Genomic DNA, 72,089 nt, shown 5'->3' with positions numbered 1-72,089 from the left:
ATGGTATTGATTTAAATGTTTCAGTCTCATCTCTAGAGGGCCATTATGTTATACAGGCCTAACCATGGAAACAACCTGCAGATAACACACATTACAGTCCTGGAATGGAAGGACTTCTTCTTGGTGTGCCCCTGTAGTTGTAATCGCGTTCCCAAACTTCCAACTTAATAATTACAAGCAATAATTGCATCTGTACAGCTGCACATTTCAATTTCACACACAGATTGTTGGCAGTGCTCTGGGAGGGGGGACCTGTTTCTTCTAACCAATCAGATGAGATTTTCATAGACCAGCATACTCCACACTGGTTGGTTGGTGACAGCTCACATGCATCGGCCTTGTTGTCTGACGCAACCACCTGTCAAGGCGGAAATAAGGAAGAAAGTAATTTATGAATTAACATGGAGTGGGGGATTGCAGAGGCCTTCTGAGAGATCTAGTGAAGGAGAAGATGGACAATAAAAAAAGAGACATGGAATATTTTTTGAGTGAATATGGAATGGAGGATCACACAACTTTTGGAAGAGCTTCAGGAGGAAATGGAACATGACGAGAGTGAAGATGAATGGTGGCAGGTGCAGTGATGATTGCTGAGAAGAAGTTGAGTGTAGAGGGAAATAGTAAGGGGAGGAAGGTGGGTGTCAAGTGCAAAAACAAGGAAATATGCTTCAGTAGTTCAGAGACGGAACTTGTTGAGAGTGAGGGTGAAGTACCTACGGCTTTCGGGCCTCATCCCAAGGATGATAAAGAGGATTTTGTTGGAGTGAGATTTGTAGAGAATGGATCCTTGCTGTTTGGTTGATCCATATGTGGTGTCAGGTTGGGTGGAGGCGAGGTTGGGGATTGTTGAGATGGTGAAGGTAACTCTGAGTGGACTCGTGATGATTTATTGTGTTTCTTCCACCCAGAGGGAGAGGGCGCGGCAGATTATGAGATTAGGGACAAGAATTGTGACATACTTTGCTCTATGGAGCAGGGCGCCGTTGAGAGGAGTGATAATGGGTGTGGCATTACAGTAGGTGTTAAGGAGGAGCAGTTGAAATTGACGATCCCGGTGTCTGACGCCCGCCGCTTGATGAGACGTAGATCTGGTGGGAAACTGAGAAGACATTATCTGTCATGCTGAGTTTTGATGCAGAATCATTACCAGATAAGGTTAGAGTTTATGTTCTGAGAATCTTAAAGTGTTTTAGGTGTCAAGGTTATGGCCATATTGTAGCAGTGTGTAGGAGGGCATGAGACTAAGGAATGTGTGGTATCGGTGGAGAAAGTTGTGTGTTAGTTGTGGGGGTGATCATGGGGCTTATAGATCAGAGGTGTCCAGAGAGAGAAAGGCAGCTTGAGGTTCCCAGGGTTAGAGAAGTACAAAAAGTATTATATGCCAAAGCAGTGACGAGAGTACTAGAGGAAGATGGGTACAGGGTGAGGGAACCTGAAAGGATTCCTGTGAGTAGGCAGAGATCAAGAGAGAGTGAAGAAAATGTGCTTCAGTAAGGTAGGCTTTTTAGCATTCACAGCCATGGTTAACTGTACTGCAGAAAGGAATCGAAAGACAGAAAATAGAGGTTGTAGTGGCAGCGGCAGAGAAGAACTTGGGATTGCGAGGATTTACTGCAGAACAGCTGCAGGAGGTGTTGAGTGGTAGTGTTATGTCCTCTCAGACTGTTTGTCTGGAGTAGGACTAGGTAGGGTTAAATAGTGGAATGTGTGGTGTTTTCTTTAGAGAGGGCTAACAGGTGGTAGGGTCATTTTCCTTTTTCCCCAATCACGATGTGCACAACCAGGTTACAGCTGAGACTGATTGCACAATGTCCACCAAAGAAGCCCAGCTGTTAGCTCTCATGGCTGGTAAGTTTTAATGTCTTTCTTTTATGGCTAGGTAGCATTATTTGTTTCTTATTTTTAATGTTTTTGGAAACTATTGTCCAAGTCATTGTAATTAAGAGTTTGTAACTGACATTGGAGTCTGATGCTAGCTACTGACTAGGTAAAGTTATGGAGCCATAGCTAGCTACAGTAGCTAGCATTATCATTAGAAAATTAGTTCTGCTAAGAACTAGCAACTGACAGAATACCATCCAGTTAGATCTGGAGTTTTAGTAGAAGCATGACTGAAGGAAGAAATCTATTTGTTTATCATTGACATTGGTTGCATTCTGGGAATGTGCACTGCCCTTTGATTAATGTGAAACCCTATCTAAACCATTTACAATTGTGTGTCCCAACTCTCCTATTATATATTTATTGCAATTCGATACTGATTTTATTGCCTTCCAAACATAATTCTCACCATATTGTTTTCTGCAGAGAGCCATAAGAAAATGAGTTTTGATCAGTCTTGGAAATGCTGAATTATTTTCTCCCTATTTTACAAAAAGATGGGGGGAAAAATTGCAATTTTGTGTAGGTACAGCCAACTAGCGCAAAATAATATTACGATTTTCTCAAAACGATACGATTTATCATCCAAAATAATAACCCGATATGTATATTTTTATTTTATGTACTGTATCACTAATCAGTGATATCTGGGCACTAATCCAAACTACCTACCTAGCTGTCTACATACCACCACAGACCAATGCTGGCATTAAAACCGCACTCAATGAGCTCAATACCGCCATAAGCAAACAGGAAAACACTAATCCAGAGGTAGCGCTCCTAGTGGCCGGGTACTTTAATGCAGGGAAATTTCAGCATGTTAAACGTGCAACCAGAGGGAAAAAAACTTGAGACCACCTTTACTCTACACACAGAGACACGTACAAAGCTCTCCCTCACCCTCAATTTGGCAAATCTGATCATAATTCTATCCTCCTGATTCCAAGTAAAAATTAAAGCAGGAAGCACCAGTGACTTAGTCATTAAAAAAGTTCCTTCACACTCTTCACTCACACTGCTGCTACTCTCTGTGTATTATCTATGCATAGTCACTTTACCCCTACCTACATGTACATATTTCCTTAATTACTTTGACTACTCTGTAACCCTGCACATTGACTCGGTACCGGTACCTCTTGTACTTAGCCTTGTTATTGTTATTTTTATTGTGTTACTAATTTTCCTTTAGTTTAACAACTTTTTCTTACTTACTTTTTAAATACTCTGCATTGTTGGTAAGTAAACATTTCAGGGGTAAGGTAGAATTCGGGGGATGTGACAAATAAAATTGGATTTGATGAGGCCTAACTGCTTGACCTGAACAAAGAAGGCCGACTGTGGTAAAACGTTTTTTATTTTCTACACTATTACTTCCATTTTCCCAGATCTAAACCATTATAGAGCAAAGGAGACATCTTTATTCAACTTCATTCCCACATTCAAGAACATTTTCATGTTTTCTTTCTAATAAAACAATCCTTCTATCACAGTTGACGGATGATTCTTAGTTTAGAGGTTATTCACATAATACACTTTCTCTAATTTCAAGCCAAATCTGAAATTTAGATCATTTCAATTTCCAAGGAGTGGAATGCACTTGACATGAATGGACTTCTGTATAGTGGAAGTTCCCAGAAGCCATGCTGAATTTCACAGATGACTCCATGTCAAATCTGACCATAATTCTATCCTCCTGACTCCTGCTTACAAGCAGGAAAGCAGGAAGCACCAGTGACTCGGTCTATAAAAAAGTGGTCAGATGAAGCAGCTGATACACTACAGGACTGTTTTGCTAGCACAGACTGGAATATGTTCCGGGATTCTTCCGATGGCATTGAGGAGTACACCACATCAGTCACTGGCTTCATCAATAAGTGCATCGATGACGTCGTCCCCACAGTGACTGTACGTACATACCCCAACCAAAGGCAACATTCACATTGAACTAAAGGGTAGAGCTGCCACTTTCAAGGAGCGGAACTCTAACCTGGAAGCTAATAAGAAATCCCGCTATGCACTCCGACAAACCATCAAACAGGCAAAGCATCAATACAGAGCTGAGATCTAATCGTACTACACCAGCTCCGACGTTCGTTGGATATGGCAGGGCTTGCAAACTATTACAGACTACAAAGGGAAGCACAGCCGAGAGCTGCCCAGTGACACAAGACTACCAGACGAGCTAAATAACTTCTATGCTCACTCCGAGGCAAATAACACTGAAACATGCATGAGAGCATAAGCTGTTCCGAACGACTATGTGATCACGCTCTCCGCAGCCAATGTGAGTAAGACCTTCAAACAGGTCAACATTCACAAGGCCGTAGGGCCAGACGGATTACCAGGACGTGTACTCCGAGCATGTGCTGACCAACTGGCAAGTGTTTTCACTGATATTTTCAACCTCTCTCTGTAATATCAACATGTTTCAACCATGCAATGCAATCTATATTGCACTCTACACTGCCCTTTCCAAAAGGAACATCTATGTGAGAGAATGCTATTCATTGACTAGAGCTCAGTGTTCAATACCATAGCACCCTCAAAGCTCATCCCTAAGCTAAGAACCCTGGGACTAAACACCTCCCTCTGCAACTGGATCCTGGACTTCCTGACGGGCCGCCCCCAGGTGGTAAGGGTAGGTAACAACACATCTGCCACGCTGATCTTCCACACGAGGGCCCCAAAGGGGTCCGTGCTGAGTCCCCTCCTGTACTCCCTGTTCACTCATGACTGCAAGACAACGATCAGACAGCCTATAGGGAGGAGGTCAGAGACCTGACCGTGTGGTGCAAGGACAACAACCTCTCCCTCAACGTGATCAAGACAAAGGAGATGATTGTGGACTACAGGAAAAGGATGGCCGAGCACACCCCGATTCTCATCGACGGGGCTGTAGTGGAGCAGGTTGAGAGCTTCAAGTTCCTTGGCGTCCACATCACCAACATACTAACATGGTCCAAGCACACCAGGGATAGTTGTGAAGAGGGCATGACAAAACATATTCCCCCTCAGGAGACATGGGTCCTCAGATCCTCAGAAGGTTTCACAGCTGGAGCATCGATAGCATCCTGACGTGTTGCATCACTTCCTGGTATGGCAACTGCTCAGCCTCCGACCGCAAGGCACTACAGAGGGTAATGAGTACGGCCCAGTACATCACCGGGGCCAAGCTTCCTGCCATCCAAGACTACTATACCAGGCGGTGTCAGAGGAATTCCCTAAAAGTTGTCAAAGACTCCAGTCACCCTAGTCATTGACTGTTCTCTCTGCTACCGCACAGCAAGTGGTACCGGAGTGCAAAATCTAGGCCCAAGAGGCTTCTAAACAGCTTCTACCCCGAAGCCATGACTCCTGAACATCTTAGCAAATGGCTACCCAGATTATTTGCATTGTAAGTAACCATTGTAAGTAACATTTCAACACCTGTTGAATTCGGTGCATGTGACAAATACAATTTGATTTGTTATTGTGCATTTAGTTCCAACCACTGTCAGAAACATTAGAATAGGAATATGATTGGACTGGTGCCCATATCACTGATGCTACATGAATCATAGAGAGCACAGTACAGACTTACTTCTGTAAATATGAATTGAGGACCCAGGTGAAGCGGTACACAAACCTTTTGGCCGTCAGGTCCTCTGTAGTCAGTTCCTGCACCCTCACGGACACAGTTTTGTGGTAGAGCTTGAAGAACCTTTCCAGGTGTTGTAATGTGTTGGGAAGCCTTGCCCATGGCGCACTGCAGCACTAACCACAGTTGCTTGACCAGGTCGTCCAACAGGCTCTCCACCCTGCCAAAGTAGTTTCGAATGAGGTTCATGTTGTGCGTGTTCTTGCTGCACATGTGGTACTGATCATACATGAGGTCATTCCATGAGCACTCCAGGTTCATCAGCTTGTGGTGGCCCTCCAGTAGCCCGGCTTGCTCTATCATTAATCTCAGTCACTGCACAGGAAAGTATGAGAAATATTACTACACAAATACATTGTAATTGTACAATGTCACATAAAATGTTATGCAAGCCAACAATAATAGTTCCCAATCAAGTGGCATGTTTGCAGCTGAACATACCTGAAAATATATTCTTCAGATTCGCCACGACTGAGGCTAGCTGACTGTTGCATCCCAGCATATTTTACATCCTTCAGGTTCTCAATGGTGTTGACGCTTTGCCTCCAGTCATTGCCAATGTCTCCCAGGGAGATCTGAATGTCTTTCACATCCCCCAGGGCATTGTGGAGCTGATGGAGGCCTGAATGGACCCTGTCTAACTGGGAGTGGATTGCAGCCTGGAAATTGTGGACAGACAAATGGTAAATGGTTTAGAGAGGGTTTTACATTTATCAAAGGGTAGTACAGATTCACAGAATTCAGCCAATGTCAAAGCTAAACAAAGTATTTTCTACCTTCAGTCCCAAACAGGTCCCACCTCCCAGAGCTTCTTCTCTCACACACAGAAATCGCTGTTTGCAGATCTACAAATATTTATGTCTCAGTAGGGCCACTGTCTATGATACGGCGCTAAAGCCGTATAGAGTGCGTGAAATTGACATGTGCAGTTGTACAGATGCAATTAATGCTGGCAAATATTAGAATTCGATTACAACTACAAACTCATCAGTTACATGTTTGAGAATGTGCTTACAACTACAGATGATTATTTCATGTTCACAAATGATCAGTTACACTCTGGCAAATTGTGCTTACAACTACAAATCTATTCCACACACTCAATCATGCCATGTTCTCTGTTTTCCACACCAAGTGTCCTTCTGAAGGACAGTTCCCTCTGTGTGGATGTGTGTGTCCTGCCCATTGTCGTGCCTCGCCTCAAAATAGCCCTGTTAGACAGCCAGAGATTCATATCTCTCATCTACCTTTCAGCCAGGAAGATTGCATGCTGACAAAAACACTCCCCTTTGGAGTGTCCTTGTTAGCGTCAAACATTGGTTTTTACCCTCCACACTCCAGGATATTCCCTGTATAGCTCATTTAAAAGGAATGAAAGCATTCAAGTGATCAAAACATTCAAATGAAGCACTGTGCGTAGTGAAGCCATTCAAAGTCAAACAATGCCAGCAAAGAGAGAATTTCTAGAGCCTGTTTATTTAGTAGGACAACCACCGCTTTGATGTTACATTTGTATATTTCTTTAATCCATTTCTCTTGAAATCAAAAGGCATACTTGGATACATCTTCATTTTGGAGAGATCTTTTTATTTTTCCCCTTTATATTCAGCTATCAAGACAATACATTTGAAGGCTGTCATATAGGATCCAGTAGTCTCTGAATGACATTTCTTCTCCATATCGCTGTCTCTTCACTAATAAGAGCTGTGCTTATGCAGCATCGCATTAGTGTAAACCAAGGGCATGCCTGGTTGTAACTAGATACACTACATGACCAAAGGTATCCGGACAGCTGCCCGTTGAACATCTCATTTCAAAATCATTGGCATTAATATGGATTTGGTTCCCAATTTGCTGCTAGAACAGCCTCCACTCTTCTGGGAAGGCTTTCCACTAGATGTTGGAAGATTGCTGCTGGGACTTGCTTCCATTCAGCCACGAGCATTAGTGAGGAGGTCGGGCACTGATGTTGGGCAATTAGGCATGGCTCGCCGTTGGTGTTCCAATTCATCCTGAAGGTGTTTGATGGGGTTGAGGTCAGGGCTCTGTGCAGGCCAGTCAAGTTCCTCCACATCGATCTCGTCAAACCATTTCTGTATGGACCTCGCTTTGTGCACAGGGGCATTTTCATGCTGAAACAGGAAAGGGCCTTCCCCAAACTGTTGCCACAAAGTTGGAGGTACATAAATGTCTAGAATGTCATTGCATGCTGTAGCGTTAATATTTCCCTTAACTAGAACTAAGGGGTGAACCATGAAAAAACATGATTAAAAGCCCCAGACCATTAGTCCTCCTCCATCAAACTTTACAGTTGGCACTATGCCAGTGGTTCTTAACCTGGGTTCAATCGAACCCCAGGGGTTCGGTGAGTCAGTCTCAGGGGTTCGGCGGAGGTCAAGACACACATCCGACTCAAATTATTCATGATGACACGCCCTTCTTGGCCATCATTGGCTGCAGGTGATCACGCTACATCGCTTGGCCTATCTGTGCTGCAGGGAATTTGGTGCGCTCAGTAGTCGACTTGTGACTGTCGTGATGGTACGTCTTGTGATTTCTTTCTTTATTTTAATCCCTTCATACTTACTATGTCGAGTAAAAAAAGAAAGTGGTCGGGCGAATATGTACAATATGGATTCACATGTATAACGGAACGTGATGGGAGTCAGCGTCCTAACTGCATGATTTGCAATGCCAAGTTGAGCAATTCTAGTCTAGCACCGGCAAAACTAAGAGAACACTTCCTTAAGCTGCATGGAGATGGAAAATACAAGAACACAACACTCGCTGAATTCGATGAAAAGGCTACTCTGCCTGTTCTCGGCTTTGTACCCATCAACAAACCGATCCTCACAGCATCGTACGAAGTTGCTTACCTGATCGCAAAGCAGGGCAAACCACACACCATTGGTGAAACACTCATAAAACCAGCTGTGTTGAAGATGGCAAATATCATGCTGGGAAAAGAGGCTGAACTTAAGTTATAACAAATTCCTCTTTCAAATGACACCATCAGCGACAGAATAGAGGACATTAGCAAAGACATCTTGGCTCAAGTAGTTGCAGATCTGATTTCAAGCCCGGCAAAATTCAGCCTTCAACTCGACGAGACCACAGACGTTTCCAATCTAAGCGACGTGATAAAGGAATATTTTTTATTTTTTTTATTTTGTATTTTATTTTATTACAACAACAACTAAGGCAGCCGATGTGAAGAAACTTGTGGATGACTTCTTCAAAGACAACAATCTTTCGTGGGATATGGTTTCTGCAGTTTGTTCGGACGGAGCTCCAGTCATGCTGGGAAGAAAGTCTGGTTTTGGTGCTCTAGTGAAATCCGATGCACCACACATCATTGTTACGCATTGTATTCTGCACGGGCATGCGTTGGCAACAATGTCTCTCGACGGATACTTCCCTACGAGAGTCATATCCAGCATGGGTGAGACAGCCGTTCACGTTTAGTGTTGAGACAACAGATGTCAATGATGAATACCTCGATGAAATCATTAAAATTCAGCAGAGCCAGGTTCAACAGCAACTCTTCAGAACAACAACGCTTTCAACGTTTTGGTGTCAACAAATGGTAACGTACCCTGTTATTGCTAAGAAAGCTTTGGAGATTTTCATACTGTTTGTTACAACATATCTTTGCGAGCAATCCTTTTCGAGGATGCTGGACATAAAAACGAAGAAAAGGAACAGACTTTGTTGTGAAAATGACATGAGAGTGGCACTTGCCAAGGTGAAGCCGCGCATTTCTGAACTGGCCTCTGAAAGGAAACAGCAGAAGTCACACTGATTTGCAGTAAATATTCATTATTATGTTTTTGTTTTTGTGTGAAAATCATGTTTTGATGATTTTGTTCTTTGAACACAGTGATGTTGATGCACGGTTCATTTTGTGCACCAGTAAAATATATACCTATGTTTTGAATTTGAAAAAATCGTATTTTATTTTTCCAATTTAAGAAGGGTTCGGTGAATGCGCATATGAAACTGGTGGGGTTCAGTACCTCCAACAAGGTTAAGAACCACTGCACTATGCGTTGGGGCAGGTATCGTTCTCCTGGCATCCACCAAACCCAGATTCGTCCTCGGACTGCCAGATGGTGAAATGTCCATCACTCCAGAGAACGCATTTCCACTGACCCAGAATCTAACGGCGACAAGCTTTACACCACTCCAGCCGAAGCTTGGCATTGCGCATGGTGATCGTAAGCTTGTGTGCAGCTGTTTGGCCATGGAAACCCATTTCATGAAGTTCCCGACAAACCGCTCTTGTGCTGACATTGCTTCCAGAAGTAGTTTGGAACTTGGTAGTGAGAATTGCAACCGAGGACAGACAATTTTTACGAGCTGTGCGATTCAGCACTCGACGGTCCTGTTCTGTGAGCTTGTGTGGCCTACCACTTCGCGGCTGAGCCGTTGTTGCTCCTAGACGTTTACACTTCACAATAACAGCACTTACAGTAGACCGGAGCAGCTCTAGTAGGGCAGAAATTTCACAAACTGACTTGTTGGAAAGGTGGCATCCTTTGATGGTGCAATGTTGAAAGTCACTGAGCTCTTCAGTAAGGCTATTCTACTGCCAGTGTTTCCCTGTGGAGATTGCATGGCTGTGTGCTCAATTTTATACACCTGTAAAGAACGGGTGTGGCTGAAATAGCCAAATCCATTCATTTGAAGGGGCATACTTTTGTATATATAGACTGTTTTCAGGTCAGGCCTGGTTGTAGCTAGATACAGTGTATGTTAGTCGTTTCAGAGACAATTGTAGCTAACCCTAACCCTTTTCCTAACCTTAATTCTCCTAACCTGCCACGTTAATTCCCCTAACAACCTGCATAAGTTCTCCTAACCTGCTACGAAAAGACACTTCTGCTAGTCAAAATCGGTAGACTTGCACTGAGAACAGTCTTGGTTTTATTGGTTTTCTGTCCTGAGCCTCATGTTATCTTTCAATTAAGTATCGACCAGGAAGGACATCAAAGAAATATGTAAAGATTCAATTAGTATTCATGGCTCTGAACTCTGGATTTTACCTCCTAGTCCAGGGTTTGTGAAAGTACGGAGGCAGTGTATCCTCAAGAGCAGGGTAGAAGAGGCTGGTGATTGACTGTGGTGTTTTACACATCATGATGCTGTATCATGGTGAAGGTCTTGGCCGGTGTAATACATCACTCTGTTGCTGCTCAGGTATTAAGCATGAGCCCATATTGGTTCTTCTCAGCATGTGTTGGATAAATAGGAATAGAAGACAGCCTCAAACAGATCACCCTTAATAGTACAGTATATGCCTTATAGGGAATGGAATGGATATTTCCAATGTTTTCAGTCCCTAGCTTTTTTGATTTGGGAGTAGAGGTCTTCTCGGGTGCAAAATACTTGTCCTCGGGTCCATCAGACCCTGAACCGACTTGATAGTTTTTAATATAGGGGGCCCCGGACAGACCCTGAGAACAATCAGACCCCAACCCGAATGGACCTGACAACAACCAGACCTAGACCTGACCCCTACCCTAACCAGTACCTGATTGGATGCGAGTAAAAAAAACAATTATGTTAATCAGAAGTTGATATTCTGGTTAACAAATACAGTGCCTTGCGAAAGTATTCGGCCCCCTTGAACTTTGCGACCTTTTGCCACATTTCAGGCTTCAAACATAAAGATATAAAACTGTATTTTTTTGTGAAGAATCAACAACAAGTGGGACACAATCATGAAGTGGAACGACATTTATTGGATATTTCAAACGTTTTTAACAAATCAAAAACTGAAAAATTGGGCGTGCAAAATTATTCAGCCCCTTTACTTTCAGTGCAGCAAACTCTCTCCAGAATTTCAGTGAGGATCTCTGAATGATCCAATGTTGACCTAAATGACTAATGATGATAAATACAATCCACCTGTGTGTAATCAAGTCTCCGTATAAATGCACCTGCACTGTGATAGTCTCAGAGGTCCGTTAAAAGCGCAGAGAGCATCATGAAGAACAAGGAACACACCAGGCAGGTCCGAGATACTGTTGTGAAGAAGTTTAAAGCCGTATTTGGATACAAAAAGATTTCCCAAGCTTTAAACATCCCAAGGAGCACTGTGCAAGCGATAATATTGAAATGGAAGGAGTATCAGACCACTGCAAATCTACCAAGACCTGGCCGTCCCTCTAAACTTTCAGCTCATACAAGGAGAAGACTGATCAGAGATGCAGCCAAGAGGCCCATGATCACTCTGGATGAACTGCAGAGATCTACAGCTGAGGTGGGAGACTCTGTCCATAGGACAACAATCAGTCGTATATTGCACAAATCTGGCCTTTAGGGAAGAGTGGCAAAAAGAAAGCCATTTCTTAAAGATATCCATAAAAAGTGTCGTTTAAAGTTTGCCAAAAGCCACCTGGGAGACACACCAAACATGTGGAAGAAGGTGCTCTGGTCAGATGAAACCAAAATTGAACTTTTTGGCAACAATGCAAAACGTTATGTTTGGCGTAAAAGCAACACAGCTGAACACACCATCCCCACTGTCAAACATGGTGGTGGCAGCATCATGGTTTGGGCCTGCTTTTCTTCAGCAGGGACAGGGAAGATGGTTAAAATTGATGGGAAGATGGATGGAGCCAAATACAGGACCATTCTGGAAGAAAACCTAATGGTGTCTGCAAAAGACCTGAGACTGGGACGGAGATTTGTCTTCCAACAAGACAATGATCCAAAACATAAAGCAAAATCTACAATGGAATGGTTCAAAAATAAACATATCCAGGTGTTAGAATGGCCAAGTCAAAGTCCAGACCTGAATCCAATCGAGAATCTGTGGAAAGAACTGAAAACTGCTGTTCACAAATGCTCTCCATCCAACCTTACTGAGCTCGAGCTGTTTTGCAAGGAGGAATGAGAAAACATTTCAGTCTCTCGATGTGCAAAACTGATAGAGACATACCCCAAGCGACTTACAGCTGTAATCGCAGCAAAAGGTGGCGCTACAAAGTATTAACTTAATGGGGGCTGAATAATTTTGCACGCCCAATTTTTCAGTTTTTGATTTGTTAAAAAAGTTTGAAATATCCAATAAATGTCGTTTCACTTCATGATTGTGTCCCACTTGTTGTTGATTCTTCACAAAAAAATACAGTTTTATATCTTTATGTTTGAAGCCTGAAATGTGGCAAAAGGTCGCAAAGTTCAAGGGGGCCGAATACTTTCGCAAGGCACTGTATGTCTTCATATGTTGGCTAGGCCTTCTGTAAGTCAATAAATTATTAGTGTAAAATAAATATGCTATAGGCTATGCAGAGCTGTGGTCGGGTCCACTCAGGCCCATCAGCTGTAGTTATGTAGACCCGAGACCAGATAACAATCAAACAGGACCCGACCCGGACCTGAAAATAATTTTGGACCTTGACCCTCTCGGGTATTCGGGTTTGGGTGGACCCGTGAAGACCTCTAGTTGGGAGCAAACCACTTAAGTGTTCTGTTGCTTCAAATTAGTTTTCAAGGACAGAACTCCATAATAACATTACATGCTTTAACAACCCGCTAGATTAAGAATATTATCTTGAGCACCAATGTTTGGGGCATTTTAAACTCTATTGAGGAATTAAAAACAGGATTGATGTGGCAAATCCTCAGAACCTAAAGCCTGGAAAAGGATGCCATGGAATCAAGAAAAGCAACTTTGGAGAAACCTTGATGGTACTTGCTTAATTATCAAGACGGAGCTCGACGTGTGTGTGTTCGCTAATGTAATTCATCATTGTTATTTACCCAATGTGAATCCTTGCGTCTAATCACTCGGCAGGGTGTTGTATGAGAGTCTCTTCTAAAGCACAGCTTGGCCTTCCACACTCTGCCTTCTTCAGCTGACACCGAGCATCAATCAAACTCAACAGCAAGTATTCTGAATGTACATGTTGTTCCTACAACCTCCTCCAACTGCAGACAGTGCACTTTTCTAGCCTGTAAGTGCAAGACTGCTGTCAATCTCTTCCTTACTGTATGCACAGTGCATGATTGGGACATAGTCTGTCACTTACACCTACACTTTTTGTCACCATTTTGTTTTAGATAGTAGTATGGAAAGTATGAAAAGAGATAGTATTATTCCTATGAAAGATCTTAGCACATGTTTTTATGTGTGTCAGATGAATCCTTCTCATGGCATGTAGCAATGATTCCTTGTTGATTTCAAGTTGAATTCACATTACAACTCAACCAAATGTAAATCAAAAATGGATGTTGAAATGATGTCTGTGCCCGGTAGGTTATTACCCATAACTAGCTGGGAAGGAGGAGGCATTTCATATTCCGGTATTCCAGGACAGTCTTCCATGCCTCTGGGAGAGTCCCTCTGCACATCCCCTGAGCATGGTGCTCTCTTCCCTTCTTGGAATATAATAATCAAGAGACAACAAAAAGCACACATACGCTCGTGCTTGCACATGCACACACTCACCACCTGCCCTTTTTAATGAGCAGCCTCATCCTGATGTCAGCACTGTGTGAAGGTGTGTGTGTGTGTGTGTGTGTGTGAATGAAGCAGGACAAGTCTGACAATATGGCTCTTTTCTTTTTTTTCTACCCCCTTTTTTCTCCCCAATTTCATGGTATCCAATTGGTAGTAGTTACAGTCTTGTCTCATCGCTGCAACTCCCGTACAGACTCAGGAGAGGCAAACACAACCCAACCAAGCCTCACTGCTTCTTGACACAGTGCCCATCCAACCCGGAAGCCAGCCGCACCAATATGTCGGAGGAAACACCGTACACCTGGCTACCTGGTCAACGTGCACTGCGCCCGGCCCGCCACAGGAGTCGAAGTGCACGATGAGACAAGGATATCCCTGCCGACCAAACCCTCCCTAACCCGGATGACGCTGGGCCAATTGTGTGCCACTCCATGGGCCTACAGTATGGCTCTTTGAACTGTATGGGGAGCCATTATGGAGACCTTCCAGTAGATAAGAGGGCTGTTCTGTTCCTGGTTAACTAAACCCAGTCAGCTCAGCAACCTCTTCTGCCTCTATGGACCACAGGATGGTTGTTACCCCCACATATCACTAACACTGGCAGTTATGATAGATCCATTGATTTAGAATTTACACTGGTTTCCTCCATCTCTTCCTTTATCTCTCTCAAGCTCTATTTTCACAGTGATTATTCATGATGCGATTCATTCATATCGAACACATGGAGCATTCAATAAATGTGCAACTTCTGGAAGATTTGAACCCACTTAACCCCTAACTTCTCCATGTTTTCATGATCATTGTAAAGCCCTAGATTATTATTTATTTAATGTGATTTAGTATTCAATTAAAGTATGTATGGCCATCATTTTAAGGTCAATCTTGTTACGTGAACTGATCTCTCGTTTTAATATAGTGAAACGATTCCTTTTTAAAAATAAATAAACATTGTACATTAATAGTCAAATCAGCGTAAAAGCAGGTGGGAAACTGAGTGGGTCGAGCTTAACACGTCAACTCTGTTACCCATAGACAGAAATGCTAGAAATGTTTTTATTTCATTTTTAGCTTGCATTCAGTTGCCACTCCCTGTGGAACACACAGAACAAGCTTCCATTCCCCCTGTCACAAGGGGATATGTGGCTGATTTTAAGATGAAGTCATCAACAGTAAACAGCAAATACTGTACACTGAACATTACAATCATTCCAATGCCTTACACAGACGTACATTGTGTATTGATTCTAAATGCATTTACACACCTTGTTATCTTGCTACCCTGCTTCATAAACAACGCCAGTTACTTGAAGTGGGTAAAAACAATTGTGTCGACATTAGTATAATTGTCTTTTTTTGTATAATTTGGCAAATGTCTGTTTTTTCCCCACAAGATTCAAGGCAAATCTCAAATCAAATGTTATTTGTCACATACAGATGCAGACCTTACCGTGAAATGCTTACTTACAAGGCCTTAACCAACAATGCAGTTCAAGAAATAGTTAAGAAAATATATACTAAATAAACTAAAGTAAAAAAATGGAATAAAAAGTCACACAAAATAACAATAACGGGGCTATATACATGGTACCGGTACCGAGTCAGTGTGCGGGGGTACAGGTTAGTCAAGGTAATTTGTACATGTAGATAGGGGTAAAGTGACTATGCATAAATATTAAACAGCGAGTAGCAGCAGTGTAAAAAAAAAAAAGAGTCTTTGACAATTTTTTGGTCCTTCCTCTGACAAGGCCTAGTATATAGGTCCTGGGTGGCAGGAAACTTGGACCCAGTGATGTACTGGGCCGTATGCACTACCCTCTGTAGTGCCGAGCAGTTGCTATACTAGGTGGTGATGCAACCGGTCAGGATGCTATCGATGGTGCAGCTGTAGAACATTTGAGGATCTGGGGACCCATGCCAAATCTTTTCAGTCTCCTGAGGGGGAAAACATTTAGTTCACGACTGTCTTGGTGTGATTGGACCATGATAGTTTGTTGGTGATGTGGACACCAAGGAACTTGAAACTCTCCACCTGTTCCACTACAGCCCCGTCGATGTGAATGGGGGCGTGTTCGGACCTCCTTTTCCTGTAGTCCACGATCAGCTCCTTTGTCTTGCTCACGTTGAGGGAGAGGTTGTTGCATACTCTCACTTTACGAGAACTCTTAACAGCTCAGGAACATACAGATTTTGGGTGGGATGGAACAACCCCCCATACCTCTGTGTATATGATATTCGGAACATTCCATAAGAAGGTGGGCATACCGTATGTGTACTGTGTATGCCCCCAGGACAGACATCCCATGATATTCTTCTTACATAACCATCAATCTGGCTGCCTCAAGCCTCAGAGCATACCGTAGCTACAGGAGAATTGATTTGTATAGCGTAATGACTATGGCTTAGCCCACTACTTGTGACCCCACTAACAAGTATCTTCTTGGCCCTTTAGCACAATGGTAAGATTAATGGGCTTGGTGCATTATTGATTCCACCTGTCTGCTCTCTGCTGCCATATACAGTGAGTGTACAAAACACTGCTCCTTCCATGACATAGACTGACCAGGTGAATCCAGGTGAAAGCTATGATCCCTTATTGATGTCACCTGTTAAATCTACCTCAATCAGTGTAGATGAAGGGGAAGAGATAAGGTTAAATAATGTTTTTTAAGCCTAAGACATTTGAGACATCGATTGTGAATGTGTGCCATTCAGAGGGTGGTGTTTAGTCCCAGGATCCTTAGCTTGGTGATGAGCTTTGAGGGTACTATGGTGTTGAATGCTGAGCTGTAGTCAATGAACAGCATTCTCACATAGGTGTTCCTTTTATCCAGGTGGGAAAGGGCAGTGTGGAGTGCAATAGAGATTGCATCATCTGTGGATCTGTTTGGGCAGTATGCAAATTGGAGTGGGTCTAGGGTTTCTGAGATAATGGTGTTGATGTGAGCCATTACCAGCCTTTCAAAGCACTTCATGGCTATGGGCGTGAGTGCTACGGGTCTGTAGTCATTTAGGCAGGTTGCCTTTGTGTTCTTGGGCACAGGGACTATGGTGGTCTGCTTGAAGCATGTTGGTATTACAGACTCGATCAGGGACATGTTGGAAATGTCAGTGAAGGGCCTCCGGGGTGGCGCAGTGGTTAAGGGCGCTGTACTGCAGCGCCAGCTGTGCCATCAGCGTCCAGGCTCTGTCGTAACCGGCCGCGACCGGGAGGTCCGTGGGGCGACGCACATTTGGCCTAGCGTCGTCTGGGTTAGGGAGGGCTTGGCCGGTTGGAATGTCCTTGTTTCATCACGCACCAGCGACTCCTTTGGCGGGCCGGGCGCAGTGCACGCTAACCAAGGTTGCCAGGTGCACAGAGTTTCCTCCGACAGATTGGTGCGGCTGGCTTCCGGGTTGAATGCGCTCTGTGTTAAGAAGCAGTTAGGCTTGGTTGGGTTGTGTATCGGAGGATGCATGACTTTCAACCTTCGTCTCTCCTGAGCCCGTATGGGAGTTGTAGCAATGAGACAAGATAGTAGCTACTAAAAACAATTGGATACCATGAAATTGGGGAGAAAAAGGGGTAAAATATATTTTTTTTTAAATAAAAAAATAAAATGTCAGTGAAGACACCTACCAGTTGGTCAGCACATGCCCAGAGCACACGTCCTGGTAATCCGTCTGGCCCCACAGCCTTGTGTATGTTGACCTGTTTAAAGGTCTTACTCACGTCGGCTACGGAGAGTGTGATCACACAGTCGTCCGGAACAGCTGATGTTCTCATGCATGCCTCAGTGGTGCTTGCCTCGATGCGAGCATGGAAGTGATTTAGCTCGTCTGGTAGGCTTGTGTCACTGGGCAGCTCGCGGCTGTGCTTCCCTTTGTAGTCTGTAATAGTTTGCAAGCCCTGCTACATCCGACGAGGGTCGGAGCCGGTGTAGTATGAATCAATCTTAGCCCTGTATTGACGTTTTGCCTGTTTGATCGTTCGTCGCAGGGCAGAGCAGGATTTCTTGTAAGCTTCCGGGTTAGAGTATATTTAAGTGCCTTTGAAGGGGGTACGGTAGTCGGTGCCAGGCGCACCAGTTTGAGTGTGTCAAGAACTGCAACGCTGCTGTTTTTTTCAGGCTCAACAGTTTCTCTCTCGTGTGTATCAAGAATGGTCAACCACCCAAAGGACATCCAGCCGACGGCAGGCCAGTGGTCGAAAAAGGGTCATTGATGAAAGAGGACAGAGGAGGCTGACACGAATTGTGTAGAGCAGCAACAGACGGGCTACAGTTAGTCATGTTTTCATGGCGCACATTTGGCCCATTGATAAAAGTGGAGCAAGTTTTGAACGCCACAGGATATCTGAACATCATTACCAATCAGATGCATCCTTGCAAGGCAGCAGTGTATGACCCATGGCACAAGGCTAGGATTGTCCAGGAATGGTTCCACAAACATGACAGATAATTCAGCTACTGCAGTGTCTTGCACAGTCACCAGATTTCAATCCAATTGAGCATCTGTGGGATGAGATGGAATGATCTATTCAGAGTAGAGATCCTCTACCAGCCAACATAACACAACTGTGGGAAGCATTGGAGTCAACATTGGCCAGCATCCCTGTGGAACGCTTTTGAAACCTTGTAGAGTTCATGCCCCGACAAACTGGCTGTTCTGAGGACAAAACGGGGTACAACTCAATATTAGGAAGGTGTTCCTAACGTTTTGTACACTCAATGTGTTATAATATACTGTAGTTGTGCTTTGGTTTTCAAGCCTGAATGGCTGAAGTGAATGCATGAATAGTAAATACAGTACAAATGATGTTGTTCTCCATGACATGCACTGAATGTGACAGTTCTCTGGACTGTTTGTCTTCCGAGTGAAACGACCAACCATTTTATTGTACCATCAAATGCATTTGTAAATGTGTTTGTAATTTGACAGTTCTGTATAGTGATGTGCTATCGAGATCATCTCATGCAGCCTGGCATTGTAAGGACGCAGTGTTGCATGGAAAAGCAACCTGTAGGCAGACAGCGAGCAGTGTGACGTACTGTAAGCAGCATGGTATATATATATATATATATATATATATATATATATATATATATATATATATATATATATATATATATATATATATATATATATATATATATATATATATGGGGACAGCCAAGGGTTTTAATGGTTCGTAGAAAGTTGTGGAACAGCACTTAAAATGAGTTTGCCTTTCCATGTGATAGTAATTGAAATAGAATGGCATGTGCTTAACTATTGCTGTATAACTGGATATCCAACGTTGGCACAAACGTATTGCAGCCCGGTTGGTTCTGTTCTGCCTCCCGCTGGACCTCTTGGAAACAACAAACCATTCATGTAAGCTCACAAGATCAGGGTGGCTCCTAAGTCTACCTCTGAACTGCCTTAGCCATGGTGCTTAACGCTGTAGATTAGGCCCAGAAGACATGTATTTTCTGGGTAAAGTAATCCTGAAGGATTTGAACCCTTCAACCCTTGACTTCCAAGATAGTTTTGTCTCTTTATCCATCTATCCCCTTTCATCTCAGGTTGGGCTTGACCCCTAATTCATTTCCCTCTTCCCATGCTTCAACAATGTCCTCAAAATGTCAAAGATGGGCGTACAATCAGAGGGGAGACATTTTGGTGGTGCTGTTTAGCCTGTCACTGTCTTTCACCTCACAAAATAAGTAGATCGGTCTACATACTCCCTAGTACCGCTCATTTCCAGGTCTGCTCTCCCTCAGCTCTCCAACCTTACAGATGTACTTACTGTCAGCGCCAGTCATCTACCGTCACCTCCAGTCTCTTTGGTCTGTTCCACACCGGGGGCGTCAGAGTCCTGCTCTCCACTGTGGGGGCCCTGGTGGGCGGACAGGCGGTCCAGAGACCTGGGCGACATATTAATGTCCCTTCTTCTATAGCACCAGCACATGGCCAGGTCGGCCCGGAACGAGGGCGTGTAGAAGCCATAGATGACTGGGTCAAAACATGTGTTCAGGTTGCCGAAGACAAACAGGGCGTGGTGGATGTATTCAGGCGTGACCTGCAGCATCTCCGGCTGGAACCAGTACCAGATACCCAGGAGGTAGTAGGGCGTCCAGCAGACCACGAAGGACATCACAATGATGATGGTCATCTTTAGAGTCTTCATTCGTGCTTTGGGGATCATGTCTGTGCCACTGCGCCTCAGGCAGGACTCGCCAGCTGGAAATGTATGGCACTGGTTAGTAGCTTCCTAAAGCTAATGTAGCTATCATATCTCGCCTAAACATTGTCAATGCATAATTCATGTTGGAACAGCATATAGGCCTACTGAGGTTGCCATTTTGGACATGCAAGTATTGTGGTTGCCAGATTGGAATAGCTAGCTTGTACCTTTGTTCCTGTGGAGTTGCTGATTGATCTCAATAAGGATGTGTGTGTAGCAGAAGCTCATGACCAGCAGGGGGAACACGTAGAGAGTGACAAAGTAGAACATGTTGTAGACCGTCTCCTGCCATCGCTCTTTGAAGCTGCCATGGGTCACACACTGGGTGAAGTCTACGCCCTCGGCCTTGATGGCCCGGAAGATGAACAGCTGGGGAACAGGAAGTCACTGAGTAACAACAACATCTAAGACGTATGACAATCCACCTACTGTAAATACAGTAGTACCTTTCACACAGGTATACACTGGGCTACTACAGTACTACTTTAGGTTGTGTTGAGGATAATTTAATCTACCTTCAAAGTATAAAACTCAGTTGAGGTCTTGGCTGCTATTTTGTGCCGGCGCACTGGCCAGAAATGGGTGGTTTAATGAGAAAATGCAGTGGCTGAGTCATGTCTGCAGTATTTTCTGATTAATGAATGCAGTGGTCAGTAGCATCACAATAGCGTTCGAGGTGGATCCATATTCTGCATTGGCTTTCAAAATTATTTGGGGACATAAATCACCATGACAGACATATATAAATACTGAATTGATTTATGATTTTATACTTTCAGTTGTATCCAATCTGAGTTGTTAGCCTTTTGCAACAATGCAATTTGACTTGTTTTCCAATCCCCCATGTATTAATAAAACGTTAGATTGTTTTCAGTGTTTAAATACTTGCTTTTACAACATCTCCCTCCTCCCACTGCTGATGTTGCACATTCCTAATTCTCAGGAATATAATCACATTTCACACTCTGGGGGGCACAATTAACTAACTAATATCAGCATGCCAGGAATTTAAAGATTTCTCGCTGAAATGCCTCCTCATTTCCAGGAAGACTCCAGAAGGCATATCCCTATCTGTCTATCTACCCCCTTGTCCTTGCCCCAGTGCTGCATAGGGGCGGTGATTACGTGGGATCTCAGACAGTGTGGCACTGATACGTAAATCCTGTTGTGCCCCTCTGCACTCTGCAGCCCTGAGAATTAAATTAGAGGGGAAGAGCCTGAGGCGAGACGTTCAAGATGCTCATGCACTGTGGTGAATCACTTGCCTACCAGCAGGTGCACTGATAAAACTCCCAGCAGCCCCGGCGCCACTCTGGCAGCAAATTAGGCTTATTTGTCTACTCAGATACATAAATATATCCTCATGAGGGACGCATGCCGTTTCTCCCCCTTTGAATCTCCCGTCCCACACCCTGACACTCTACCCCCTTCAAGCAAACAGTCACTCTCCTGCAGCTTGAAGTAAGCCATCCAAACAATGTAGAGAAGCCTGGACTACTTTGAAGTTGTGGTGCAGTAGTATGCCATTACTCTTTGAAACCATTTTACATACTGTGCAAGAATATACCCAAGAACAATACAAACTACGGTAAGTTATTTACTGTACATTTTCTATTTCCTTAGGCTACATTCTAAATCCGATAACTTGTAATATATTTTCTACAGGGGAAAAAAAGATGCCCCGCATTGTGATCTTGAATTGGTTGTAGCCAAAAACAAATTCAAGATCACACTGTGGGGCATCTTTTTTTTATCTTTTTTTATAATAATAATATATTACAAGACATAAACCACTCTGTCAAGTTCAGAGGAAATATTTAATTTCCCTGTCAAAGCAAATCAATGAATGCATCCATCCACATTTCCCTCTACACCGGCTGTCCTCACAGACCAGTGCACTATTAACTATCACTTTCACATAATCCTTAATGCACTGATTTTGTCAAGGGGTTTTCAGGAAAGCATTTTTCAATGACACGGCAGGCAGGACTGTGTTTTTGATTCAAGGAACACATTGCCAAAGAGCCATGGAGATCCTCAGCCTATATTCATTATATCCCCATCTAGGTCCATCAGTATGTGTGCACAGTAGGCGAAGTGGTCTCAATTTCTGGATGAGATGAAAGTTGAGTACAGCACACCATGCAGGAACAGAATCGTAGGTAATGCCTCCTCGTTTGTCACTGTGTGTGTATGTGTGTGTGTATTAGATGTACGCTTGACCTTGACCAGATTAATTCAGTATCTGTCATAAATGATGACCTCAGCCTCCTTTCACCTGTCATCATTCACCACAGTGCATCAGCCACTGGGTCGAGAGTGTTAACTGGCACTTGAAACATCTGTGCAAACCGATTGATTATGTGTACACTCCTGCTCAGCCCAGTCAAAGCTCCTCTCTGTCCTGGCACCCCAATTGTGGAACAAGATTCCCCCTGAAGCTAGGACAGCAGAGTCTCTGCCCATCTTCCAAAAACAACTGAAACCCAAACTTCTGTATTGAGGCAAAATGTACTTACGACAACAGTGATATGTGGTTCTCACCTAGATATCTATTTTTTATTTATTAATGTAATTTTTACCCCATTTTTCTCACCAACTTTGTGATTAAGATCATGTCTCATCGCTGCCGGGCTCGGGAGAGGCGAAAGTAGAGTCACGCGTCCTCCGAAACATGACCCGCCAAACCGTGCTTCTTAACACCTGCCTGCTCAACTCGGCAGCCAACTGCTCCAATATGTTTGAGGGAACACTGTTCAACTGATGACCGAGGTCAGCCTGCAGGCGCCCGGTCCGCCACAAGGAGTCACTAAAGCGTAATGAGCAAAGTAAACCAACCCCCCCCCCCCGGCCAAACCCTCCCCTAACCCGGACGATGCCCTATGGGACTCCCGGTCATGGCCGGTGATCAAACCCCAGGCTGTAGTCACTCCGCAACACGGCGATGCAGTGCCTTAGACCGCTGCACCACTTGGGAGGCCCCCCCACCTAGCTATCTTAAGATGAATGCACTTACTCTAAGTACCTTTGGATGAAAGCGTCTGCTAAATTACTAAAATGTAAATACACACTTCTAAGTGCCTTGACTAACCCACAGCTAGAGCTGCACTTGGCATGAACACGTCATCTCAACAACATACCAGGAATGAACAAAATTACTTTAATTTTAAGGAATTTACCTTGAATTTCTTGGAGTGCCACACTATTTATAGTAAACAAGGCTACCAGGGTTTTAACTCACCTGTGGTAAGGCCAGAAGCACGCTGAGGCCCCAGGCCAGACCCAGCATCCTCTTGTTCCGGTGGTGGGAGTTGAGTGAGTCCAGCGGGTGCAGGATGGCGTGATGCCTGTCCAAACTGACCACCACCAGGATGAAGGCTGACGAGTGCATGGCAAACAGCTTGAGGAAGCACAGCATCTTACACATGGCGTCTCCGCCATACCACTGCACCGTGATGTTCCAAATGGCGTCCAGTGGCATCACCACAAAGGTCATCATCAGGTCGGCGGTGGCCAGGCTCATGATGAGTGGTCGCAAGTGAGAAGCCAGGCGCCGGCCACGCCCCCGGCACACACTGACCAATAACGCAAGGTTGCTGCAGGCAGCAAATAGGAAGAGGATTAAGGTGGCGCCGACACGGAATTGGGCAGCTCGGGTGAAGGTGGGCGCCTCCCAGTCAACCAGAGGTGGAAACTGAGACATGTTTGAGAGGGCGGGTTGCATTGACCCGGTGGCACCCACTAAGGGAGGCCTCAGGAGGGACAGGTTGCCAGACATCCTGGGTTGGAAAAGACAAGGTTTAAATGAATGACTGTAGATGACAAAGTAAAACATGTATGTCATTATTGTGATTACATACATTATTATCATATACACATCAAAGTTTTTATGCGTTGTCAGATATTCTACGTTGCTCTGGATAGTATAAGTGATTATCAATGTAAAATAAGACCTCAGTCCACAGTCCACCAACCAGCTCATCAGAGAGAAGCGTACCCACTGGGTACACCACATAATTTCAATGTGGATAATTGGATAATATTTGGTTGAGACGTTGATCAATTAGATTACAACATATATTCACCCACTCAAAAAGCAGTGGTGTAAAGTTCCTCAGTAAAAATATTTTCAAGTACTACTTAAGTAGTGTTTTGGGGTATCTGTACTTTACTATTTATATTTTTGACAACTTTTACAAAATATTGTACTTTTTACTCCATACATTTTCACTGGCAACCCAAAGAACTCATTACATTTTGAATGCTTAGTAAGACAGGAAAATTGTGAAATTCATACACTTATCAAGAGCACACGTGGTCATCCTTACTGCCTCTGGTCTGGTGGACTCACTAAACACAAAGGCAAACCAAATACTTTTACTCAAGTAGTATTTTACTGGGTGACTTTCACTTTTACTTGAGTAACTTTATATTAAGGTATAATACTTTTAATCAAGTATGACAACTGGGTACTTTTTCACCACTGTCAAAAAGAAAGCCAAAAGTTAGTTGAATTGCCAGTGTGTTATCACTATGCTTTCAACCATCTAAAAGCACAACCAAATGCCAATGGAAAAACAATGTCTGATTTTTGGTTTAATTGTCACCCAAATGTCAATCACTGCACTTTCAACCATCTTAAAGCACAGCAAAGTTCAAATGGGAATACAGTGTCAGATATTTTGTTAAATGTGTTATCACTGTGTTTAATTCATCTAATAGCAGAATCAAACCTGTATTGCAGTTGAGATTACATTAATGCCATTTGAGATTCTATGCAGATTGTGACGATCTCCATAGACCTGCAACATCCTACGCATACTATCTTGAACATGCATACTTTATGTAATTACATGAGAAGAACTGTATAGTTACAGTAACATCAACGTGCGAATGGACGTATTACTAATTTTAAGGTGGAATGTTACATTAGTTTGGAAGATAACTTTAGGCTAAGGCTATTTACTGTATTACAAAAGTAATATTAAATTCGGTTTGGTTGACAATGCAACCAAATACCAACATTTAAAGGAGATGTACTGTATATATCAAGTATATCAAGGGAAGACCCAGATGCAGACCACGTCGAATAAACAATAGTTGAATGTTCCAACAGGGGCAGGCAAGACAGGTATGGGTCAGAAAACCAGAGGTCAGGCAACGGTACCGGATGGCAGGCAGGCTCAGGGTAAGGCAGGGTGGTTAGGCAGGCGGGCTCAGAGTCAGGACAGGCAAGAGTCAAAACCGGGAGGGCAAGAAAAGAGAGACTAGAAAAAGCAGGAGCTGAGACACAAACCGCTGGTTGACTCGAACAAAGAAGACGAACTGGCAACGGACAAACAGAGAACACAGGTATATATACACAGGAGATAATGGGGAAGATGGGCGACACCTGGAGGGGGTGGAGACAATCACAAGGACAGGTGAAACAGATCAGGGTGTGACAGTATATACTGCTTGGATAGTTAGATCTAAGCCACTGTCTTAATCCTATTCTTTAATTTATATTTTTGGTTGAGTTAGACATGAATCCAACATATCATTTGTTAACTTGTGGACAATTTCAAAGGTGATATTGAATTGTTTTTGATTGTAAATGCAACAAAATACCAACATTTGAAGGAGATTTATATTCTGCATGGATAGTTCAATCTGTGCTTTAATTCCAGTTTGTCTAAAAAATAATAATTGATATGTTGGATTCACATCTTTATCTCAATAAAACATTTAAGTTAAGAATAGGACTAAATCAAATCATACTTTAAATGCACTTTAAATTAAGTTTGTATTGTCTATTGTTTGTTGAATTCTGGGTTTAATTTAAACAATAGCTGCTAACTTTTCAAATGCTACACAGGCCTAAATAGCATCATTGATGTTATATGATTGATAAAGTATGGTCACATTTCATTTGCTCTGTTAAACCTACCCTGTGGAATGACTTTGATAGCAACAGTGAATCTATTTAGTTTTAAGTGGAGATCTCCCCACAATAATTCTCATGATCGCACATTAGTAATAGTCAGTGAAAAATATCATAGCTAAGCAGGGCTGGGATTGGTTAAAACCTTAAAACCCTGGATGGGAGACCAAAGGGTAGATTCTCCAGTAGGAGGTGCTGCCCAGCCTATTGTTGTTTTCTGACAGTGGATTATTTAACGTTGAAGATCTGACTTTGTTTTAAAGGTACAAATTCAACATATTTTACACAAGTGTTGTCTATGTTTACATTTGGTTACCATAATGACATAATCCTGAGGCTGAAATACCACCCTCAAAACAACAGTTGACTTTTTTCAAATCCAATGTATTTTCCATGCAGATTCCACATCACAATACGTTGACAAATTAAGTTGAAACAACGTTGATTCAGCCAGTTTGTGCATGGTGGGTAATGGTATCAAGATGATAAACAATTATCCCACTGACAGAATCGCACGGTGACATATTGTAATCTCTTGGTAATCAGAATATGACACTGCCTGTTATTGCTCAACTATACATAGAAGGCCAGTGGAGAAGTATGGGTATTCAACACACTGTTGTCACTAATGAGACATGAGGCAGCCTCCCCTGCTAATAACAAACCTCTGCAGTATAACTCGCACAGTAGTCGCACAAGCGCTGCATCTTCCCTACTCATTGCTGCTGTTTGTATGGCTCTAGTTGGCCTCCCAAATATCCCTCTATTCTGTTAGCTAGACACAGGTTTGGCATGTCAGCTAAACTCTTGTCCAGTGTAACATATTTATCTGACGTCCTGAACACCAGGAAAATGGCCATATAGATGCTACTGTACTTTTCACGACAGATGTTTGTAAGGAAATGTACATAGGATGTATGTTTGCATGGAAGGCTCTGTGTGGAATTGGACTTGAGATATATGCACTGTATTGAAAAAACATACATTAAATCCTATGCTCAATAAGAAATACAGGACCAGCTGTTTCAAATAAGCTGTAGTGTTGGTGAGAAGCATTGCAATCATTAATTTGCAAAACAATGATCCAACCTGATCCGATTCAGTGACCCCAATTGGGTTGTAATAGAGGCCTACCTACCTGTAAATAACCACGTTGACTCTGACCATGATGGATCTGTATTTATACCACTTTATGGCCAATGCAAATCAGCCCACACACAGAGCACAATAACCTGGCCTGTGTTGTGTCCTAGCCCCAGAGGACTGCAATCAGTGCCCTAAAGCATCATTGTGTGCACTGTTTGTGGACTGATTCATAATGGCACAGTGAGGTGCAGAACACCATGGACCATAGTGGGAGAGCGAGATGTCTTTGCATATCAAAGTGTAATGACAAGCCTCAAAGTGAGAGGCTGATCCAGGAGGACTTTATGTACTGTATATCACACACATACAGTGCCTTGCGAAAGTATTCGGCTCCCTTGAACTTTGCGACCTTTTGCCACATTTCAGGCTTCAAACATAAAGATATAAAACTGTATTTTTTGTGAAGAATCAACAACAAGTGGGACACAATCATGAAGTGGAACGACATTTATTGGATATTTCAAACTTTTTTAACAAATCAAAAACTGAAAAATTGGGCGTGCAAAATTACTTTACTTTCAGTGCAGCAAACTCTCTCCAGAAGTTCAGTGAGGATCTCTGAATGATCCAATGTTGACCTAAATGACTATTGATGATAAATACAATCCACCTGTGTGTAATCGAGTCTCCGTATAAATGCACCTGCACTGTGATAGTCTCAGAGGTCCGTTAAAAGCGCAGAGAGCATCATGAAGAACAAGGAACACACCAGGCAGGTCCGAGATACTGTTGTAAAGAAGTTTAAAGCCGGATTTGGATACAAAAAGATTTCCCAAGCTTTAAACATCCCAAGGAGCACTGTGCAAGCGATAATATTGAAATGGAAGGAGTATCAGACCACTGCAAATCTACCAAGACCTGGCCGTCCCTCTAAACTTTCAGCTCATACAAGGAGAAGACTGATCAGAGATGCAGCCAAGAGGCCCATGATCACTCTGGATGAACTGCAGAGATCTACAGCTGAGGTGGGAGACTCTGTCCATAGGACAACAATCAGTCGTATATTGCACAAATCTGGCCTTTATGGAGGGGTGGCAAGAAGAAAGCCATTTCTTAAAGATATCCATAAAAAGTGTAGTTTAAAGTTTGCCACAAGCCACCTGGGAGACACACCAAACATGTGGAAGAAGGTGCTCTGGTCAGATGAAACCAAAATTGAACTTTTTGGCAACAATGCAAAACGTTATGTTTGGCGTAAAAGCAACACAGCTGAACACACCATCCCCACTGTCAAACATGGTGGTGGCAGCATCATGGTTTGGGCCTGCTTTTCTTCAGCAGGGACAGGGAAGATGGTTAAAATTGATGGGAAGATGGATGGAGCCAAATACAGGACCATTCTGGAAGAAAACCTGATGGAGTCTGCAAAAGACCTGAGACTGGGACGGAGATTTGTCTTCCAACAAGACAATGATCCAAAACATAAAGCAAAATCTACAATGGAATGGTTAAAAAATAAACATATCCAGGTGTTAGAATGGCCAAGTCAAAGTCCAGACCTGAATCCAATCGAGAATCTGTGGAAAGAACTGAAAACTGCTGTTCACAAATGCTCTCCATCCAACCTCACTGAGCTCGAGCTGTTTTGCAAGGAGGAATGGGAAAAAATTTCAGTCTCTCGATGTGCAAAACTGGTAGAGACATACCCCAAGTGACTTACAACTGTAATCGCAGCAAAAGGTGGCGCTACAAAGTATTAACTTAAGGGGGCTGAATAATTTTGCACGCCCAATTTTTCAGTTTTTGATTTGTTAAAAAAGTTTGAAATATCCAATAAATGTCGTTCCACTTCATGATTGTGTCCCACTTGTTGTTGATTCTTCACAAAAAAATACAGTTTTATATCTTTATGTTTGAAGCCTGAAATGTGGCAAAAGTTCGCAAAGTTCAAGGGGGCCGAATACTTTCGCAAGGCACTGTATCAGAGGTAATAAGGTTGGAAATAGGATTATGATCAGAAATGATCTGTATTCATCATCATTCATTTGATCTTACAGCTTAATATCAAATGAGATAAGATGATCCGTTCATTGACCTGGCCAAGGCTTTCGACTCTGTCAATCACCACATCCTCATCGGCAGACTCGATAGCCTTGGTTTCTCAAATGATTGCCTTGCCTGGTTCACCAACTACTTCTCTGATAGAGTACAGTGTCAAATCGGAGGGCCTGTTGTCCTGGCCTCTGGCAGTCTCTATGGGGGTGCCACAGGGTTCAATTATTGGACCGACTCTCTTCTCTGTATACATCAATGATGTCGCTCTTGCTGCTGGTGAGTCTCTGATCCATCTCTACGCAGATGACACCATTCTGTATACTTCTGGCCCTTCTTTGGACACTGTGTTAACAACCCTCCAGACAAGCTTCAATGCCATACAACTCTCCTTCCGTGGCCTCCAATTGCTCTTAAATACAAGTAAAACTAAATGCATGCTCTTCAACTGATCGCTGCCTGCACCTGCCCGCCCAACCAACATCACTACTCTGGATGGTTCTGACTTAGAATATGTGGACAACTACAAATACCTAGGCGTCTGGTTAGACTGTAAACTCTCCTTCCAGACTCACATCAAACATCTCCAATCCAAAGTTAAATCTAGAATTGGCTTCCTATTTCGCAACAAAGCATCCTTCACTCATGCTGCCAAACATACCCTTGTAAAACTGACCATCCTACCGATCCTCGACTTTGGCGATGTCATTTACAAAATAGCCTCCAATACCCTACTCAATAAATTGGATGCAGTCTATCACAGTGCCATCCGTTTTGTCACCAAAGCCCCATATACTACCCACCACTGCGACCTGTACACTCTCGTTGGCTGGCCCTCGCTTCATACTCGTCGCCAAATCCACTGGCTCCAGGTCATCTACAAGACCCTGCTAGGTAAAGTCTCCCCGTATCTCAGCTCGCTGGTCACCATGGCAGCACCCACCTGTAGCACGCGCTCTAGCAGGTATATCTCTCTGGTCACCCCCAAAACCAATTCTTCCTTTGGCCGCCTCTTCTTCCAGTTCTCTGCTGCCAATGACCTGAACGAACTACAAAAATCTCTGAAACTGGAAACACATCTCCCTCACTAGCTTTAAGCACCAGCTGTCAGAGCAGCTCACAGATTACTGCACTTGTACATAGCCCATCTATAATTTAGCCCAAACTACTACCTCTCCCCCTACTGTATTTATTTATTTAGCTCCTTTGCACCCCATTATTTCTCTCTCTACCTTGCACATTCTTCCACTGCAAATCTACCATTCCAGTGTTTTACTTGCTATATTGTATTTAGTTCGCCACCATGGCCTTTTTTTGTTGCCTTTACCTCCCTTATCTCACCTCATTTGCTCACATTGTATATATATACTTATTTTTCTACTGTATTATTGACTGTATGTTTGTTTTACTCCATGTGTAACTCTGTGTTGTATGTGTCGAACTGCTTTGCTTTATCTTGGCCAGGTCGCAATTGTAAATGAGAAATTGTTCTCAACTTGCCTACCTGGTTAAATAAAGGTGAAATAAATTTTTACAAAATCAGACAGTATGTCAGTGACTATACATCTTCTCTTAGCAAGTGCAGTAGATTTAAACACCACCAATCAACAATTGTCAAAACATTATTAACGAGTGCTCAAACACATGAACTGTTCACCTAGAGTAAGATGGAATGACACTGAACCTGGAAACAAGAAAAGCCAGTGTTGTTTAGACTACATGTGCCGTCTGCCTGCTGACTATTGGCTTGAAAGTCGATGTAGAGGACTGCAGAAGCCTGACCTTACCCCACTCCAGAGCTGTCAACACCCTCTCCAAACACATTGCCCTGTGAATACTAAAGAAAAGAAGAAAGATCATGTGTTTCTACAGCAGGGACATTGGGACAGGGAGACTTCTGCTCTTCGCCAGAGAGAAATGTCACACCAGAATGTGCTGAAAAAGCCGACTGGTGCAATGGATTTCTCGTCAGCTCATTTAGTTTGTCAGCCTACCCTGGGAATGTACGGAGTTTATAAATATTTTACAAAGGGCATTGTCATGTGTAATGACTCATATGCAGAGATGGTGTTCGTTCTTGGTTTGTAACACAGGGAAAGGCACATTAAATTGATATAATGGTCATTTTCAGCCTCTTCTGACCATGACTTGTTTCAATTCGGCCCCGTCAGATCCCTGATGGCCCCAGTACTGATGCTGAGAACATTGACACAGCACTGCACTTAAAGTAGCAGCACAAAGACAACCTTTCCCCTTTCAGTTTAGATGACCTTGGACTAAGTGTGTGTGTCCTATGCCACACACACACACTCCTCTATCGCTTTGTCTCTCACCATCTCACTTTAATTAATTCAACATTAATTAAGCCTTTCACCCCCCCACACACACACACTTTCTCTCATTAATTAAGTATTTCAACACTGGCCCTCACTCTGCCTCCTCTCAATATGTTAACATATTCAAAATGAAGTCTTGAATAGGTGTTAATCACGTAATAGCATTATGCGAGTTATTTTTTGTGGCTGTGGTTGTTCTCCCATCCACTGAAGATTCCCTGGCACCGGCACGCGAAGGTGTCTGAAGGACATTGGGATCAAGTTTCACGCAGTTAAATCGATCATCCCAGCATGCACCAGTAGCCTACTAGGGTCTTCAATCAGTGTTTACGATGTACACATGAATATTTTTTGGGCATCACTGCAAAGCGGCGGCAATGTAAGTCCTATATCGAAACCCCTGAGCCGTTCTACTCTTCAGCAAGGCAGTTAACCCCCAACATCAACTGCTCGCCGGCCGCCGTGAACATTGTAAGGCAGCTCCCCGCACCTACCTGATTCAGAGGGGTTGGGTTAAATGCGGAAGACATATTTCGGTTGGCGTCACTGCTTTTGCTATATTGGCGTGTATGCACGGAAAAACGTCAGGGTCGATTCGGAAACTGCAGCAATCTGATGGATGGGTAAATGGGATTCTAAACTTTAAGTGGGGCGAAAAACCTTTTACTTAACCTTTGAAAATGGAAGGTAAAAAAAATGAAAGTATAAGATCTATATATTTGACATTTGTTTGTTTTCATGGAGTAAATGGACAATAAGCGTAGATATGCAGGGTTATTGCATATTTTATTATATTGATTGTTTCGTACCATATAGTCCTTTAGCAAATTAGGATATTTATTTTTATGCCACTATAATGTAGGCTATACAAGTTACTCCAATGTATCCTATAGCACGTTCATGTATGCTAGTCATCTGTCCACATAATGACAACATGCAGTGCGATATATTACAGGACAATGCTCACTCTTACCTCGTTTAACGCTCAACTCACTTGGAATGCGCGCATTCCCTCACAATACGCCACAAAGCACACTTTCTCTCCGATACAATGTTGTGTATTCCAATTGATCAGCTCAGCCGTAATGCAATGAAATATCTGTATTATCTTCAGTTGCCGCAGCATCAAAGATAATTGAAAACCAAAATTACGTATTCGTCTCCAAAGTAGACCTACAACAATTTCAGCGTCTCGGTTGATCCATCTTTCACTCAGTTCTCTTTTTGTATATCTCAATATCCATCGGAGTTTTAAAAAATGATCCAATGTCCATTCCTTGTCGGGCTCCGAGGTTGGTGAAATGGGTTCTGCAGCTACAGTGCAGTTCAACAGACCACTCTATCCCACTACTTGCGTTCATCAAAAATAGACATGGGAGGGGAGCTGTCCATACACGCAGGTGCTGAAGTGCTGAAAAGAAACCTGGTGCATCAAAAGCAGACTACAGATTATTTGGTAATACTGATTTGCAGGCGCGTGCACAATATGGGTCTACCTGTGCCAGAACACCTGCCCCTTCTCCCTCCCACTTGCCAAGTGCTCTTTTGCGTGGTGGTATAATTTTATGTTTTTGTACACAGTTTGTCATTGTTGTTCTGAATCCACTTCCACCTAGTTGTCGTGATGACGTCAAATTCGCCACCCCCTGTATGGAGATTAGTGCTGAGCGATTAGTTTTTTTTGTTGAGGTAGGTTCAGTTTCGATTTCAGTTTATTTTTTTATACATTAAATGCACTATGCATTATGTGGGTCAAATGTTGTAACAACACAGAATAAAACAATTAAAAGTAAAAATGTTAGTGATGACCATTACTGCTTATCACTTAACCATAATGTATTCACATTACTTCACTTTAATAAAATGTTTTATTTCATTACTTTATTTCATTCCAAGTCATCATCTCATCTCTGTAGAGCTGCTGCCTATGCAGTCTGCCAAATCAACATTTTAGTAGTTCTTCAAAGTAAATAAAACAAACTTTTATGACTACTGAATGCCAAGTATCAATCACCAATCTGCTCCACACGGTTCTTATTATAATAATAGCTCAGTGCTCCACACAGACCGGGCAAGTATGCAGGTGACCAATGGATTGTCATTATAGTTAATTACCATGTTTTCTGTGCTAATATGTAGACTATTGGCCTGTTGGAAACTAAAACAACGTACTACATTACATAGTTCAGGTTTGATCTGATTGATCTCTACATAAACTGCACATTGAGCTCACAGAAGAAAAAAAAAACTCTTAAAATGAAATTCAAATCATTTAAACTTGGTCAATTAGTTGTTTAAAAACCCCAAAACAACCGACATATCGGTTAATTGCTCAGCACTCATGGAGATTGCGCTCGCCCATTATCCAAACATGCATGGCTTTAAATGCAGTCACTGGTGGTGTGTGTGTAGCAAGCTAACTAGTTTAAATATAAACAGTAATGCCAGAGCAGCATAACACTTGATTTACATCATCACCAATATTCGGTCTGGATGGCTGATAGCCTATGTGCAGCAGCACTTAATCATATATTTCCTTATACAATCGTAGCAGCGGGAATGGTGCGGGAGGTGCGGCAGCACCCCTGATAAGGGACTGCACGTTATTGATAATGAGGGATACCTGGAGAAAATCGGACCTCTCTGAAATGAAAATGGATGTCCCTCCCTGAACGCTTGAAAAAAAAGTGTGACCACCCCTATTCCCAAAATAATAATTAAAACAAAGTGAATAACAGAGAACATGCCTACGTTTACCCTCACTCCTATGACAGACCAGGGCTGGGTTTCCCAAAAGCATCGTAGCACTGAGATCATCCTAATTCCACTGACACTAAATGGACAGAAGAGTATCTTCGTGCTACGATGCTTTTATGAAACCGAGCCCAGAGCCTTAGATATGCAGTTTTAGAAACTGCTCTTCGATTTGTAAACATTACATACCAAAGTAGCTAGACGATTGTGGATTTGCAGACAAGGGTAAGGATGTGTAACGAACCACGTCCTCTTCTGAGGAGGAGAAGCGAGAAGGATCGGAGGACCAAAACGCAGCATGGTAAGTGTCCATAATGTTTATTTTAAAACATAAACGTGAAATGAACGAAACAGTCCCGTGTGGCGACTGACACGGAAGACAAACACCCACAACCCAAAAGTGAAACCCAGGCTGCCTAAGTATGATTCTCAATCAGGGACAACAATTGACAGCTGCCTCTGATAGAGAACCATACTAGGCCGAACTCAAAAACCAACATAGAAAAACAAACAGACTGCCCACCCAACTCACGCCCTGGCCATACTAAAACAAAGATAAAATAACAGAACTAAGGTCAGAACGTGACAGGATGAAAATATTAATTATAATAAAAGCACTGCATGAACCCACCATCTTATTTGCAGTCCGATTTTTTTGTGGGCCTTTTAACGCATTTCTTGCAATTCTACGTCATTTTACATGACTGGAGACGAGCAGAATATTTTTAAATGCCACAACAAAGTACGACAACGAATGAGCGAATGCTGCAGCACCAAAGACATTTAGATTTCTATAAAGGCTATTGTTAAAGAGAATAGTCTAAGTTTGGAACAGTGCTAAAGTTGTCTATCAATTGTAAACATTTTGCCAACAGAACCAGTTACAACTTTAGTATCTGATCATCAATGACTTAGAGAAAAAGCCATTTGTTATTTAACACAACCTAAAACATAAGGTTGAATTTATTTGCACCGAAGCAAATAAGTGATAAACAACAATACAGTTAAAAACAAATAAATAAAAAACGGTGTGCAAGTATGGTTGGAAGCCCCAGGGCTTATAAAAAAACAACACCAAAAAACTATATTCAATACATAAGTACAAAAATAAAAAAGGTTTGTTAAAACAGACAACCCTTTTTTTCTCCCCATTTTTGTTGTATCCAATTGGTAGTTACAGTCTTGTCCCATCGCTGCAACTCCCGCATGTACTCGGGAGAGGCGAAGGTCGAGAGCCGTGCATCCTCCGAAACATGACCCAGCCACACTGCACTGCTTGACACAATGCTTCTTAACCCGGTAGCCAGCCACACCAATGCGTCAAAGGAAACACCGTACACCTGACGACCGTGACAGCGTGCATGCGTCCGGCCTGCCACAGGAGTTGCTAGAGCGCGATGAGACAAGGAAATCTTGGCCTGCCAAACCCTCTCCTAACCTGGACGATGCTGGGCCAATTGTGCACCGCCTCATGGGTCTCCCAGTCACGACCAGCTGTGACACAGCCTGGGATCGAACCCTGGTCTGTAGTGACACCTGCAAATTGATTTTAACAAACAATTGGTCCCCCCCAAATATGCAACCCTCAGTTGAATTTCAAAATCCCGATGTGGCCCTCGAGCCAAAAAGTTTGCCCACCCCTGGCCTATAGAATAGGCTATGGATAATTTTATTGAGACCACACTAGGCACACTTGATATTGCACACCCAGCAGAGAGTCAGGGATTAGGGGCAGCATCAGGCACACATGAGAAACTAATTCTCAAACACTGAGCTATGACATTTAAATCGATTACAAATTACATGACCCTCCCCTGGACTAAATAAAAAATATATAAAAATGAATAAAAGACTAAACCCTCTCCCTGACTGAAATTGAAAAAGCATGACCCTCCTCTGGGTAACAATTGTGGATATTTAATTAAAGGTTTTCTCATAGTGTGACCTTTAGGAAAACCAATTGAAAACCGATTGAGTGCTTGTTCTTTTTTGTGTTTTCTTGTAGCAATGATCAACGGTGATGGCTTTGTTAAGCGTTGGGGTGACTATAAACTTACAAAGGATCAGAGTTAAATAGTTCAAAAACAGATTACATTTATTTCAAATTGTACAACCATGATTCAAGTGAAAAGCAGAGATTTAAGTTAGCATGATTGAAGAAATGATACACATTATGACAATCTTAGAATATTGACTACCAAGACACCTTGAAATAAGGCAACAGTAAATATGTCATCCCCCCACAAATGACTAACGTATGTACAGTTGATTACTATAGCCCCCCAGCCCAAAAGGTATAATTTTGTCAATTTCAGATCTCTATAGCATGACTAATCATTCACCCAAATTTTGTCAAAATTGGGCCAGTGGTGTCTGAGATATCGTGTGGGTTAGCTCATATCCCTAAACATGCGTGCCAAATTTCATCACTAAGATAAACAGATCAACAGATATATGCCCATTATTGCGCCACAGAAAGGTCGATATGAATGTTCTTGCATATGTTGAGTCTTGACAGGGTTTATCAAATGATGTTACAATACGAATGTCTTTTACTGATTTATATGCAGTTATGTGCCAGACCACACCCAGGTGAATGTTTATTGGTCAATAGCGGCCATGTTGATTTAGCTACCAGTCTGGAAAATATTGCATTGAGAGATTGTTTTCCATAAGTGACACATATCAAGTTTCGTGCAGATTGGTCATTCGGTATCAGACGAGTAGGGTTAAGTGTTTTTCACACAATTCAAAATGGCGGAAAATCCATCATGGCGGAACTTATGGGTTCCGAGGCAAATTTGTTCCTTGTGAAGACAGGAACCGATCTACTAAATTTCATGACATAAGGTATAACGGGGTGAGGGGCATGACCTTTCAAAGTTTGCATTTTCAATCTCGTTACAGGGCCACCATCTGGCCAATCAGTGTAATTTTCTAAATACTGTAAAGCTATGGCATGATGCATCATTCAACAAAGTTTAGTCAAAACCTGGCCAATGCTGTCTGAGATATCGCTTGTGACTAACATATGAACGTACTAATGGACGGAAACAGATCCACAGAGCAAAGAGCAGATTTGACCCACAGAAATACACTCAATAGAGTCATTCCTATGAATGCTTTAAATTAACCAACCACATTAACTTGGACTTGCATCTAGTCACATGACTGTGCAGATTTAGGACTTCCGTTTCTTTAACAGGGTTATGGTCTCTTCATTATCTGTCGCACCAGTGGGTGAAACTTCGGCGCTTTCGGACAATGGAGTCTCACTAAAACACATGATACGTGTTCAGTCAGTATCAATGATTACTCAAACCAAAGCCGATCACTGGAAATAACTCACCAACATTATGTACCTGTTAGTCTGTGTTGTCCTCGGTTTAATGCTCTCATATAAATGCTCGCCTACAGAGGGATTATAACAAACAGTAAAAATTGGTTGAACAAAGCTTTTGATAACATAGCCATTACTTTCTTGTAACAATATGTGCAGAATGTGGATTTAATTTTTTTGTTTGTTATTTTAACATGCTAGTGGTCCTCTGTCCAAATAAGGACTACTTAGCCCACACACTAGTTATAGCTAGCTACTTCCCCAATGGGAGATTTGTGCAAAAGTTAATGTTGTGCAACCGTTTCTCAGGTTAAGATTGAGGGGAGTGGTTCTTACTCTGCTGGGTGAGTACAGGGTGGTTTGATGGGTCCTGGTTCTAATAATGGTGGTCGGGTTGGGCTGCTCATATGTATTATTCAGGTTCCTGGAGGTGAGAGGAAGAGGCACGCTTAAACATGATCATCTCAAAAATTACTTTTCAAGAAGAATTTAAAATGACAAGCAGCAGTGTAACACTGGCCACACACACACAGCAATGCCAAGTTAAAGGCATCTTATATATATGGTTACTCTGGGAACGGGAGAATAACAAACAGTGCAGCTATGCAGAAATGAGTGTGTGTGTGTTTTTACAGGGGGATGGTAGTGAATCATCAGTGGAGGCCAAGGTCATCGCCATGTACATGAATTATGTATGCGGTTTTGTTTTCTCTGCTGGTGCTCTTCTGCTACATCTGTGGCTGGCTAATAACTCTCCATTTCCCTATTATTCAATTCTTCTCTGCAGAGCAGACACTCACAGGGCTCATCTTCTTCAGTGTAATTTAAGAAAACCCAATAGGTGTTTATACCTTAAAGACATTCTGCAAAAATAAACAATTTAAGAGGCCGGAGTCTGGTGGCACGAAATGAAAAAGTGTTTGATTTTCCAGTGTGCTAATAAAGAATCAAAGTCAATCACAACAAGTAAAATTACTCCGGGTTTCTTTATGAGTTGTCTGGATGGGTGTTATTGAGCGTATGCACATGTGTGTATAATGGTGCATCCATGTATGTGTGCTAATGTGTACAGTAAATGAGTGATAATGTGCACTGTGTGAGCATGTATGATGTTAACAGTGTGTGTGTCGTGGAAATTTCCTGTATTACTAAGTGAAAGGAGAGTTTACAAACCACACACAAGTCAGAGTTATACTTTAAACTTAATCTTTTAATAATATGAGCTTCACCATAGCCCTTTGACTCTCAGATCAATTCAGTGTCTATAAATGAATTCTGAGACTGTCAACATAATGGCAACTGAGATCTTTCACAGCAAAGATCCACCCCTCTCAACTCACAATGACAAACCACAGGTCTTAGGAAAACTGCACAAAGGAAGACTTTTACTTGAGAGAGGAGTATCCCATAGTCAGACAGCATTAGCTATAAATTATCGTTCAGTTTGCATTCTTAGACAAGGTTCTACTTCTCGTTCTTGGTACTTCATATTACCAAAACATTACCTCATCCAATGGCATATATCAATTGTCAATTCTAGATACTCCCATCTCAAATACAACCCACCCCTGGACAAGCTCCCTGAGAGGAGTGAGCCTATAGGTCAGGGGTGTCAAAGTCAAATGGACGGAGGGCCAAATAAAAAAATCAGCTACAAGACGAGGGCCGGACTGTTCGAATGTTCATTGAAAAATTTTTAAATGACGCATATAGTCTAGTGAACCTAATTGAACCTACTGAAAACCTAACAAATATATTACAATATGATCAGATAAATAAAGCAATATTTTCTTATGGCTCTGTCAGTAATCTTTAATTTTCAACAGACACAAAAGACAAATTTCCTTTATATAAATATCCCCATAACATGAACATTAAATGAAAGAAACCGGTATTCAAGGCACCATCAGTAGACTATATTTTCTATTTTAGCAAAAGTGGGCTAAATTTACTTCAAAGAAAAAACAATAATAGCAATTTTCTATCATCCACTCAACTGAAATATTTTTAAAATATAATTGGATTGAAATACAAAAAAATAAAGTGCAAAAATCTATTAATCAAAAACAACACTTTGTTTAAGGAGAAGTAACATGCAGTGAAAACAAATATTAAATTTTAACTTTTAAACTTGAACTGAGTAAAAACTCTAAATATGTGATTGCACAGTAATGTTCACTTGTTTGAGGTTGAGGGTGATACTTGGTGGTGTCCCATCTTTTCCACAAGTTCATCAATGTTCGGGGTAAGGCTCTGAGCTGAAGAAATCCTCAGAATTGAGTGGAGGTGTTCAGCAGTAAGTCGACTTCTGTGTGATGTTTTGTTCAGGTTCATCAAAGAAAACAGTTGTTCACACAGGTATGTGCTGCCAAACATAGACAACGTTTGAGCAGCCTGGATGCGCAGCTGGGGCATTGTGCCGGGGAGGAAACGGGCGAACTCCGCAGCACCCACTGCCGCATATTTTGCCCTCAGTGCATCATTGCATTGGAGGTCAATCAACTCCATTTGGAGGTTTGGTGGTGAGCTTTCCACGTCAACAGCAAATGGGTTACCGAGCAGTTCCAACCTGCTTTTTTGTGCTTCAAAGTCAGCAAATCGGCGTCGAAAGTCAGCGGCAAGCATACCTATTTTATCAGCCAACTGTGTGCTCGGGAACGCACTGGTAGAGAGCTTCTCTTTCATGGTCTGGCAGCTGGGAAAGTGGCTCAAATTTTCTTTCCGCATCTGCGTCTCCCACAGAGTCAGTTTGGTTTTAAATGCCTTCACTGTACTGTACATATCAGAGATGACACGATCCCGACCCTGCAGCTGCAAGTTTATTGCATTCAGATGACTCGTAATGTCACACAGAAAAGCCATTTCACACAGAAACATTTCGTCTCGGAGTTGTGTTGTGTCTTTCCCTTTGCTGTCCAAGAACAGACAAATCTCCTCACGAAGCTCGAAACATCTTTGAAGCACCTTTCCCTGGCTTAGCCATCGCACCTCTGTGTGATAAGGCAAATCACCATGCTCCGTTTCTAACTCCGTCAGAAATGCCTTGAACTGGCGGTGATTCAAACCTTTGGCTCTGATAAAGTTAACTGTGCGCGTGATGATGCTCATTACATGCTCCATTTTCAAGGCTTTACCGCACAACGCTTCCTGGTGTATGATACAATGATAAGCTGTCAGCTCACCTGTCGCGTTTTCCTCTTGCATCTTTTCCCGTATCTTCGCCACCAGTCCGCTCCTGTGTCCACACATCGCAGGTGCTCCGTCGGTTGTCAAACCCACGAGTTTTTCCCAAGGCAGCTCCATCTCATTTACACATCTTGACACCTCTTCATACAAATCATGCCCCGTAGTTGTGCCATGCATAGGACGTAAAGCCAAAAACTCCTCTGTCACGCTTAGGTTGGAGTCCACTCCGCGGATGAAAATTGACAACTGGGCAATGTCAGAAATGTCGGTGCTCTCATCCACAGCCAAGGAATATGCAATAAAATCTTTTCCCTTTTTCACAAGCTGCTCTTTTAGATTGATGGACAACTGGTCTACTCTCTCGGCAATGGTGTTTCTGCTCAGACTCACATTTAAAAAGAGTTGCCTTTTTTCTGGGCAAACTTCGTCACAAACTTTAATCATGCAGTTTTTGATGAAATCCCCCTCCGTAAATGGCCGGGCTGATTTAGCGATCTCTTCTGCCAAAATAAAACTGGCCTTGACAGCAGCCTGGCCTTGTGATTTGGCTTTTTTGAACAGAGCCTGTCGAGATTTGAGGCCTCGTTTTAATTCCTCTGCCTTTTGTAGCCTTTGTTCCATGTCCATATTCTTGTTTTTGTCCGCGTGTTTCGTTTCATAATGTCGTCTCAGATTATACTCTTTCAGTACCGCCACACTTTCTCCACACAGAAGACACACAGGTTTTCCAGCTACCTTCGTGAACATATACTCCGACTCCCACCTTGTTTGAAACCCCCGGTTCTCAGTATCCACCTTCCGTTTTGCCATTTTTGATGGGTATCTGAAAGTTAATTTTACTGTGATGCTGACGACTGCTGTGCCAATAAATATTGAAATGAAGCAGCCTACTGCTCGGTGCGTCACCTTTGCATTGTGGGAAATGTAGTATTGGTGCGTGTAAAAGATCTGCGGGCTGCCGGCTTGCTGCGGGCCGGTTCTAATAATAAATCAAGATCATCCCAGGGGCCGTAAAAAACCTTCTTGCGGGCCGGATGTGGCCCGCGGGCCTTGACTCTGACATATGTGCTATAGGTCATATACTATGAAAGACAAGTTTCGACATCATAGGGGACATACAATGGTTCCAGACACTGCCATACTCCTCCCCCCAATGGGAAAAGTAGGGAGTGACTGGTGCACAGACATTGTGGAGCCCTCCACATGGTTTAACAGATACCCTCAAATATGAAGACAATCCTGACCTCTCCCCTCTCTGGGCCCCAAGTGACTTTTCCCACATAAGCATATTTATGAAAGTAGTTATTTATCAATGTTACCTAACTAATTCTGCTACGACAGTGTGTGTGTTAAATGCCTTGCTTGTTTGCCCATGGCAGCACAGTCAGATACCCCGGCTTCTCAGTGAGAGATCTTGTCACCGGTGACTGGGAGTCACATGCTTCTCCCATCGTCACTGTGTGTGCCTGTTCTCCATCTGGACCCGGGGCTTCCTCCTCCTTCCCCTGCTCTCCGGTAGACACCTCTGCAGAGCCAGCTCCACTCACTAGGGAACAACAGCCCAGTCAGTACACTGGTGATGAAACTGTATAAACACATGAATACACTTACAAGTTCTACAAGAGAATTGAAAGTGGCTTGAAATGGAAACACATTTTTCACAGTCAACACACACACACACAATTATAGTTCCCACCAACAGACCAGAAGTTGGTTGATACAGTGCCTTACAAAAGTATTCATCCCCCTTGCCGTTTTTCCTATTTTGTTGCATTACAACCTGTAATTTAAATTGATTTTTATTTGGATTTCATGTAATTGACATACACAAAATAGTCCAAATTGGTGAAGTGAAAAATAACTTTAAGCTGTACACTTCATGGAGTTGGGCTTTACGGAAGAGTGGCCAGAAAGAAAGAAATAAGCAAACATGTTTGGTGTTTGCCAAAAGGCATGTGGGAGACTCCCCAAACATTTGGAAGAAGGTACTCTAGCTTTTTGGCCATCAACAAAACTGCTATGTCTGGCGCAAACTCAACACCTCTCATCACCCCGAGAATCCCATCCTCACAGTGAAGCATGATGGTGGCATCATGCTATGGGGATGTTTTTCCATCAGCAGGGACTGGGAAACTGGTCAGAATTGAAGGTGGTGAAGATGGTGCTAAATACAGTGAACTTTTACCCCTTTTTCTCCCCATTTTCATGGTATCCAATTGTTGTAGTAGCTACCATCTTGTCTCATCGCTACAACTCCCGTACGGGCTCGGGAGAGACGAAGGTTGAAAGTCATGCGTCCTCCGATACACAACCCAGCCAGCCGTACTGCTTCTTAACACAGCGCGCATCCAACCCAGAAGCCAGCCGCACCAATGTGTCGGAGGCTACACCATGCACCTGGCAACCTTGGTTAGCGCGCACTGCGCCCGGCCCGCCACAGGATCAAAACCAGCTCTATGTAGGACAGTCAGTGAGCTGTCAGTATATAGACCTGGCTGCTACACATCTCAAATGAGTCAGTCAGACACTGCAGCTCTTAAAAATTAGGGATGTGCATCTTTACCTTTCAAGACGATTCAATACATGGGCTACAATACCATACAGGAACGATGAGTTTAAGTTTGAAACGATCTGTGCGATTCGGTTTGTTTAGAGGAACGAATTAATGCGATTCAGTTCAATGCAATGCACTAACATTTGTTGCATAAACACATTCCTTTTCCATTCTAAATTAAAATATGCTGCTGATGGAGCTTATGAGCTGGGCTTCTCTGAACTGGATCTGTCTGAGCCGACTTCTCTGTGTGTGTGTGTGTGTGTGTGTGTGAATGATGTACTGTATATGTTGTATGTAGGCACCTGGGCTGAGCCATTAGGGAAACTGGGTATCTACCTTGCTTTTGATCTGAAATCCCCATCACCCACTAATTCAGTCATAATTTTTGCATATTAAAAAAAGTGTTAGCTAGTAATGTATCAGTATTTACTAGTAAACAATTTGCTATGACATAACCAATGAATATAAAGCACAACTTTGGATTTCACCCGTGTCTCAGAATGGAATGGTTTAGATCTTTTGGAAGTTGGACCTTTTGACTCGAGTTAGCTCCTCTTCTTCTCCCGCTTCGACCATGCAGTGCAGGTAGCAAAAGTGATTGCTGTCCTCATTAAGAAATGATCAACTTTACCTTGTATATCTAAAAATGACCGTATATACTCATTGTTTCAAGCAAAACTACCAAAACTATTGCTGATAGTGAACCTGAACATTCAAAATAAAACCCAATGTAAGCCCTGATCAGCATGTATAGCCAGATGAGAGCAGTGTGTCCCACGATAGCTTAGGCTACTTTTATTCCGGTAAAACACAATTTTCAACAGCGCATTTGATAAACATAATCTAGCAAATTACATTGGTTGTCACTCAAGTGATAAAGCCTAATATTGCACAAGACATTTTCAAACATCTGAATGCTGAAGGTGAAGTGCAGATGTGCCAGATCAGAAATAGGAATGTCTTGCGTTGGTCAGCGAGCGAAGCTGGTCGCAGTTTGACTACTGATTGTGCTTGGGGTTGTTCGGCATGCAAAATGACTTGTAGATCAATGACTGTCAACACAATTGTATGCTAAGTTTGACACTGAAGGAGAGGATACAGATGTCACAAAAGATAAGAGACATTTTCGGGAAGGCAGAAGGAAAGTAATTTGAGAAACAACGAAATTGTAAACAGGCGATTTGTAAAAGTTTGAATTGATTTTCGGACATATGCATGTTACATTTGGATCGGTTTGGGGTCCGGCTGACCGATGCACTCAAATCTTAAACATTTGAACCGGGGACTGATGCATATACAGTTGAAATCGGAAGTTTACATACTTAGGTTGGAGTCATTAAAACTCGTTTTTCAACCACTCCACAAATTTCTTGTTAACAAACTATAGTTCTGGCAAGTCGGTTAGGACATCTACTTTGTGCATGAAACAAGTAATTTTTCCAACAATTGTTTACAAACAGATTATTTCACTTATAATTCACTGTGTCACAGATCCAGTGGGTCAGAAGTTTACATACACTAAGTTGACTGCCTTTAAACAGCTTGGAAAATTCCAGAAAATGATGTCATGGCTTTAGAAGCTTCTGATAGGCTAATTTACATCATTTGAGTCAATTGGAGGTGTACCCCTGGATGTATTTCAAAGCCTACCTTCAAACTCAGTGCCTCTTTGCTTGACATCATGGTAAAATCAAAAGAAATCAGCCAATAATATTTTTTTGAGACCGTCGCAAGTCTGGTTCATCCTTGGGAGCAATTTCCAAACGCCTGAAGGTACCACGTTAATCTGTACAAATAGTAGTACGCAAGTATAAACACTATTTGACCATGCAGCCGTCATACCGCTCAGGAAGGAGACACATTCTGTCTCCTAGAGATGAACGTACTTTGGTGTGAAAAGTGCAAATCAATCCCAGAACAACAGCAAAGGACCTTGTCAAGATGCTGGAGGAAACAAGTACAAAGGTATCTATATCCACAGTAAAACATGTCCTATATCGACATAACCTGAAAGGCCACTCAGCAAGGAAGAAGCCACTGCTCTTAAACTGCCATAAAAAAAGCCAGACTACGGTTTGCAACTGCACATGGGGACAAAGATCGTACTTTTTGGAGAAATGTCCTCTGGTCTGATGAAACAAAAATAGAACTGTTTGGCCATAATGACCATCGTTATATTTGGAGGAAAAAGGGGGAGGCTTGTAATCCGAAGAACAACATCACAACCGTGACGCACGGGAGTGGCAGCATCATGTTGTGGGAGTGCTTTGCTGCAGGAGGGACTGGTGCACTTCACAAAATAGATGTCATCATGAGGCAGGAAAATTGTGTGGTTTTATTAAAGCAACATCTCAAGACATCAGTCAGGAAGTTAAAGCTTGGTTGCAAATGGGTCTTCCAAATGGACAATGACCCCAAGCATACTTCCAAAGTTGTGGCAAAATGGCTTAAGGACAACAAAGTAAAGGTATTGGAGTGGCCATCACAATGCCCTGACCTCAATCCTATAGAAAATGTGTTGGCAGAACTGAATAAGCATGTGCGAGCAAGGAGGCCTACAAACCTAATTCAGTTACACCAGCTCTGTCAGGAGGCATGTGCCAAAATTCACCCAGCTTATTGTGGGAAGCTTGTGGAAGGCTACCCAAAACATTTGACCCAAGTTAAACAATTTAAAGGCAATGCTACCAAATACTAATTGAGTGTATGTAAACTTCTGACTCACTGGGAATGTGACGAAAGAAATAAAAGCTGAAATAAATAATTCTCTCTACTATTATTCTGACATTTCACATTCTTAAAATAAAGTGGTGATCCTAACTGACCTAAGAAAGGGATTTTTTACTAGGGTTAAATGTCAGGAATTGTGAAAAACTGAGTTTAAATGTAATTGGCTAAGGTGCATGTAAACTTCCGAATTCAACTGTAGGTGAATCGTTACATCCCTATTATAAATGCCTCTGGCAGTTCTCTAAATAATTTAATCGTGGCTTGACTCTGACACCAACTGAGGTTGTCCGAATAAAAAACAGACCATAATGACAGAGACTGGCCCTTCATCAGTGGCAGCTGGTGATCAGCAAAGATGAGGGAGGTGGGCAGGTTCACTAAAGATCTGAAAAGGTTAATGGCATGATTTTTCTTGGTGTTATAATTGTATTGATTAAACAAATTGCAAAGCATGATTTCTGAGCACCTAATACATTAGAAGGAAGATGGCTCATATGAATCAATCAACTGACAATCAATTAAAGGAGAAGTTGTATTTTTACAACTAAATTTAGGTATCGCTCAAATTGCACAAAAGGAAATATAATGTTGCGGATAAAGTTTGGAATGACACGATTTCATGTGTACAACATCGAAAGCCTTGCATCACTATACTGAGAGCTTTGCCGTTTCTAAAATGACATTTTTGGAGCCTTTGTTCATGTTTTTCAGGGCCCCCATACTATACAACGTGGATGAGGAAGTGATTTGCTGTTTGTTTCTAAAAGGTGTCTGGACCCTTCTATAAACTTTTTCCATAAAAAATAAAACATTTCCATTTGTTTGTAAAAAAAAAAAGAAGATATGCAGAAGATATGGGTGGGCTTCTAAATTCTGACTCAGCACAATCTTAATGTGCATGAAGGCAAATCTCCTGGTGGTAATATCTCATTATAAAAAAGCACAGCTTGGGCTTTTCTCTGAATATATTGGATTGGTGTTAAATCTCTTTAGGAGAGTATCCCACCTACATTTTGGAATGGCTTAAGGTGAGGAAGACAAGTACAGTTTACTGCTGTTTTACAGTTCTCCTCTAATGGTTAGGGGTTGAGATTTTTGGCAGGGTAATCTGATTCTCGAGCTGAACCATAAAAAACATACACCTTGAGCTGACTGACCTTTAGGAGCAGGTGACAGTGGGACATTTTCACGCAGGTCTCCCCCTCACTGCCCCGTCCCCCTGGGAGCGGTACAACTGGGCTGCCTGGAGGCAGTGAACAGCTGCTTGGCTGTGGTTCCCCAGGGGCTCATGGGCTACGGCCAGGTTGAACTGGAGGTCTGCTATCCGCTCGCCCCTCTCTCCTGGCTGGGCCCGCTTCAGGAAGTTCAGCCCCTTTCAGGGCTTTACCCGCCTCCACGTAGGCAGCTCCCAGGTTAAAGGCACATGCCCGCTGGACCCAGGGTCTCCTTTAGCTGTGGGTGATAGAGTATGGTAAGAGAGAATACTTAAACATTATAAAAGCTAACATAAGTACCAGTAAACATTATGCAGCATATTTGACTTTCTTCCATACAGTATGTCTAAATATGGGGGTCGTCAGATGTATGTCATTGTGAAAACCAATACTATTTGGGGACAATAACGATTCTGTAAATACTGTAATCCATTTGGACTTGGAACCAGACATGTTTTTGTTGCCTGGACATTTTCCAAACAATAAAATCAGGTGCTCAGTTCTCCCCCTCACAATTTTGGCAAGCCGTATATTATATGGGTGAGGTGCAGGACAAAATGTCTCAACATGGACAACAAGGATGTAGCCTAAGTAATGTCACCTCTATGGAAGCTTTGAAGGCCTTTTTGAAGAGGCTGAGGGCTTCTTCACAGTCCCCTTGCTTTAGGGCAATGTGGCCAGAGGCTATGAGCTCCTCAATGTCCACCTGGACCTTCAGGACATCAGCATTTGGTCTTTACACCCCGTCACTCTTATTTTTCCTGCCCTCATGTAATGGGTAGCTATCAGATGCCATGTTGGTTTCGCCAGAGGGTGGCTACAGTATAGCATTATGAGGAAACTGATGGAAAGAGGAGAGCGAAATAATTATGAAGGTCTGATTGTCACACTCACTCAGGTCATGACACTGAAAGAACTGCCCTCCTTTGGTGATAGTGAGAACTTGCTATGTGGGAAACAACATGAGGACTCACTCAGTGCCTGTCCTTTCAAATACATTTTTAACCAAGTCTATTATGAGCTCACTGAAAGGCATTTATTTTAGGCATATATAGCCAGAATTATCGCATAAAAATAAACATTTTTGAGAAGTAGCATGGACAGATGTTTATCCTGTTTGCTAGCTAACTTACTTACTTGAAACCACATGACTAATTAACGCATTAGCTTCTCGAGTCTTGGTAACATGGCTAACATAGCTAGTTTAGTTAGCAATTTCACTCACATTTCAAGATGAACAGCCATCCAAAACAGAGCCGTTGAAATTAGTTAATTAGTTTGACAAATACATTGGTCAATTATCCGTACAGCCGTAAACCCTAGTTAGTCACACGTTTTAGCTGGCATTTCTTGTTAGCTAGCTAATGTTAGGGAGTTACTGGTTTGTGGAGCCAGGGAAAGCTATGAAGTAGCAGGTATGTTGCTATGGCAATATTAAATAGGAAGTGAGGAGTAGTTGGCCATATAAATTATTTTCGGCACAATTAACAAGGAGACTGAAGCAGCAACTTAAATGTCGTAATGCTAGCTATGATTATTTACAAAATGTTTACATTATTATTATATTTTTTTTTTAAGTAACAAGTAAACATCTCCCAGAAAGTTATTTATGGTTATCGCGTATGTTTCGAACGTTTCCAAAATACACTTCATGTACCACAATACAAAGTGACCAACTGTATTGGCCAATCAGAACAGCTTCTGATTAGCCAATGAGTGGATGGCGGGATATTCAAAGTTCAAATTTGACAGAAAAATGTGTGTACTGCAGTTGAATCAGTAGGAAGAATTGTGCATTTTTTTAAAAATTATTTTAGAATGTGGAAACAGCATCGACAATTTAATTAAAACATTATCCACATGCGAAAGTCATATCGATAACTTGAGACCAGTTGAAAATATAACTAGCGTTTTGAGAGAACGTGCCAGTAATCTGTCGAAGAAGAAAATGGGAGATTCGGGCACACAAACGCGTTCAGGTGGATGTAAGTTAAGCGACCTTGCAATCTAATTAACATTAAGTTTGTTAGACAATAAATAGTAAACTGGTTGTTTTGCCTGTTTTAGGTGGGTGGCTAACTATAGATCGCAGGTAACATTAGCAAATGATCTAACCTTAACTGCTTTCTGTAACGTTGTAGCTAGCAAACTTGCAAGGCTTGCAATATAACGTTAGCTAACTTGTCAAGGTTAACTTGGGTCAAGTCCATGTCAACTCAGGTATTTAGTTAAGTTAGCTTGCTAGATGGTACTTTGTATAATGTTATATGATTGTTTGACATTTTGTTACAGATGAGCGGTTGACAGCTGAGGAGATGGATGAACAACGCGTCCAGAATGTTGCCTATCAATACCTGTGCCGTTTGGAAGAGGCTAAAAGGTAAGAACAGTTCACTTTCTTCTCAGTTGGTTTCAGACAATAACTGACGTGTACTTCAGACTATATCAGTATTACTTCACCCTATCATGGATAGCTAACTTGCTTTTGAAGACCGAGGTAAAGACCGTTTCAAGTTTGATATTCGCGCTTTCAAACCACTTGAGCCACATACTCCAAATAAGTGTCATGATGTTGGAAAAATTGCACAGGTCTTACTTTCACGATTTGGACATTATTTCGCTTTCTAAATTAATAAACATGTGGAAATGTGAGCAGCATTTTGTATTCCTAGTTGAATTAGTTAGGGAGCGTAAACAAAGTACAAACATTTCTTTACATTCGAATTTCAATAGCTCCTTGGTCATGTGACCTACTTGACTCAAACAAGGTTCAGAATGTCCATTGACTACTTCTGTATTGCGCATCTTTTAGTTTGTCCGTTTTCATCTCTTGATTTTACATACATTTTTCTAATTGTAAAATTTCAATAGCTCTTTGGTCATGTGACCTAGCGACTCAAACAAGGTGAATAAATGTAGAGCGTTTGTAGACTTAGAAAAAAATATTAAGTGACAGTTTATTTGTACTTAAAGTCATCACAGATGAGTGTCCACCAAATCTATGACAATAGAGAATGAATTGTAAGCACCAAAGTGTGTTTGTCAATAATATCTGAAAATGTCAGTTGTTGAACATAATGCTTATATTTGCAATAGCAATTTATGATATATGCAGTTGAGGAATATTCCATGTACCAACACCACATGTAGGACAGACAATCCCACATACAGTATATAAAAAAATAAAAGTTTTTATTTAGCCAGTTTAGAACAAGTTCTCATTTACAACTGCGACCTGGCCAAGATAAAGCAAAGCAATGTGACACAAACAACAACACAGTTACACATGGAATAAACAAAAGTACAGTCAATAACACAATGGAGAAGTCTATATGGGGCTTTGGTGAAGAAACAGATGGCACTGTGATAAACCGCATCCAATTTGTTGAGTAGTGTTGGAGGCTATTTTGTAAATGACATCGCCGAAGTCAAGGATCGGTAGGATAGTCCGTTTTACGATGGTATGTTTAGCAGCATGAGTGAAGGATGCTTTGTTGTGAAATAGGAAGCTGATTCTAGATTTAATTTTGGGTTGGAGTTGCTTAATATGAGTCTGGAAGGAGAGTTTACAGTCTAACCAGACATCTAGGTATTTGTAGTTGTCCACATATTCTAAGTCAGAACCGTCCAGAGTAGTGATGCTAGGCGGGCGGGCAGGTGCGGTCGGTTGAAGAGCATGCCTTTAGTTTTACTTGCATTTAAGAGCAGTTGGAGGCCACGGAAGAAGAGTTGTATGGCATTGAAGTTCGTCTGGAGTAGAGGTCAACCGATTAATCGGAATGGCCGATTTCAAGTTTTCATAACAATCGGAAATCTGTATTTTTGGACACCGATTTGGCTGATTTATTATATATTTTTACACCTTTATTTAACTATGCAAGTCAGTTAACAACACATTCTTATTTTCAATGACGGCCTAGGAACGGTGGGTTAACTGCCTTGTTCAGGGGCAGAACGACAGATTTTTACTTTCTCAGCTTGGGGATTCAATCTTGCAACCTTACAGTTAACTAGTCCAACGCTCTAACCACCTGCTTTACATTGCACTCCATGAGGAGCCTGCCTGTTACATGAATGCAGTAAGAAGCCAAGGTAAGTTGCTAGCTAGCATTAAACTTATCTTATAAAAAACAATCAATCAATCATAATCACTCGTTATTAACTACACATGGTTGATATTACTAGTTGTATTCAATCGGTGCGCATTCGCAAAAAAGGACTGTCGTTGCTCCAAGGTGTACCTAACCATAAAAATCAATACCTTTCTTTAAAATCAATACACAAGTATATATTTTAAACCTGCCTATTTAGTTCATATTGCCTGCTAACATGAATTTCTTTTAACAAGGAAAAATGTATCACTTCTCTTGCAACAGAGTCAAGGTATATGCAGCAGTTTGGGCCGCCTGGCTCTTTGCGAACTGTGTGAAGACTATATTTCTTCCTAACAAAGACAGCCAACTTCGCCAAACGGGGGATGATTTAACAAAAGCGCATTTGTGAAAAAAGCACAATCGCCGCACGACTGTACCTAACCATAAACATCAATGCCTTTCTTAAAATCAATACACAGAAGTTTATATTTTAAACCTGCATATTTAACCTAAAGAAATCCAGGTTAGCAGGCAATATGAACTAGGTGAAATTGTCACTTCTCTTGCGTTCATTGCACGCAGTGTCAGGGTATATGCAACAGTTTGGCCCGCCTGGCTCGCTGCAAACTAATTTGCCAGAATTTTACGTAATTATGACATAACATTGAAGGTTGTGCAATGTAACAGCAATATTTAGACTTATGGATGCCACCCGTTAGATAAAATACGGAACGGTTCCGTATTTCACTGAAAGAATAAACATTTGGTTTTCGAGATGATAGTTTCCAGATTCGACCATATTAATGACCTAGGCTCGTGTTATGGTATAATTAAGTCTATGATTTGATAGAGCAGTTTGACTGAGCGGTGGTAGGCACCAGCAGGCTCGTAAGCATTCATTCAAACGGCACTTTCCTGCGTTTTGCCAGCAGCTCTTCACAATGCTTCAAGCATTGCGCTGTTTATGACTTCAAGCCTCTCAACTCCCGAGATTAGGCTGGTGTAACCGATGTGAAATGGCTAGCTAGTTAGCGGGGTGCACGCTAATAGCGTTTCAAACGTCACTCGTTCTGAGACTTAGTTGTTCCCCTTGCTCTGCAAGTGCCGCGGCTTCGAGGGTGGCTGTTGTCGATGTGTTCCTGGTTCGAGCCCAGGGAGGAGCGAGAAGAGGGACGGAAGCTATACTGTTACATTGGCAATACTAAAGTGCCAATAAGAACATCCAATAATCAAAGGTATATGAAATACAAATCGTATAGAGGGAAATTGTCCTATAATTCCTATAATTTAACTTCTTACCTGGGAATATTGAAGACTCATGTTAAAAGGAACCACCAGCTTTCATATGTTCTCATGTTCTGAGCAAGGAACTTAAACGCTAGCTTTCTTACATGGTACATATTGCACTTTTACTTTCTTCTCCAACACTTTTTTGTTTTTGCATTATTTAAACCAAATTGAACATGTTTCATTATCTATTTGAGGCTAAATTGATTTTATTGATATATTATATTAACTTAAAATAAGTGTTCATTCATTATTGTTGTAATTGTCATTATTACAAATCAAGTAAAAAAATCGGCCGATTTTAATCGGTATCGGCTTTGTTTGGTCCTCCAATAATCGGTATCGTTATTGGTGTTGAAAAATCATAATCGGTCGACCTCTAATGTTGAGGGGTGGTCGTTTGACCGCGGACCCAGTACAGATGCAGGCAGTGATCGCTGAGATCCTGGTTGAAGACAGCATAGGTGTATTTAGAGGGCAGGTTGGTCAGGATGATTTCTATGAGGGTGCCCGAGTTTATGGATTTGGGCTTCTACCTTACCTGGTAGGTTCCATGATAATTTGGGTGAGATTGAGGGCATCTAGCTTAGATTGTAGGACGGCGGGGTTGTTAAGCATATCCCAGTTTAGGTCACCTAACAGTACAAACTCTGAAGATAAATGGGGGGCAATTAATTCACATATGGTGTCCAAGGCGCAGCTGGGGGCTGAGGGTGGTCTGTAACAAGCGGCAACAGTGAGAGACTTATTTCTGGAAAGGTAGATTTATAAAAGTAGAAGCTCGAACTGTTTGGGCACAGACCTGGATAGTATGACAGAACTCTGCAGGTTGTCTCTGCAGTAGATTGCAACTCCACCCTCTTTGGCAGTTCTGTCTTGGTGGAAAATGTATACACATACATATAGGCATTTTTCAGCTCTGATTTTACCACTCAGAATCCAGAATGGATATGACAATGTGGCAGCACAGGACGTAATACACCCTTACAGCAATCTACTTTTTGATCTCCTTGACTTCTAATCTGGTTAACTGCTACTCTGTGTCAAGAAAAGAGCCCCAATTTCAGGTTAGTGTACTTCAGTAAAAAAAAGGTCTGGTTTAGATTAAAAACTATCGCCCCCTGTCCCCGTTCATAGGGGCATGAGAGACTACTCTGGTAGAATTGAGTTGGCACTTTATTGGCCCACAGACCCACAAGGTTGAGGTTACTCATGGACAGTAATTAGTAATTTATTCATTTTTTGCATTGATGCATTGTGTTTTCTAACTGTCCAAGAATAGGATCCAAAGTGTTGGGAAATATTTGTTCCCATAAATACAAAGGAGGATGTCTCTCCTCATACCTCTGGCACTTTAGTCAGACTGCCAATCAGGAGAGAATACAAACAGGTCAACGATGCCAATTGAAAGTCAAGGGGTGTGTCTGTGCCTTTCGGATTACTCTCTCTTTACAGAGAACCCCTGTAGTTCAAGTCAAGAGCTACTCTTCCCCTTTCAGTCTGCTCTGCGCATGTCTGAAAGTGACAGCCAGCAGTGAGTTTTTCACAGTATGTCATACATGAGTGTAATAATATTTTATGTAAAATGCTAATATGTATTAGATCCAGTACAATGGAATAACGAAGACCTGAATTTGAATGCAGCGTGTTCAGATTCCTCCTCTTTCTGTCCAGCAGGGTCAACCAAAAACACTTGGCCTGATGGTTCATGCAGATACTGGGGAAGCCATATAGAAATGTATTGATCTCTTAAATGATTTTACTATTCAATGATCCATATCACAACCCTCATACCTCTTCACAAAAATGTACCTAAATCAATTTTGGAAAAAGGCTTTTACTCACAAAAGACATAGACGTATATTTTCCCAGTTAGAAATAGTAGGCCATGTGTCAAATAACTATTTTCATCAGAAAAACGAACCCTCAAATGCACTATTGCATTTTGTAAGTTGTCTGCAGGTGGCTTGTTGCGAATGCACTCAAATATCAAGTCATTATTCTGTAAACTGCGTTCTAATCCTCAACAGAAGGATTTGTCTTAATGTACAGTATATGAAAGTGATGCTATGAAAATGATTATTTCACGTTATCAAGCTCACTCTCTGACAAATCACTGCCTATTACTGTGATTTAAAAAGAGAATATGAAACATTGTTTTTCATGAAGCCTACCTGTGCGCCTTCCTTTAAGGACCTCTGTTCAAACACCTCTCCTGTCCTTGATCCATACCACATAGACATTTTTGGATCTTTTCAGTGTCCATATAAAAGTTATTGCAAGGTTGGAACATTTTGTTAACTCCATTTTTTTTTTTTTTACCACCCATGTAAAATAAAGGCCTGCAAAGCTTACAGATTTAAGTGTAATAGCATGAGATGAAAGTAGACCAACATCAGTGTGCGAAGGCAGAGTCCGTGGACATTCAAACCTTGTTTGAGTCTACTAGGTCATATGACCAATGAGCTATTGAAATTCAAAAATGTAAATAATTTAAATGGTGTGAGATGTAAATCTACATAAAAAAAATGTGTGCAATGTGTGTCTATGCCATCGGGTTAGCTAGAACCAGTTTTGAAAGTTTTAGGAGTAATGGTTAAATAGCTATTGAAATTAGAAAATGTTGATTTGTCACTATGTTGACGGTCCCTAACTGCTGTTGGTGGAGGTAAGGAAAACTACAGGCAAACATCCGTCTAATATCCAACCTGAAACTGTCGTTACCTCGGTCTTTTGAGATAATTGGCCAATTCACTTGTCTGCAGGAAATTGTAAAAGCATCTATCTGTCATTTAAGTCTGATTGCTCTTACTTCATGTTTTAACACATCACATGCAATACTTGGAAAAATCTTGCGTTAATATTCGCTAGTAAGTTGACATTAGACGTATGTTCTCTCTTTACAAGGTGGATGGAAGCTTGTCTCCACGAGGAGCTGCCTGCCCCGACTGAACTGGAGGAGGGGCTGAGGAACGGGGTGCTGCTGGCCAAGCTAGGCCACTGTTTTGCCCCCAAGATAATCCCACTCAAAAAAATCTATGACCTGGACCAGGAACGCTTCAAGGTCTGTTCTATTGTTCACAGCCTTATGGTTTTACTGAAATGCCTCTGTCAGTAAGAAAGACTGAGTTTCCTGCTGAGAAACTTTCTTTTGGATCTTTTGACAGAAAAATAACACTCTGCCTCTTGCTTACCTTTGTGGTCCTTTAGAACAACCTATTTTTCCTAGTACCTGCTTTTCTGCTCTGTCTTCTTTTCACATGTGACTGTGTTTGAAAACCAACTCCTTTGAATTTGAATTAGTGCTGAGCAAGCATAATACTCTATTTCAAAGGCATTGAATAGTGTAGCTGAATATCAGAGGTGTCATAATGCAGATTTCTCCAACGGATCATATGTTTCTCCCTCAGGGTATGGGATTGCAGTTCCGCCACACGGACAACATCAACCATTGGCGCAGTGCGATGGCGGAGATCGGACTACCAACGGTACATTTTAAAGGGAGAACAACTCTTTAGGCCTCTCCTCGCGTATAACAGTAGCTATCTTGTTTACTGTTACACCTGAACTGCACCTAACCTGTCCTTGTTGTTTCAGATGTTCCACCCAGAGACCACTGACATCTATGATAAGAAGAACATGCCCAGAACTGTGTACTGCATCCATGCTCTCAGCCTCTACCTTTTCCGACTAGGTTTGGCCCCTCAGATCCATGACCTCTGTGGCAAGGTCAAATTTACAGGTAGTCTTACTTAGTAACCCCTTACTATTCAATCACAACTGGTAACTGGGTTAAGGGGAAAATATCATTTAATATTCCTCTCATTCCTGTGTTTTTGGGGTAATATTTATTCTCCAGAGGAGGAGATTAACAACATGAAACGGGAGCTGGACAAATATGGCATCCAGATGCCAGCCTTCAGCAAGATTGGGGGGATCTTAGCCAATGAGATAACAGTGGATGAGGCTGCTGGTAAGTAGAGGCACAGATATTTTGCTTTGATGTTTTCAGATGTAGAAAATATACCTTATTTCAAGTTAAAATATGAATTCACACTGGCCAAAAATGTGTTAGTTTTAGACAAGGGGTTGTCTGTTGGCACATTGGTACTCTCTACTTAAACTGATATGGATGGGATTCCAAAATGTAAATGCCTAGAGACACATCAGATACTATTGAAGTTCCTTAGTCATCGACTGTCATCTAAGAGTCAATGTATTCACTGTCCTTGAATAGTTTATCAAAATGTTGCCTCCATCTCCCTTCTCTCTCCCTCTAGTCCATGCTGCAGTTATAGCTATCAACGAGGCGGTGGAGAGTGGGCTTGTGGAGGTCACTGCCCAGGCCCTGCGGAATCCCAGCGCCATGCTCACCAACCTGCAAGCGCACCTGATGCCAGTCTACCAGGAGATGCTGCGCCAAGCACGGGCACAGAAGGCGGCTCTCGCCTACACCAAGGTGACTGACTGAATTAATATGATAATTTAAAAATGCATTTATAGCCATATCCCTGGTACAGAGTTTCTGTTGGTGTCAGGGTGGTAATCGTGTACTGAATTTCTAGTGTAAAGGTTCAGAAGAGAAGGATATCTATGAGGAATACCTGACCCAAAGTGAGATTCAAGAGAATATTGACAAAGTGAATGGTGAGTAGGACTTAACCATCAAACAGATAAATAAGAAGATGAAGGGAAAAAATCGGAACTAAATCAAATATTTTTGTCACTGTTTGCAGTGCGTGCGGCCATAGAGCAGGTGGACGAGGCCCTGGATTGTGGGGACTCTCTGGCCCTCCTGGCAGCCCTCCAGGTCCCCTGTCTGGCCCTGAGGGGCCTCCAGAGAGACCACGGGCCCTGGTACCTGGAGCAACTGGCCACTGACCGTGAACAGAAGGCCCTGGTGAGAAACTGCACATTAACACCGCACACACACACACACACACACACAGACAGACCCCTGACCTTTGCTCACTGACATGTGGCAGGACCTGGGCTGTGTGGACCCTCTTGAGCGAGATGAGCTGCAGGAGGGTGTGTGTGTGGCTAACGAGGAGGCCCAGCGCAACCAGACAAGTTAGTACACACTCAACTAAATACTGTATCGTAGTCAGTTCTTATAACAAGGGGCATGCACTATATCAATTCTAGTGACTCTTGAGTTGCTGCATGTGTGCGTAAGTATATTAATGACTGGTCCTTTGCAGTCACAATGTTCCGTTGTAGATCCATCCATCCAAACAAAGTGTGGGTGTTTATTCAGTGCAGAAAGCTGTAAGGTCCATCAATGAGGCTCTGCGTCTTGGGGAGCCCAGGCAGACTGTTCGTGCGCTCATGGACCCTGATGCCCACCTCCCAGACGTCTACCCCTTTGCCTCAGCGCTCTACCAGAGTGAACTGGCCCCACTGCAGCGACAAAGTCCTCAGGTAGGTTAGGCTACAGTTCCCCACCTGGCCCGTAAAGCTACCATGGCCACCTAATCTCCTCCATCTCATCTCACTCAACTCCTTTTCTCTGCAACTCTGTCTTGGCTGTAAACAAGACTGTTCCATTAACATTTTGTATACAAAAAAATATATATATGTATATTTCTATAGTAATATAAACAATATAGGGGGAAATGACCAGGTTACTGAACTTGAATAACTTTGTTGTATGTAAACTAACTGTAGTGAATGTGGTCCTCTGTGCCTGCAGGGGGACCTGCAGCAGGAGGAGCTGTACGTAGCAGTGGAGATGCTCTCGGCGGTGGCTCTCATCAACCAGGCGGTGGAGGCCAAAGATGTGGGAGCCTTTTGTGCCACGCTGATCAGCCCTGCAGCTGGTCTGGCCGATATTGACGACAGCCTAGTCCAGAGGTGGGTTTACAGTACCACTCTCCTGACAATTCTCCGTTGTCCCCATGTAGCCTGGTTGCAGATCTGTATACTTTAACGAACTCCTTTGTCATTTGCCTCAGGTACTTTGAGGAGCTGGGTGATCAGAGGAGGAAGGCTGGGCGAGCTCTGCTGACGTGGAACGATCTCCAGAGAGGACTAAACTCTGTAAATGCAGCAGCACAGGAAGAGCATGACCGTACGTTTGGTGAACTGGACACCAACTCCCAGAAACACTCTGGGTTTAGGTCCATTGACAGCAATATTTTGTTGGATGCTATTTGATTCTAAAACCACGGAAACACCTTGTATTTGACTGGATCTGCTTCCTGTTTGTCCCCAGAGATCCTCACCATCGGGCTGATTAACCAGGCCCTGTGCCGAGGCGACCCTCAGAAGACTCTGGCTGCACTGCTGTTGCCTTCTAGTGGCCTTGAGGAGGTGACGACACTCAATGCCCGCCGCTACCATGACGTACTGACCAGAGCCCGGAGGCAGAAGGCTGAGGTATGTCAGCCAGGAAGAAATAATAGTTTAAAACAGGGAATCTAAACAAGATTTTGTGGTTCATTATTCAGTGCTGTGCCTTGTCCTATCACAGGTGAACCGTGACCCAGGAGCAGAGTTGTGGTTGGCTGACATTCAGGAAGGAGTGAGAAGAGCCAATCAGGACACTCAAAGAGCCCTGAAGAGTGAGTTGGCATGATACCCTCCACATCGTCTTTTTAAAGCAATGGTGAAATTCTATGCTGATGGGTTTCCTCACAACAACTGTAATTCATGTTGTCACAAAATGTATACCGTTATCTTAACTGTGTGTGTTTCCCTGGCCAGTGTCCCTGGGCTTGGCGGCCGTGAACCAGGCGGTGAAGGAGGGCAAGGCGTCCCAGACTCTGCGAGTCCTGCGTCTGCCAGAGGTGGCGCTGCGGAGCGTGGTGGCAGAATGTGCTGGAGTGTACCAGGCTGAACTCACCGCCCTACTCAGAGCCAAATCTGTGGGAGGTCCGTACCCACTACCGTGATTCACTTGCGTTCATGCTGGTGGTGATCTATGCACTTTAGTAGCATATTAGCTGCTCACAATTGGTCAGGATTAACTGTAGACTCAGCGACGCACAAAGTAAATGTCAATTTCAGCAACAACAGAGTTGAAGAATGAGGCTAAACGTCTCCACTGTTTTGGTCCCGTAGCCGCCACATTGTAGCAGAGGGAAGCATACCCGTGTTCATGCGCAGATACTATGTTGCATCGCGCTCATCTCAGTATCTGCTGTGCTGCTCCTGGCAGCGCCATAACACTGAGTCTACCTTTAAGCTTCTAGGTAGTGACAAGCCATAATCTCTATGTACTTGGACTTAGGAGACAACCGGAGCCCATGGCTGAAGACCAAGACTGAGGACAGCCCCTACTACTTCCACCTGCACAAGCTGGAGGGCACCTGGGAGAGACCGCAGGGCTTTGTCCAGTGCACAGTGTTCCTGGCCCACGAAGAAATACAGGTCAAAATTACCTGTAAATTCAGTAGAAACAAGTGTGGCTGAAGAGCTAGAGTTTGTATTGATTAGATAAGCCAACAGTTATTATGGCTGACTGTCTCTGTGGTCTGTCTCCCTCTACAGGCGGTGCTGAGCAGTGTAACTGCTGCCCACGGCCGGGAGGTGCATTGGAAGGCCAGTGAGGGCCTGGTGGTGCAGCTGCAGGCCAGGGCCCAGGGATTCCTCCTCAGACAGAGGCTGGGTGCCCGTCTGCACTTTCTCAACACCCAGCTACCTGCCATCATTACCATCCAGGTCAGCTACCATAGAACTACAATGCAGACTAACGTTACATATCCAAATACATGTTTCAAAACTGAAAGGTGCTCAGTGTGTGTGTGTTTGTTTCCAGTCCCACTGGAGGAGGTTCGTACAGCAGAGAGCCTACAGAAAGAGGCTACAGTATCTCTACCAGAACTGGAGGGCTGTGGTCAGGGTAAGGTTGACCAAATCATCTCTTTGTAAATTAGAAGACGAACCCTGTGTTGAAGTTGACATTGGTTGTTCTTACTGTGTGTGTTAGGTCCAGGCCAGTGTGAAGATGTGGATTGCTCGGAGGAAATACCTTTCTCGTCGGCGCTTCTTCAGACGTCAAGTGAGTGCAACCAACCATCACCCCTGTAGACAAACCCTCAGCTCTAAAAAATGGCTACATACCTTGAAATGTAGCCTGACCTTTGTTCTTCTACAGGTGGGCGCCATTATAAAGATCCAGGCATTCTTCCGAGCCAACAAGGCCCGTGAGGAATACAGAATGCTAGGTAGGTGGCCACAGCTCCACTCACAAGTCTGCCTGGTTTCCTACAATTGTTTTTATTTTTACAATGATCATAACTTTAGTCCAATGTAAATACCAAGTCTTTTGCATAACACCAGTCTCAATTGCATTGGCATCCCCCGTATTAACACTGTGATCTTGCTCTCTTCCAGTCCACTCCACTACCCCTCCTCTGTCAGTAGTGAGGAAGTTTGCGCACCTGCTGGAGATGGGTGACAACGACATCCGCCAGGAGGGGGAGCTGCTGCGTATGAGGGAGGAGGTGGTGAGGACCATTCGCTCCAACCGCCAGCTGGAGACTGACCTGGACCTAATGGACCTCAAGATAGGACTGCTGGTCCGCAACCGTGTCACGCTGCAGGTCGGAGCCTATTTCATTCCATTATTACTACACCGGCTTCAGAAGTTCTATTCATTTTTTATTTGGAAGGTGCTTAGAAGGGTCCGTCGTCCATCACACTTCTCATCCATTTATTTGATTAACTAACATGACTACAGGAGGTGGTTTCCCACTGCAAGAAGCTGACCAAGAAGAACAAGGAGCAGCTGTCGGACATGATGGCTCTGGACAAGAGCAAGGGCCTCAAGGCCCTGAGCAAAGATAAGAGGGAGAAACTGGAGGCTTACCAGCACCTCTTCTATCTGCTACAGGTGAGCTGATGGAAGTGACATTTTTTTTTAATGGGTATTAACGATACAGGGTCGACTATTTTATGTGGCCTGAGTTTTCTGCAGTGGCTCGCTTAATTTAAGTGTGTGTTCTCCAGACTCAGCCTCTGTACCTGGCCCAGCTGATCTTCCTGATGCCCCAGAATAAAACGACTCTCTTCATGGAGACGGTCATCTTCACCCTGTTCAACTACGGCTCCGACTGCAGGGAGGCCTACCTGCTGCTGCAGCTCTTCACCACCGCGCTGCGCCACGAGATCAAGTCAGTGTACACACACTATTCTCTCTCTCACACAGGCTGTTAAGGGGATCAAGTTGCACTGAACTCAACTTCTCTCTTTCTCACTCACTCCCTCCCTCTCAGGTGGAAGGTGGACCAGCCCCAGGAGGTGGTGACTGGAAACCCCACAGTCATTAAGATGTTGGTGAGTTTCTACCGCCATGCCCGCGGTCAGACGGCGTTGAAGGAGATCCTGGGGCCGGCTATTAGAGAGGTGCTGCAGGACCGCACCCTCAGCATCCGCACGGATCCCTGCGAGATCTACAAGAGCTGGGTCAACCAGACCGAGACCCAGACCGGCCACAAGAGGTCAGCACTGAACCAGGAGCAAATGTAGTATCACAGCGACACACACTCGTTCTCCTATAGAGAGCCATCTACTAGAGGTGACTAGACAGTTTTAGCTTGGCCACGAGGTCGGCATACAGCAAGAAATACCTATACTATGCAGACTGATTTACTTACTTTAGTTGAATGTACTGACTTGATTTTCTCATGACTAGTATTTTAACGATATGTACGCTGACACTCTCTGATTGGCTTCAAGAGGTCTGTTGAGAAACGTACATCTATACAGACACAACATACTCTGTCTCCTCTCCCCAGCTCCCTGCCCTATGAAGTGAGTGCAGAGCAGGCCCTGGCCCACCCAGAAGTGCAGCGTCGCCTGGACATCTCTATCGTAAACCTCAAGAACCTCACAGACCGCCTGCTCAACGCAATCACCAGCAACCTGCATAAATTACCGTAAGAGGCCCTTCATATGCACTCTGCAGAGCTTCCTTTTCATTCTCAGTGCAATTCATTTGAATCACCAGGAACTTAATCAAACGGCTGTTGGCAGCTCACGTCTTCCTCTCACCAGATTTGGCTACTTATTGATTTAGTTTGATTTCTTTCTCTGGTACTTTATATTCTGTGATGGGAGTTAAACACTCAGGCGTTCTCCTTCCTCCCACAGATATGGGATGCGCTACACAGCCAAGGTCCTGAGAGATTCTCTACATGAGAAGTTTCCTCAGGCCAGCGAGGACGAGCTTTACAAGGTACACTACTGACCCGACTCAATTATTAAATCACTTAGATACGGTTATCAGCTAGACAGGATCTGATCCTTCTATGTGTGATGACGTGCTGTTGGTTGTGTTGTGGTTAGATTGTGGGGAACCAGAGGGGTATTCCACGACGATGGTTTAACAAATTCAGGATTTCCCGAACGTATCCGGCTTGTCTTAACCAGATGAGGGAGTTCAGGATTTCTTGGTTCCAGAACCGTTGCTTCTCGTTTAAGTTATTAGGCTTAGCAAAGCGCTGATTGATTGATCTGACAACTGGCTCGTGTACGCAACATTCAAAAAGGTCCTCATGTCGATAGATATGGAGTCAAAAGACTGAACCCAATATTTAACAAGTCTAAAACAATTGTAACACAACAAATTTTCACATGCACTACATGACCAAATGTATGTGGACACCTGCTCGTCGAACATCTCATTCCAAAAACATGGGAGTTGGTCCCTGTTTTGCTGCTATAACAGCCTCTACTCTTCTGGGAAGGCTTTCCACTAGATGTTGGAACATTGCTGCTGGGACTTGCTTCCATTCAGCCACAAGCATTAGTGAGGAGGTCGGGCAATAATGTTGGGCGATTAGGCCTGGCTCGCAGTCGACATTCCAATTAATCCCGGAGGTGTTTGATGGGGTTGAGGTCGGGGCTCTGTGCAGGCCAGTCAAGTTCTTCCACACCGATCTCGACAAATCATTTCTGTATGGACCTTGCCTTGTGCATTAGGGCATGCGTTGTCAGGCTCTTCAGTAAGGCTATTCTAATGTTTGCCAATGTTTGTCTATGGAGATTGCATGGCTGTGTACTCAATTTTAATACATTGGTACTGTACTTTTGTGTATATGTGGTGTATTTACCCCCAAAAAGTAATACATCCACTGCTGCAAAAGCCAGAGGGCCAGAGCCTGGCAGACAATTGCAGACAGAGTAAATGTGTGAAGTGGCATGATTCCAATATTTAATATGCTTAGCTTACACACATGGGTGACTAGTAATGTTTTTACTTTATAAGCATTTTATTGCAACGCTGGTGACATATTAAATGTCAAGGCTATGGCCTAATAGACTACTACAACTTACATATGTCACAAATGCAATGCTAGGCCCATTCCATGGCCTATGTAGGATGAATAATTTATTGAATTCTTAGTGCTTTTCATGACCACACGGGCAACAATGTGTTCTATGTTTAGTTGTAACCCCATGGTAGTCACATCATCTGACCAAAGATGTAAGGACAATCATTGAATTGAATGACTGTTTCTGAAAATGATTTGGTTTGCTAGAGGTGTTGGCTACAATATTCAATAGCTACCTGTTTATGCAGTGAAAATATTTTCTATTCACTTCGTCTCCTTCATTTGGTCCAGAGGGTCTTTGAATTGGGAATGTGTCCATCTATAGCACCAATGACTTTGGAAAATCTGAAGGATGAATTAGGCTATTTTTATCATGTTGCCTAGGTTTATTAATGTGAGATTAGAAAAGCATCGCTGGCAGTCAACTGACCTCAGTTTACTCTACCTGCAGTTCTGTAGAAGTCCTCTATGATTATATGGAAAACTTGATAGCCAAGGAATGCAATAAAGACATCAATGTGAGGCACCTCATATAGCTCTACACACAGTTGCCCTGCCAAATAGTTCAGCATTGCCCATATTGTTATGGAAATAAAGCACTGTAAAGCACTGCCAACAACGCAAGCTCCGATGTCAAGTGGATTTTCTAAGGGACAAGTCAGTCATGGACAATCTTATTGGTGGAGAAGTCCCGTATTCGCTAAGATCAAGTTTACCTAGTAGGTAGCAGTTTTACTTCAGAATTCGGTGCTACTATGGTTTCTGATCAGGCTGTCTTTCAAGCTCTTTCTGGAACTGGAAAGTTCTGGTGTGACAGATCTCTAAGTCACTAGTCCGGCTTTCTAGAATCCTGGCGTTATGGTCAGATTGTGGGGAACATGATGGTTGTGTTGTGGTCAGATTGTGGGGAACCTGGTGTACTACCGCTACATGAACCCCGCCGTGGTGGCGCCGGATGGTTTTGACGTGGTCGAGTTCTCGGCCGGCTCCTCCCTGCTCCCCGAGCAGCGCCGCATCCTGGGTTCCATCGCACGCATCCTGCAGCATGCTGCTGCACACAAACACTTCCACGGTGACAGCCCTCACCTGCGTGCCCTCAACGACTACATTACCCTGACGCACTCCAAGTTCCGGTGAGTTGTCCTGTCATTTTAGTGTAGTCTCCACCACCTTTTCAGATGAGAGCTTTATTACTATAATTAGGCAAAATATGCTAAGTGGTTCTTAAGCATTGTTCATATGTCTTCCGCAGTAAGTTCCTGCATGCTGCGTGTGACGTGCCGGAGCCCGAGGAGCGTTTTAACATTGATGAGTACTCCGAGATGGTCATCCTCAACAAGCCTGTCATCTATATTTCCATCAGTGAGCTCCTCAACACCCACAAGGTCTGGATGCCACATAAGATAAAGACTCATCCAAACTTTTAGTTTAATGGGTTCTGAGGGATGTTGGTTGGGTACAAACCTTTTCATTTGAGTAGATCCTGTGCACTAAAGTAAGGTGTGTTTGTGTGTAGCTTCTGCTGGAGCACCAGGACTCCCTGTGTCCCGACCAGTCTGACCCATTGCTGAATCTGCTGAGAGACCTGGGGAAGGTGCCCACTATCCACGCTCTGGTTGGTGAGGGGGCTGTGAGCGCTGCAGAGCCCCAGACAGAACAGACCCTGGCCCAGTACAGTAAGATGGAGGTGTCCCTCACCCTCACCAGCAAGTTTGATGTGTTCAGGGGCTCTGACGACCACCCTGACACCAGGGGGATTCTCCTCAGGTAGGGGCTTAAACCATTTAACATTTCAGTGTGGTACGACTATCACACTATGAAAATGGCATGTCTAATGTGAAGTGTGCTTGTTTTGCAGTACCAAACAGTTGATCATCGATGTGATCCGAGCCCAGCCTGGAGATACACTGAGTGAGGTCCTCAGGGCTTCCTCCTCTCAGGATCAGGTATATTCCACAGCTCTTCACTGGGCTCCCACACACCCTCTTCCTCACACTCATCCCTCCGCAGGGAGTTGGTAGTAGTTAACCCCCTAACCGCTGGTGTACTCCTCTCCTCTCTCAGGAGGTGCAGCATGGGTGGATGATGCATCGCCGCGCCCAGAGGGACGCCCGCACCCCCGAGAAGATGAAGAGGAACCAGTCGATCGTTGCCGACGGCAACCTGTCTCTGGAGGAGAAGAAGCGGAAGATCCAGCGTAGCCTGAGGAGGCTGGAGAGCCTGGGGGTCCTGACTCCACCTGACTCTGAGGCACAGATACTACAGCTCATAGCCAAGGTGGATAGAGACACTACACATCACACACAATGACATTTAGTTGTAAAGTTATCATACCAAATCAACTACACCTAAACCAAGATGGTATAGCTCGTCACAATTGGTCGCCATTTGGATTTGCCCTGCCAAATGTAACCCTCTTTCCAAACCATCCTTCCCAGGACATCCGCCACCAGCGTCTGTACCGGCAGCGTCGTCAGGCTGAGCTGGTCAAGCTGAGACAGACCATGGGCAGCCTTCACTGCAAGAGCTCCTTCCACAGCGAACAGGTGGACTTCTACAGCCAGTACATCACCACCTGCCTGGATAACCTCACAGCCAAACACAGGTACACATAAACACATGTGGGAGTGTGACCACACTGTTTGAAGTTCAGGAGTAAAATGGCTGCAGACTGCTACCGTGCTGAGCGCTCACTCTCTCTCCCCCCCCTCCCTCAGTAAGGTGAGTGGAAAGAAGTCAGCGGAGAGCAAAGGGAAGAAGAGCAAGCAGCCCACTCTGACCTACACTGCTGCCCGTTTACATGAGAAAGGAGTCCTGTTGGAGATTGAGGACCTGCCAGTCACACAGTGAGTATACACACACCCAAGCAGGAACATGCACACACACACCACCCTACCAAATCACCCTGTATGGTTACTTAGGGCCTCAAGAAAATAAATGTATTTGATTTATCTCTCCTCAGGTTTAAGAATGTGATCTTTGACATTGTGCCCGGTGAGGAGGGCGGCACGTTCCAGGTAAAGGCTCGCTTTATGGGGGTGGACATGGAGAAGTTCCCCCTCAAATACCAGGTGAGTGGGAGGTGGTGGTGGTAGTAGTAGTAGTAGTAGTAGTAGAAAAAACTAGAACCGACATTTCAATACAAACCTATGGTCTGTGATTGATGCATATCCCAGTCTCACTGAAATCAGTGCTCTATATTGTATGTGATGCAATGGTAAATTATTTAGTGTTGCTATTTTGAAAGATCTTGGATTTCAGAACTGTCTATTCGTGTGTGTGTGTAGGACCTGCTGCAGCTCCAGTACGAGGGAGTGGCGGTGATGAAGATGTTCGACAAGGCCAAAGTCAACGTCAACCTGCTCATCTTCCTTCTCAATAAGAAGTTCTTCAAGAAGTGAGGGGTTAGAGGAAACTGCCAGATCTCCCACCCCAAAAGGCAATTTTTTTTGTGTGTGTACTTTGGCTACTTTTTGTAAATGTACCAATGGACAGATTTAGTTCATATTTAACTACATTAATCAAATCAGTTAATTTAGTGATATTCAAGCAGGAAATTCAAAAATGTGGTCACTAAGGATGAGGGTTGCTCATTTAATAATAATGAACTTGTGTGAATTGGAAATGTGTTTTTACATATCCCAACTCCTGAGACACCCTCAGAGTTGGGGTCAGAGCCAGCTAGGGGCAGACATAATGGCCTACCTGGAGCAATTGGGGTTAAGGTTCTTGCCCAAGGGCATTATACAGATTTTTCACCTTGTCTGCTTTGGGATTTGATCCGGCGAACTTTCGGTTATACTGGCCCAACGCCATTGTCTTACGTCAGATCGTGTCACTCTTATGTGATGCTTGTCCCTTAACCTCAATTCAGTGCAGACTGCCGTCGTGGTATCTGACGTGAGACAATGGGGCCAAACACTAACCTTGCTGCCCAACTATTTGCCTTGAGTGATGTTCCTCATTTTGCTTGTTGGGATGACAGGGCTATAGTATGCCTCAATTTGTATTAATCTCACCCTCACAGATTTACATTGTTTTCTTTTATATCTTGAAAATATTCGAGCAGCTTTACTTTAAGGGATTTTAATCAAAAAGACTGCAACCTTATTTACATTTTTTAAAATTGTATCTCTAGTGGCTCTATCTGTGTACAAACGGCTTAGTCTATTATCATTTATTTAATCCTCTGATGTTATACCACTGTATCCTAATCATTTTTCAGCCGGCTGATTTCGCCACCTTTCTCCCTTTCAAAAACTCACTGAGCAACTTCTCATACAGTATGGATGGATTTGTTTAAATAGAAACACTACAGTTTGCCACATAGCAGCCGACACAATCCTCTAGTATTTTGTGCACTACTTAAAATGGGCACAGGACTGCCGCTAAGCCGCATTTGCCTCCCACTCCACATACATATGCTCTCAGGGGATTTTTATGTTGTGCAGCTTAATGTTTCAAATGCCACATTCATTAGCCTAGCAACAGGAAATGGTACTGTAATATGTGCCTTGGGACTTCCTGTGATTATGGTTTGTCTCGCTGATTTGTAGGTTACTGACAGGTCTGCCCACATTGTAAGGCATTTGACCCTAAAGACAGATGACATTGCAATGAAGGTGACTCCATTTAGCTAGGCTTCTGTCAGCTGGAGATGTGGTTGAGCCTTGTTGTCCAACCTTTGACCTCTAACCTAAGAGGCTTGACCTTTTGTTAGTCTGTGCTTGAAACTTTGTTCAAACTTATGTACATATTTTCTGTCATTTGTTTCTCTTCTCTTTGTATTTTCTTCTGTCATTCTGCTACCCTAATGTCAGTCTTTCACGTTTTCTTTTCAACACTAATGTTCAGGCCAGTCACAATTAGTTGGTAAATATGAATATGGACCAACATGACAATAAAACTCATTTCTTTACATGTCAGTGCTGTAGCTGTAAGGGAAATTTAGTCTATTGTCTGGTTAGATGAATTAACCAACTGCCTCATTTAAATTGTTCTAATGAATCTTACTATGCAATGGAAACTGTTAACACTCCTGTTTTTTACTTTTATATTCTAATAAAAATGTAATTTTTCTGTTTTGGTTTTTACATACATTATTAAACTATTTTCTTCACTTGTTATTCTTGATAGTTTATTTCTAATGAGAGATTTTATTATTTTCATAATAGCCATAACTCTTAAAAAAATCTAAAAAATATGCATGATTGCTCTGAGCTCCACAATCTGGTAAATAACGATACCCGCCATAGATATTCACCATGTATACTACATGACCAAAAGTATGTGGACAGCTACTTGTCAAACATCCCATTCCAAAATCGTGGTATTAATATGTTGGTTTCTCTTCCCCCCCCCCCCCCCTTTCCACTATAATAGCCTCCACTCTTTTGGGAAGGCTTTCCACTAGATGTGGGAACATTACTGCGGGGACTTACATCCATTCAGCCACGAGCAATAGTAAGTCTGGCACTGATGTTGGGCGATTAGGCATGGCTCCCAGTCGGCATTTCAATTGATTCAGATGGTGTTGTGGTCAGGACTTTGTGCAGGCCAGTCGAGTTCTTCCACATCGATCTCAACAAACCATTACTGTATTATGGACCTCGCTTAGTGCATGGGGGCATTGTCATGCTGAGACAGGAACGGGCCTTCCCCAAACTGTTGCTGCAAAATTGGTAGCACAGAGTCGTCTGGAATATCATTGTACGCTGTAGATTTAAGATTTCCCTTCACTGGAACTAAGGAGCCTAGCCGGAACCATGAAAAACAGCCCCAGACCATTATTCGTCCACCAGACTTTACAGTTGGCGCTATGCATTCAGGCAGGTAGCGTTCTGTCATCTGCCAAACCTAGATTTGTCCGTCAGAATGCCAGATCGTAGATCTTGAGTCATCTCTCCAGAGAACACGTTTCCACTACTCCAGAATCTAGTGGTGACAAGTTTTACGCCACTCCTGCCGACATTTGGCATTGTGCATGATTATTTTAGGCTTGTGTGCGGCTGCTCGGCCATGGGAACCAATCTGATGAAGCTCCCGACGAACAGTTATTGTGCTGAAGTAGTGTCCAGAAGCAATTCGGAACTTGACAGTGAGTGTTGCAACCGAGGACAGATGATATTTACGCACTTCAGCACTTGACGGTCCTGTTCTTTGAGCTTGTGAGGCCCACCACTTCGCGGCTGAGTGGTTATTGCTCCTAGACATTTCCACTTCACAATAACTGTACTTTGACCGGGGCAGCTCTAGCAGGGCATACATTTGACAAACTGACTTGTTGGAAAGGTGGCATCCAATGACCGTGCCACGTTGAAAGTCACTGAGCTTCTACTATACAGTAATGTGCCCGCGCAATACTACCAGGTAGCCACTAGAGGGCACAGTTAGCATTTCGGTCAATAGCTTCCAGGCAGCATCCTGTGCAGAATAATAGACAATAGACAATGGTTTAACAGTATTTGTTCAGCTAAATTGTAGAAGCATAGGGCTGATAATCTTTATGTTTAATGGTAGCTTACAAAACTTGGAATGCCAATTAAAATGCATGCAGATTTGCATGTAGGCCATTAAGTGTTTTACTCATGGCAATTAAATGACCTTTGTTTATTGTTAGACCGGGCATGCTGAATGCGGGTCCCATACTGGTAGCTTACCTCAGCCGTGAAATATGTTTAACATAAGGTCCAAGTGATTGCATAATAAATAGGCTACAAAAACCTTACAAAATTGTCCCTTGACTAAAAATAGTATAAATGCATCAAAGTAGGCCCAGTAGGCTACAATCAATTAATTCGACGTGATGTCTACACTAGAATAACTGACGACATGAGCATATGTCACATTTTTGATGGCATATAGCCTAAATGTTGTATTGTTCACAGGATGGGCATCTCGGTCAATTTCTCCTCTTTTCTCCCCTCCAGACAACAACATACACCTTTGAGTAGAGGCGCGTCAGTGACACAAGCGCGGTCCAATAATTTGTCTGTCTGGTTACGGACAGAGAGCGTGAGAGCTTGTCGGGGCCCAATCAGCGCTTTTGTATTGCCTGCCAGTGCCGGGGACTGACTGGTTGTGAGTGTTTACTGCAGCGCCCCAGGATCCCAAAGCCAAAACCGAAGCCAGTGGAACCTGCGGGGTGAAGGCGAGTCAGGTGAGACCGAGGATTTTGCCGCGGCCTATCTGAAGTGAAGTTTAACTAAAAACCTCAATGCCCGGATCATGGTTCTAGATGTGATGAGACTCCAGACTTCAGTCCAACTGAAGTACTGGGACAATGTGAGATGAGGAGCGAAATAACGGTTACATAGTAGTTCTATTGGGTTAATAGTGATGCGCTTTGCCGTTATTTGTAGTTCAAAAATGTAGGTAATGAGAGAGGTCTGCCTAAAACAGCGGACACAAACGTTGATAATGTTTTAACGTTCCAAATTTGTTTACATTATAGCAATAAATGATACAGTGAGCGCGGATCATATTGATAGAATACTTTTATTGTTTAATCTCGAGTCCCTTGAGGTTAAACTAGATTGGTTGGGGGGAAAATGCGTCTTCGTGGTGTCGTTATGAACAAAATGTTAATCTGAAACCGATGGTTGTAATTTGATTGTTGAAATATATTTATCAACGTTGCTACGATCGAGTTTGTGAATATGAAGGATATTTTTTGCGCGAACTGGAGACAAATGGCATGAAGTGTTGTACATATGTCATACAATAAAATTAATTCAAAATGCATCAGCCATTTACGTAAGTGAAGACGTGTTCACCCTCTCAACTTGTTTCCTAGCCCTATGCAAATGGCCACCATGGTTGGCGATGACAAGTGCTGTTGAAGGAATCAGTGAATGCCTGTAGTGATACGTGGGGCAACCAGATTATCAGAGTTCTTATCAGTTGACTTTAATCAAATTTTGTTCAGCTGGTGTCAACTTCGTTTTTTTCTTTGAGTTTCATGAACATTTCAGTGGCAGGTCAATGTATGACAGGTTAATGTATGTTTCAGTGACAGGTCAATTGATGTATTTTTGCATCAGAAATGTCACTTGT

General features: G+C 43.0%; 3 protein-coding genes and 1 pseudogene across 8 annotated transcripts in view; 2 read left to right on the top strand and 2 right to left on the bottom strand.

Annotated features, from left to right (window-relative positions):
- Window positions 1–19,767: 19,767 nt before the first annotated feature.
- Window positions 19,768–24,208, bottom strand: LOC139380377 (gonadotropin-releasing hormone II receptor-like). The gene is made up of 3 exons (XM_071123006.1): window positions 23,435–24,208; window positions 20,361–20,562; window positions 19,768–20,189 (listed from the first exon to the last, which is right to left on the bottom strand). The coding sequence occupies exons 1-3, from the start codon at window positions 24,206–24,208 to the stop codon at window positions 19,768–19,770; spliced, it is 1,398 nt and encodes a 465-aa protein (XP_070979107.1).
- A 20,290-nt stretch (window positions 24,209–44,498) lies between these two features.
- On the bottom strand, window positions 44,499–48,635 carry LOC139376937 (tetratricopeptide repeat protein 24-like; annotated as a pseudogene).
- A 525-nt stretch (window positions 48,636–49,160) lies between these two features.
- LOC139424735 (IQ motif containing GTPase activating protein 3) lies at window positions 49,161–69,113 on the top strand. Its single transcript, XM_071176847.1, has 36 exons — window positions 49,161–49,356; window positions 49,664–49,751; window positions 55,660–55,816; window positions 56,163–56,240; window positions 56,350–56,494; window positions 56,612–56,725; window positions 57,033–57,211; window positions 57,318–57,399; window positions 57,489–57,652; window positions 57,738–57,825; window positions 58,013–58,176; window positions 58,448–58,608; window positions 58,710–58,825; window positions 58,970–59,133; window positions 59,228–59,318; window positions 59,461–59,628; window positions 59,987–60,126; window positions 60,247–60,417; window positions 60,515–60,598; window positions 60,686–60,757; window positions 60,854–60,923; window positions 61,093–61,301; window positions 61,439–61,591; window positions 61,708–61,871; window positions 61,974–62,198; window positions 62,496–62,636; window positions 62,851–62,935; window positions 64,935–65,167; window positions 65,287–65,419; window positions 65,551–65,801; window positions 65,893–65,980; window positions 66,099–66,311; window positions 66,473–66,639; window positions 66,752–66,880; window positions 66,997–67,105; window positions 67,322–69,113. Exons 1-36 carry the CDS (start codon window positions 49,320–49,322, stop codon window positions 67,433–67,435), a joined length of 4,947 nt encoding a protein of 1,648 aa, XP_071032948.1. The 5' UTR covers window positions 49,161–49,319; the 3' UTR covers window positions 67,436–69,113.
- A 1,968-nt stretch (window positions 69,114–71,081) lies between these two features.
- Window positions 71,082–72,089, top strand: part of LOC139424704 (transcriptional repressor p66-beta-like) — a 24,148-nt gene continuing 23,140 nt past the window's right edge. For 3 of the 6 annotated variants that reach the window (XM_071176806.1, XM_071176799.1, XM_071176791.1), the window contains exon 1: window positions 71,095–71,193. The gene's annotated coding sequence lies outside the window, so the exon portion shown is untranslated. Of the gene's footprint in view, window positions 71,194–72,089 lie in introns of all 6 variants that reach the window. The other 3 variants (XM_071176826.1, XM_071176817.1, XM_071176834.1) reach the window with 2 other exon arrangements.

This window comes from Oncorhynchus clarkii, chromosome 2 (assembly GCF_045791955.1).
Source record: "Oncorhynchus clarkii lewisi isolate Uvic-CL-2024 chromosome 2, UVic_Ocla_1.0, whole genome shotgun sequence".
NCBI lineage: Eukaryota > Metazoa > Chordata > Actinopteri > Salmoniformes > Salmonidae > Oncorhynchus > Oncorhynchus clarkii.
This window is presented reverse-complemented; position numbering and strand designations above follow the sequence as displayed.

Coding starts and splice junctions, on each gene's coding strand:
- LOC139380377 (XM_071123006.1), bottom strand. CDS start 24,208: ATGTGGTGTACCCAGTGGGTACGCTTCTCTCTGATGAGCTGGTTGGTG. Junction 20,563..23,434: donor TGCTTCTGGCCTTACCACAG/GTGAGTTAAAAC, acceptor CCTGTTCCCCAG/CTGTTCATCTTCCGGGCCAT. Junction 20,190..20,360: donor GCAACTCCACAGGAACAAAG/GTACAAGCTAGC, acceptor ATACATTTCCAG/CTGGCGAGTCCTGCCTGAGG.
- LOC139424735 (XM_071176847.1), top strand. CDS start 49,320: ATGGGAGATTCGGGCACACAAACGCGTTCAGGTGGAT. Junction 55,817..56,162: donor TGGACCAGGAACGCTTCAAG/GTCTGTTCTATT, acceptor TTTCTCCCTCAG/GGTATGGGATTGCAGTTCCG. Junction 65,168..65,286: donor CTGACGCACTCCAAGTTCCG/GTGAGTTGTCCT, acceptor TGTCTTCCGCAG/TAAGTTCCTGCATGCTGCGT.